Source organism: Macaca mulatta, chromosome 9 (genome assembly GCF_049350105.2).
Source record: "Macaca mulatta isolate MMU2019108-1 chromosome 9, T2T-MMU8v2.0, whole genome shotgun sequence".
NCBI lineage: Eukaryota > Metazoa > Chordata > Mammalia > Primates > Cercopithecidae > Macaca > Macaca mulatta.
Genome location: NC_133414.1, coordinates 94,708,181 through 94,780,269, shown reverse-complemented (window position 1 = coordinate 94,780,269; position 72,089 = coordinate 94,708,181).

Here is a 72,089-nt window from a genome sequence, read left to right as displayed (position 1 = left end):
AAAAAAATCCAGGACCAGAGGGGGTTCACAGCCAAATTCTACCAGAGGTACAAGGAGGAGCTGGTACCATTCCTTCTGAAACTATTCCAATCAACAGAAAAAGAGGGAATCCTCCCTAACTCATTTTATGAGGCCAGCATCATACTGATACTGAAACCTGGCAGAGACACAACAAAAAAAAGAGAATTTTAGACCAATATCCCTGATGAACATCGATGCAAAAATCCTCAATAAAATACTGGCAAACCGGATTCAGCAACACATCAATTCTTAGGTTAATCAGTTCTACTATTTTTTTTTCTAATTAATTAATTTATATTTAAAGGTTTTTACTGTTCTCTTGGGATTGATTTATTTTCAGATTTGTAAATGAATGCAAAGGTAACAGTTTATTTTTTTATTTAAGTATGTGAGGTACGTTTCTAATTAGATATTCGACTGCTAATTTGATTTGCAGTGTTCTCTGTATCACATTTTGTAACTATTGTTCCTTTCTTTCAAAACTATTTTTTAAGTTTTCACAAATTACATGAGGATTTTATTTTAATTTATTAATTTATAAATTTATAGTCTTATTTGTGAGCAAATAAATTTCTAATGTTTGATAGCAGACTAGAGTGACTATACTTAACAATATTTTTTATATTACATCATAACTAAAACTGAGAACTCAAAATTATAATAACACATAAAAATGATAAATATTCAAGCTGTTGTATGCCCCAAATGCTCCAGCTTGATCATTACACATTCTATGCATGTAATAAACACTCACATCTACTCCATAAATATGTACACTATTATTGTTATACCTTTGCATCAACATAATACTTGTATAGTTCCAGATATTGTGTTTGAGTTTTTAATCTATTATGAGTTGATTTTTATATACAGTGGGAGACATGGGTCTAGTTTTATTCTTCTGCATATAGTTCTCCAGCTTTCCCAGATATATTCATTGAAGAGACCATCCTTTCCCTCGTGAATTTTCTTGGCAATTTTATCAAAGAATCATTTTCCTATAAGCATGCGGATTTCATTTTGGATTATCTATTCTAATTTATTGGTCAATGCATATATTTTTATATAAACACCATGCTCTTTTGTTTACCAAAGCAATATGCTTTGAAATAAGGTAATATGATTCCCTCAGCTTTGTTTTATTTTGATCAGGATTTCTTTGGCTCTTCTGGATATTTTTTTGTTTCAAATGAATTTTAGGACTTTTTTTCTATTTCTGTGAAAAATGACAGTGGCATTTTCACAAGGATTACATTAAATCTACATATCTCTTGGGGCAGTATGGTCATTTTAATATTAATTCTACCATTCCATGACCTTGGATGTCTCTCCATTTGTTTGTATAGTCTTCAGTTTCTTTCATCATTGTGTGTGTGTGTGTGTGTGTGTGTGTGTGTGCGCGCGCACACGCGCGCATATGTGTGTGTTCCCTACAGAGCTCTTTCACCTTTTTGGTTAAATTAATGAATAAGTTCTCTCTTTTTTTTGTAGCTATTATAAATGGAATTTCCTTCTCTGCTTCTTTTTTGGTTATTATTATTTTTGAGACAGAGTGTCACAACAACATCCAGGCTGGAGTGCAGTGGTGCAATCTTGGCTCACTGCATCCTCCACCTCCTGGGTTCAAGAGATTCTCATGCCTCACCCTCCGAAGTAGCTGGGATTACAGGTGTTTTCCACCGTGTCCGGCCTTTTTTTTTTTTTTTTTTAGTAGAGATGGGGGTTGCCATATTGGCGAAGCTGGTCTCGAATTCCTGTCTTCATGTGATCCACCCACCTTGGCCTCTCAAAGTGATGGGATTACAGGCATGAGCTACTGCACTCAGCCTGTATTATCTTTTTGATGTGCTGTTAGATTTGGTTTGCTAGTATTTTGTTAAGAATTTTTACATCTATCTTCATCAGGGACATTGGCCTGTAGTTTTCTTTCTTGTTGTGTCTTTGTCTGGTTTTGATATCAGGGAGATTTCAGCCTCATAAAATGAGTTAGAGAGAATTCCCTCCTTTTAAATTTTTATAATACTTTGAGAAGAACTGGTATTAGTTATTCTTTATACATCTGTGAGAATTCAGCAGTGAATCCATCTAACCCTAGGCTTTTTTTGTAGGGACAATTTTTATTACTGATTTATTCTCACTGCTTCTTTTAAGTACTACTTTTCCTAATGCTTTTCCTCCCTCTACTACTCCCCCTACCAGGCCTCAGTGTGTGTTGTTCCCCTCCCTGTGTCCATGTGTTCTCATTGTTTAGCTCCCACTTATACATGAGAACATGTGATGTTTGATATTCTGTTCCTGTGTTAGTCTGCTGAGGATAATGGCACCCAGGTCCACCTATGTCCCTGCAAAGTGCATGATCGCTTTCTTTTCTATGGCTGCATAGTATTCCATGGTATATATGTACCACATTTTCTCTATTCAGTCTATTATTGATGGGCACTTGGATTGATTCCATGTCTTTGCTATTGTGAATAATGTTGCAGTGAACATACACGTGCATGTATCTTTGTAACAGAATGATTTATATTCCTTTGGGTATATACCTAGTAATGGGATTGCTGGGTAAAATGGTATTTCTGGTTCTAGGTCTTTGAGGAATTGCCACACTATCTTCCACAATGTTGAATTAATTTACATTTCCATTAACAGTGTAAAAGTGTTCCTATTTCTCCACAGCCTTACCAACATCAGTTGTTTCTTCAGCTTTTAATAATCAACATTCTGAATGGCGTGAGATGGTATCTCATTGTGGGTTTGATTTGCATTTCTCTAATGAGCAGGGATGTTGAGTTTTCTTTCATATATTTGTTGGTTGCAAAAATGTCTTCTTTTGAGAAGTGTCTGCTCATGCCCTTTAACCACTTTTAATGGGGTTATGTTTTTTTAAAAATTTATTTACGTTTATTGTAGATTCTGGATATTAGATCTTTGTCAGATGGATAGATTGCAAAAAATTTCTCCCACTCTGTAGGTTGTCTGTTTGCTCTAATGATAGTTTCTTTTGCTGTGCAGAAGCTCTTTAGTTTAACTAGATCCCATTTGTCTATTTTAGCTTTTGTTGCAATTGCTTTTGGCGATTTCCTCATGAAATCTTTGCCCATGTCTATGTTCTGAATGGTATTGCCTACATTTTCTTCTGGGGTTTTTATGGTTTTGGGTTTTACATTTAAGTCTTTAATCCATCTTGAGGTAAGTTTTGTATAAGGTATAAGGAAGGGGTCCAGTTTCAATTGTCTATGGATGACTAGCCATTTCTCCCAGCACCATTTATTAAATGGGGAATGCTTTCCATATTGCTTGTTTTACTCAGGTTTGTCAAAGATCAGATAGTGTAGATGTGCAGTCTTATGTCTGAGTTCTCTATTCTGTTCCATTGGTCTATGTATCTGTTTTTGTACCAGTACCATGCTGTTTTGGTTACTGTTATGCTCACCACTTCTTATTGATCTATTCAGGTTTTCTATTTTTTCGTTATCCAAACTTGGTAGGGGGTGTGTTTTCAGGAATTTTTCCATTTCCTCTAGGTTTATGAGAATATAGTGTTCATAATAGTCTCTAATGATCCCTTGTATTTCTGTGGTATCATTTGTGAGGCTCGATTTTGTTTCTTGTTTTGTTTACTGGAGTTTTGTCTCTTTATCTTTGTTAGCTCTATAGCAGTTATAGCAGTTTATCAATTTTGCTTTAACTTTTTTTTTGGCGGGGGGGGGATGGAGTCTTGCTCAGTCCCCAGGTTGGAGTGCAGTGGTGCAATCTCAGCTCACCACAACCTCTGCCTCCCTGGTTCAAGCAATTCCCCAGCCTCAGCCTCCCAAATAGCTAGGATTACAGGCACGTGCCACCATGCCTGGCTAATTCTTTGTATTTTAGTAGAGACGGGGTTTCACCATGTTGGCCAAGATGGTCTCTGTTTCTGACCTCGTGATCCAGCTAACTTGGCCTCCCAAAGTGCTGGGATTACAGGTGTGAGCCACTGCGCCTGGCCTGTTAAAACTTTTCAGTGCATGTTATGCACATGTGCCCTAGAACTTAAAGTATAATAATAATAATAATAATAACAATAATAATAATAAACTTTTCAGTAATCAGCTTTTTGTTTTACTCCCCCTTTGTATTTTTTTTTTCAGTCTTTATTTCATTTACTCTGCTCTGGTCTTTATTATATCTTTTCTTCTGCCAACTTTGGATTTGTTTTGTTCTTAGTTTCCTAGTTTCTTGAGTTTCATCATTAGATTTTTATTTGTAGTCTCGTTTTTATATTTTTGATGTAAGTATTCAGTGTTATAAACTATTCCTTGTAGTACTGCTTTTGCTGTATTTCACAGGTTTTGGTAGATGGCATTATCATTTTCATTTGTTTCAAAATAATATTTGATTTTCATGTTAATGTCTATATTGAGCCAGTGGTCATTCAGGAGCATGTTGTTTTGTTTCTATGTATTTATACAGTTTCCAAGGTTTTTTTGGAATTGATTTCTAGTTTTATTTCATTGTTGTCTGAGAAGATACTTGATGTGATTTTATTTTTAAAAAATAAGACTTGTTTTGATCTAACATATGGCCTATTCTAGAGAATGTTCAATGTGCTGGTAAGAAGAAGGTGTATTTTGCAGTTGTCAGATAATATGATCTGTAAATGTCTATTAGGTTCATTTGCTCTAAAGTCCAGTTTAAATCCAATGTTTCTCTATTGGTTTCTTTCCTAGACAATCTGCTATTATTGTATTGCAGTCCATCTTTCTCTTTAGTTCTAGTAATATTTGCTTTATAAATCTAGGTTCTCCAATGCTGAGCACATATATATTTAGAATTACATCCTCTTGCTGTACCTTTTTGTTTTAATCTTCTTGGTGTCTTCCTCTGTCACTGAGGCTGGAGTGCAGTGGTGTGCTCAGCTCACTGCAGCCTCTGCCTTCAAATGGTTCTTGTGCCTCAGCCTCCCAAGTAGTTGGGACTATAGGCACACACCATCATGCTCAGCTTATTATTATTATCATCATCATTATTGGTATTTTAGTAGAGACAGGGTTTCACCATGTTGCCGAGGCTAGTATCAAACTTATGAGCTCAGGCAGTCCACTCACCTCAGCCTCCCACAGTGCTAGGATTACAGGCATGAGCCACTGTGTGTGGCCTGTGGCTTTTGTTTTAGACGGAGTCTTGCTCTGTTGCCCAGGCTGGAGTGCAATGGTGCTATCTGGCTCACTGCAACCTCTGTCTCCTGGGTTCAAGCTATTCTCCTGCTTCAGCCTCCTGAGTAGCTGGGATTTAGCGGCATCTGCCACCATGACTGGCTAATTTTGGTATTTTTAGTAGAAATGAGGTTTCGCCATGTTGACCAGGCTGGTCTCAAACTCCCAACCTCGTGATCCGCCCGCCTCAGCCTCCCAAAGTGTTGGGATCACAGGTGTGAGCCACTGCACCGGCGAAGTCTTTTTTTCTAATATAGGCACTCCTCCTCTTTTTCGGTTTTTATTTGAGTGTAATACCTTTTCCTGTCACTACTTTCAGTCTGTATGTATCTTTGTAATTATACTGTTTCTTGTAGGCAGTCTATAATTGTATCATTTTTTAATCCATTCAGCTCATCTATAACTTTGAAGTGAATAATTTATTCTATTTACATTGGAGGTTATTGATATGTGAGGTTTTCTTCCTTTCACATTGTTTTTGTCTGGTTGTTTTGCATATGTATTCAATGTTTTTTCTTCTTATCTTTTTTTTTGTCCTTATGGGTTGGTGATTTTCTTTTTCTTTCTTTCTTTTTTTTTTTTTTTTTTTTTTTTTTTTTTTTTTTTTTACGGAGTCTCGCTCTGTCGCCTAGGCTGGAGTGCAGTGGCACAATATTGGCTCACTGCAAACTCCACCTCCTGGGTTCAAGCGATTATCTTGCCTCAGCTTCCCAAGTAGCTGGTATTACAGGCATGTGGCACCACGCCTGGCTAATTTTTGTATTTTTAGTGGAGACAGGGTTTCATCATGTTGGCCAGACTGGTCTCAAACTCCTGACCTCAATTGATCTACCTGGCTTGGCCTCTCAAAGTGCTAGGATTACAGGCATGAGCCACTGTGCCCAGCCAGTGATTTTCTGTAATAATATCATTTCAGTTTTTTCTCTTATTTGTGTGATTACTTTATGAGTGAACTTTATACTTTTGTGTATTTTCATGATGGCAACTCTTGTCATTTCACTTCCGGATTTAGAACTTCCTTGAGCATTTCTTTTAGGACTGGTCTGGTGGTGATGAATTCCTCAGCATTTGCTTTCAGGGAAAGGCTTTATTTTTCATTTATGAGGGATCATTTTTCTGGAGTTAGTATCCATGGGTACCATTTTTTAATTTCAGCACTTTGAATATATTACCCCATTCTCTCCTGGCCTATAATGTTTATGTTGAGAAGCATACTATTAGTCTTATATGAGTGTTTTTGTAGATGACTAGATGATTTTCTCTTGCTAGTTTTGGAATTATTTCTTTGTTTCTGAATATTGACAGATTGACTATAATGTGCTGTGGAGAAGACATTTTGGCATTGTATCTGTCTGGGGATTGCTGTATCTGGATGTCTAAATATATAGCTAGGCTTGGGAAGTTTTCATCTATCATTCATTAAATAGGTTTTCCAACTTTTTCTTTCTTCATCCTCTGAAATACTGATAATTTGTATATGTAGTCACTTTATGGTGACCCATATATTATGAAGTCTTTATTCATTCTTTTTTATTCTTTTTTCTTTATTTTTGACTGACTGGGTTATTTCACAATACCTGTCTTCAAGTTCTGTGATTTTTTTTTTCTTTTGCTTGAGATAGTCTATTGCTGAAGCCCTTGAATACAATTTGTATTCTTTTATTACAATAGTTTTAGGGGTACAGGTGGTTTTTAGTTCTGTGGATATATTTTTTAGTGGTGATTTCTGAGATTTTAGTGTACCTGTCACCTGAGCAGTATACATTGTATCAAATATGTAGTCTTTTATCCCTCACCCCCTTCCCAAACCCCCCGTGAGTCCCCAAAATCCATTATGTCATTCTTATGCTCTTGTGTTCTCATGGCTTAGCTCCCATTTATGAATGAAAATATGTGGTATTTGGTTTTCCATTCCTGAGTTACTTCACTTAGAATAATGGCCTCCAGCTCCATAATTTGCATTCTATTCAACGAGTTCTTCGCTTCCAGGATTTCTTTCCTTTTATAATATCTCTTTGGAAAATTTCTCATTAATAGTTTCTTCGTATCGTTTTTCAGAATTCTCTTGTATCTCACTGAGCTTCTTTAAAGTCAATATTCAGAATATTTTTTTTTCTGGGATTTGGGGACTTTCTTTTTTATTGTGAGCTGTTGCTAGAGAATTATTGTGTTCTTTTGGATATATTCTACTTCTTTACTTTTTCTTGTTTTCTGTGTCTTTTTGTTGATATCTATGCACCTGTTGTAATGCTCACTTCTTCCAATATCCTGAATTTGCTTTCTTTGGGGGATGTTTTTGTGAAGATGAACCCATGGTGTTTGTTTTGTAGGGTCCTTTAGCTTTGATTCTGACTGAATTCAGTAGTGTAGTCTCTGTACGGTTTCTTTGGTCTTAAACATCACCTGTAACTGTGATGTTCTTGGTGACTTAGAGAGTGGTTATTAATGGAGGCTCTGGTAAAGTTTAAAGTGTTGCTGGGAACAGACATTGCAGGTAGTTCAGTCTTTAGCCCCAGTCATGACAATTGTGGGCTGACCATGCCTGTCCTTAAACCCCAGTGTAGTTTATTGATACTACCATTAGGTGGTCCAGGCAGGCCAATTCTCAGACCTTCAGATGGCTTCCTCAGATGCCAGTAGTGACAACAGTGGGCCAGGTGGGCAGGCAGGTTCTTAGGCCCTTGGACAGCTAGCGTGGCATGGGCAATGGCAGTTATGGGATGACTCTCTGGGTTCCAAACAGTGCACGTTTGTGTTGGCAGTGGCTTTAAAGGACTGGAGAGGTTGGTCCTTAGGCTTCAGTGTGGTGCATGTGAGTGATCCTGTCTTCAGGTTCATGAGGAAAGTACACTGATGTCAGAGGTGGTGCAATAGCTGGAGTGATTCTCAGGTTTTCAGAAGGTGTGCTCGGGCTCTGGTGGGGAGGGGCTGGTAAAGATAAACTGATGGTGTCTGATCTCAGGCCCCAGGTGGTGTACAGGGGCTTAGGCTCTAGTAGGCAGAATGGGGCATTCTGTGGTGGTGGATATGAAGAATCTGGCCTCAGGGCTCAGGCTACAATGTAACAATCCTGCTATTTGTGTTGGCGGGGTTGTCTTCAGCAGGCCCATGCAGGCATCTCTCAGGTTTTGGGGAGTGCACACTTTGTCTCGTCTCCAGCAGGAGCCATGGCCACAGTGGTGTGCACAGGGAGCCTGTACTCAGAATGTGCACTAGAGCAGTGGTTCCCAGCCCCTGGGCTGTGAACCAGTATGGGTCCAAATAACAGGAGGTGAGCAGCAGACTAGTGAGCATTACCAACTGAGCTCTGCCTCCTGCCAGATCAGCGGTGGCATTAGATTGTCATAGGAGTGCAAACCCTATTGTGAACTGCACATGTGAGGGATGAAGGTTCCACACCCCTTGTGAAAATCTAACTAATGCCTGATGATCTGAGGTAGAATAGTTTCATCCTTGTCTGGAAAATTTTTCTCCCAAGAAACCAGTCCCTGGTTCCAAAAATGTTGGGGACCAGTGCACCAGAGCACAGAGGCCACGCTGTGTGAGCAGGGTTGGAACTCCTAGTTCCAAATAAGGTGCCATCTGGGAGTCCTGGCTAGTACATTTTTTGGCACCTGGCTGCTGCAGTAACACTGCAGGATTGTTTGGCGTCAAGGAGAGATCTCATCCTTTGCACACAGGTATAAGCATGGAGACTGTGCTACCAGAGTGCGTAGGATCATCACCTACAGTCCCAGACAGGCAGCACTCCAGCTCACCCACCTCAGTCCCTGGCAGCAGCAACAGCAGTAAGGCTACAGTGGTATGCAGAAGCAAGGAAGAGGCCCTGCTCACTTTCTACATGTGACTCAGAGTACAAATGCTGCTCTGCTATGGAGAGTGGGCTTGCTGCTCCCAGCCCCAGACAGTCAGTTTTCAGACTTGCCCACCTCCACTCGCAGTGGCAGTAACTGCTGTAGCAGTATGTGGAAAGGGCAAAGGATCCCACTGTTAGATAAGCCCAAGCAGAATCTGTGCTGCTGGGGGTGGGGTCACTTCTCATAGCCCCAGACAAGGAACTTGTGTGGTCTCCAGATCAATGCCCAAGCTAGTTTTAATATTCATGTGGCCAGAGGAGGCTTCTTGTGGTCAGGATTGCAGCATTCAATAGTGGGATGCAATGGGGATCCGCTTCAGGCTCCCAGCTGATCTCAGCCAAGCTGGCCACTTTCTTCCATCTCCTTCTCTGCCTCAGATATTTCCTATGTTGAGCTGCAGTGTTCTCTTTTAGATGTTCTAGTTGATGTATGATTATCTCTTCACAGTTTTATTTTTTCTTTTTTTTCTGGAGAGAATGAGATCTGATGTATCTAGTCAGCCATCTTGAAACAATCTCCTCTTGTCTCTTCTTATAAAGACGCTCATCTCATTTATGAAGGCTCCACTCTCATGACCTAATTACATTGCAAGTGTCCTCCTTCCTGTTACCATTACCTTGGGAGGTAGGATTTCAAGATATAAATTTTGGACTACTTTCATCTTAATGTTTGCTTCCTCCCAAAGTGTATACATTGAAATCTTAACCATACCATACCAATGTTAGGAGGCAAGGCATTTGGAAATGATTAGGTCATGATGCCAGAGCCCTCATGAATGGTATTAGTGCCTTTATAAAGGATGCCTGAGAGAGCTCCCTTGCCCTTTTGCTATGTGAGTTTACAGTGAGAAGATGTTCATCTATAAAGAAGAGGATCCTCCCCACAAACCTAATATGCTTAAGCCTTGATCTCAGACTTCCTGGTTTCCAGAACTGTGAGAAATGAACTTCTGTCATTTATAAGCTACTTAATGTATGGTATTTTGTTATAGCAGGCTGAATGGACTAAGACAAAGAAGGTCACTATATAATAATAAAAGGATAAATTCAGTAACAGTATGTAACAATTATAAATATATATGAACCAAGTACTGGAGCACCCAGACATATAAAGCAAAAATTATTAGAGCTAAAGAGAGAGGCAGACCCCTATATGATAATAGTTGGAGACTTCAACACCCCCACTTTCAGCATTAGACATGTTATCCAGACAGAATAGCAAACAAAGAAACATTGGAATTAATCTGCACTATAGACCAAATGGACGTAACAGATATTTACAGAACATTTCATCTAACTGCTGCAGAATACACAATCTCTTCTTAGCAAATGGATCATCTTCAAGGATAGACAATGTGTTAAACTATAAAACACTTCTTTAAAAATTCAAAAAAATATATATCAAGTATCTTCTCTGACAACAATGGAATAAAACTAGAAATCAAAAACAAGAGAAAATTTGGAAACTATAAAACATGGAAATTAAACAATATCTTCCCAAAGGATCAGTGAGTCCATGAAAAAAATTAGAAGAAAATTAAAAAGTTTCTACAAACAAATAAAATGAAAACACAACATATCAAAACCTACAGGATACAACAAACACAATACTAAGAGGAAATTTTATAGCAATAAGCACTCACATCAAAAAAGCAGAAAAATGTTAAATGAATAACCTAACAATGCATCTTAAAGAATTAGAAAAGCAAAAGCAAACCAAACTCAAAATCAGTAGAGAAAAGAAAAAAAGATTAGAGCAGAAATAGGTGAAATTGAAATGAAAAAAAAAAAAAAAAAAAAAACCATGCAAAATATCAATAAAAGGAAAATTTGCTTTTTAAAAAGATAAAATTGACAAATCTTGAATCAAACTAAAGAAGAAAAAAGAGAGAAGACTCAAATAAATAAAATTAGAGATGAAAAAGGAGACATTATAACTGATATGGCAGAAGTTAAAAAGATAATTAGAGACTACTACGAGCAACTATATGTCAATAAATTGGGAAACCTAGAAGAAATTTATAAATGTCTGGACATACACGACTCAGCAAGATTGAACTATGAAGAAATCCAAAACCTTAATAGACCAATAGCAAGTAATGAGATCAAAGACATAATAAACACTCAACCAGTAAAGAAAAGCCCAGGAACTGATGGTTGCACTGCTGAATTTTATTAAACATTTAAAGAAAACCTAATACCAATCCTACTCACACTATTACTAAAAATAAAATAGTTGAGAATACTTCCAAGCTCATTATACAAGGTCAGTAAGTATTGTACTGATAACCACAATCAAAGATACATCAAATAGAAAACTACAGGGTAATCTCCCTGATGAATATAGATGCAAACATTTGCACAACAAACAAACAAAAAATACTAGCAAACCAAATTCTACAATACATTAAAAAGATATTTTATCACGACCAAGTGGAATTTATCCCAGAGATGCAAGGATGGTTCAACATATGCAAATTAATCAACATGATACCTCATATCAACAGAATAAAGGACAAAAACCGTATGATCATTTCAATTTATGCTGAAATACTGAAAAAATATTTGATACAATTCAACATTATTTTATGATTTTAAAAAAGCTGCAAAAAAGAGAGTATAGAAAGAATGTACCTCAATACAATAAAAACCACATATAAGAGACTCACAGTTAGCATCATACTGAACAGTAAAAAAATGAAAGCCTTTCCTCTTAAGATCTTTAACAAGACAAGGATGCCTATGTTCACCATTGTTATTTCCATAGTATTGGAAGTGCTGATTAGTGCAATCAGACAAGAGAAGGGAATAAGGGGCATACAAATTGAAAACAAAAGAGTGAAATTATCCCTGTTTGCAAATGAAACAATCTTATATGTGGGAAAAACCTAAAGACTTCACACAATAAAACCTATGAGAACTGATAAACAAATTCAGTAAAGTTGTAGGGTACAAAATTAATACAATGAAATCTGTAGCATTTCTATATGAAAACAGCAAACAATCTGAAAAACAACTCAAGAAAGTAATCCCATTTACAATAGCTACAAATAAAACAAGACACCCAGGAATAAACTTAACAAAAAAAAAAATGAAAACTGTAAAAAAACTACAGTAAAAACTATAAAATATTGACACAAGAAATCAAAGGAGACATACCCCAAAAATGAAGAGATATTTCATGTTCATGGATTGAAAGAATCAGTATTGTTAAAATGACCATGCTACCCAAAGCAATCTATAGATAATGCAATTTCTATCAAAATATAAATGACATTCTTCACAAAAATAGAAAAAAAATCTAAAATTTATATGAAACTACAGAACACCCAGAATACCCAAAGGCATCCTGGAAAAAAGGAAGGAAACTGGAGGAATCACATTACCTTACTTCAAATTACACCACAAAGCTATTGTAAACAAAATAGCAGTTATTGTAAACAAAGTGGTAGACAAAAAAGACATAAACCAATGGAACCAAATAGAAGACCCAGAAATAAATCCATAAATCTCATTTTTGAATAAGGTGCCAAGAGCCTACATTGGGGAGAGAACAGTCTATTCAAAAAAAGGTGCTTGGAAACTGGCTATTTATATACAGAAGAATGAAACTAAACCCCTGTCTCTTGCTATATATGAGAATCCAATCAAAATTGATTAAATACTTAAATCTAAGACCTCAAACTTTAAAAAAAAAAAAAAAAAAAAAAACCTAAAAGAAAACTTTTGGAAAACTCTCCAGGACTTTGATCAAGGCAAATATATTTTGAGTAATATCCCATAACCATAGGCAACAAAGCAAAAATAGACAAATGGGATCACATTAAGTTAAAAGGCTTCTCTACAGCAAAATAAACATGAACAAAATGAAGAGACAACACACAGAATGGGAGAAAATATTTGCTAACTGTCCATCTGACAAGGGTTTAATAACCAGAATATATAAGGACTTCAAACAACTATATAGGAAAAATCTAACAATCTGATTAAAAATTGGCAAAAGATCTGGATAGGTATTTCTCAAAAGCAGACATACAAATGGCAAACAGTCTTATGAAAAAGTGCTCAACATCACTGATCATCAAAGCACCGCAAATAAAAACTACAAATGTATATCATCTCAACCCAGTTAAAATGGCTTTTATCCAATAGACAAGCAATAACAAATGCAGGTGAGGATGTGAAGGAAAGGGACCTCACATACATTGCTGGTGGGAATGTAAATTAGTACAGCCACTACCGAGAACAGTATGGAAGTTCCTCAGAAAAGTGAAAATAGATTTACCCTATATCTATGATCCAGATATCCTACTGCTAGGCACATACCCCAAAGAAAGAAAATCAGTAAATCAAAGAGATATCTGTACTCGCATGATTATTGCAGCACAATTCACAATAGCCAAAATTTTGAAGCAACCTAAGTGTTTTCCAGCAAACAAATGAATAAAGAAAAGGTGGTATGGGTATTGAAGGTCATTGTGTTAAGGAAATAAGCCAGGCACAGAGACAAACTTTGCATGCTCTCACTCATTTGTGGGAGCTAAAAATTAAAACAATTGAACATAGAGACAGAGACTAGAATGATGGAAGAAGAGTTCGTGGTGGAGAAGTGGGGATGGTTAATGCGTACAAAAATACAGTTAGAATAAATAAAATCTAGTATTTGATAGCACAACAGAGTGGTCAACAATTTATTGTACACTTAAAAATAACTGAAAGAGTATAATTAGAATGTTTGTAACACAAAGAAAGGAGAAATGCTTGAGGTGATAGATACCTCATTTTCCCTGATGGGATTATTTTGCATTGTATGCCTGTATCAGAATCTCTCCTGTAACTCATAAATATATATATCTACCAAGTATCCATATTAATTAAACAAAACAATTATTAAAGTTAAACTGTTTTTATGCCTCAAAATTATTATAATCCTGTAAGATTTTCATATAGTCAAATTAAGTGAATAACCAATTGGTCTGAGCAAGTTTAGAAGTAGTTACAGATGAAAAGTCCTTTTCCTATTGAAATACAGCATTGAATTTAATCAGCTGATAATCTGTTTACAATTACATCGAGAATATTAATTAAAATTAGGTAATTTCAATATTAATTCATGTGTAACTATATTAATAAAGACATAATAATATATGTTAATACTATTTAGTTATATGTATTTGAATAAATATTCTTATATCATCTGTCAAGGAGTGTGAATGTTGTTCTAGCCTTGTCTCTTAATATTCAACTATTTTTAAATTATATACATATGCAATCTTTAAAAAATTGTAATTTGGGGATATATTTAATATGTACTATTTTTATATTTTCTAAAAAGCTGGAAGATATTTAACTCAAGCTAAAAATTACTGAAGATCATAAATGTTCTGATTTAATTTACTTGGCTAGAGAAATATTAATGCTAAAACTTTCTAGGGAATAATTATTTCACTGGAGTACCTCATTGTAATCATTCTCATAGTTTGAAGTGCCATTTAATTATTTTTGGATGAAAACTATATTAAAGTGTATTCTCTATTTATATAACATATATGAAAAATATATATATGTATATATAAGATTATCTGATTTTTTGGTTTCTTACATAGTTCTATGTTCAGCAAAAAATGATAAACAAATAAAAAATATAAAGTAAATTATCCATAGTCAAAAATTATCACTATAAAATAACATAGGTTCCCTCTTCTGTTTTACTTCTATGTTTGCAAGTCCTGGTATAAGCGTTAGACTGTGTCCCAGTCTATGGATATATCTGCCACTGAGTACACATCTATCAGTGCTAAACCCATTGTATAATGCGAGCAGTCAGACTTTAAAGGTTGAAGCCAAGGGCAAGAGCAATGAGACCAGTCATAGAACCAGCAGACTTTTTAAAGACCAATTGAAAGGCCCTAGACTCAATGGAACTCTGTGAAGATGAAGATTTTCCCCAAAATGACACACAGTCAATTTCCTGTCATTTCTAATAGACAAAAAACTATTAGATCACACATACTTTAATATAGATAAAGAAATATTATAAATAGGTAAAAGTTTGATATTTAGATGGCTGTATTATAATTCATCAATATTAATTTTCTGATTTTGGTGGTTGTTTGTGGTTGTTTAAGAATGTACTTGTTTATAGAAAATACTCTCTGAATTATCCTAGGATAAAGAGACATTTATGCTAGAAACTTCTCAAATGGTTCAAGAGTAAAAATGTTCTTTGTAGTATTTTTGCTAGTTTTATATAAATTATAAAATTAAAGTTTTCCACACCAAAAGAAAGTTGCTCTCTCAAGTATTAAGATATTGCTTGGTGCCCCATATAATATACATGAGTAAATTACTTGAGTGCTAATCTCATTAAAATATACTTGTTAAAATAATGTAAATTTTTTATGGTGTAGAGAGACTTTAGATGAGTGCTTTCATTTATTTTCTCTGAAAATGGAAGAATACTTAGTCAATAATTTGCTCATATATGAAATTATGTACTGCTTTGACATTCTGAATCCAAATGTGAAGACAGCTAATCAGGACTTCTAAAAGGAATTCCTGATTATGCTTTCAAAGATCTATGCCTTCAAGGATAACTTGGTAGAAAAAATATGAATATACACTAATAAGGAAACATAACTATGAAATGTGAAATGTTTGGCTGATAAACCAGTTAAGTTCCACTTAGACATACCAAGTTGATAGGTGCTATTTTTGGTATAATGAAATGGAAGAAAGAGATGGAGAGACATTGTTTGTACAGTTTGGAGAACATCAGTAAGAAATTGTTTTAGTAAGAGAATGGATTTTTTATCCCGCTGGGTGCAGGCTTCCCTGGATTATTGTTGGCATAGCTAAGACCAGAGAGCAGTTACAGACTGTTATGGTAAACAGGTATTGGGGAGATGAAAACAGGTAGTAATGGCTCTCAAAGGGAAAAGATAGCATGAATTTTCAATTCTGCAATGACAGAACCAGAAGATATTGGATCACAACAGGATATCTGAAGCCCCAGAAGTCAGAACGCAGAGTCTACCAGTCCAGAAACACTTTATAGTTGCAGGAAAAAAATAACAAATTCATAGTGTAATTTTAATGGTAGTCTAAAGTTAAAATCTAATAAAATACGTGAGTGAATTAGATTAAATTTAGAGAATAAAAATGTATAGATATTACTAATATTCACTATTAAATTACCTTATATGTGCATTATAATTTATAATCAAGTTAATTGTCTACATATGTTACAAAAGCTGGAACTAATAACACAATGTGCATGATTAAATGCTTTATGTTTATAATGTAAACCAAATATTAATTGTCTGGCTTTCTTAATTCTAATACGCATAAACTACTTTTGTGTTATCTTGAATTATCTATGTGCTATCAATTGAAATTGACCAAAACGTAATGGTCCTTATATAAAGGCTATTCCTGGTCACCTTAATATTACATTTTATTATTATACAAGTATAAAGTGATTGGTCATCAATTAATAACACTACTATGGAAGCACATCCACTTTTTTTTTTTTTTTTTCTGGAGACAGAGTCTCACTCTGTTGCCCAGGCTGGAGTGCAGTGGCATGATCTTGGCTCACTCCCACATTCAAGTGATTCTCCTGCCTCAGCCACCCCAGGAGCCTGAGTTGTGCGCCACCATGCCAGGTCAATATTTTTGTATTTTTTTAGTAGAGATGTGGTCTTACCCTGTTGGCCAGGCTGGTCTTGAACTCCTGACCCCAAGTGATCTGCCTGCCTTGGCCTCCTATAGTGCTGGGATTACAGGCGTGAGCCACCGCTCCCAGACTAGGAAGCATAACTTTAAAATAATTTTGTATAGATGGTGAGATACTCATGAAGTAGATTGCCACAAAAGAGCAATGTACTAGTGGAATTTATATGTGTGTATATGTGCACATATATTTGCATAATCATTATTTTATAATGTTAATTAGCCTATTTTAAATATATTACATATATAATATAAACAAACAATTTAAAGAATACCTTCATAAATACATGATATACTAACCAAAAGAACTGAAATGATTTCTATTTCTAGTTTTCCAAAGAGAATCACTTTCTATTTAGAAGTTAACTCATTGATATTCATATCAATTTGAATTTTAAATATGTAGCACCCTAAAACATGTATTCTTGAATTTGTATGCAGAGCTAAAAGCATTTATTTAACTGTTGTTTGGAAGAAATATATATACTAGATAAACTGATAATTCTTGTTTTAAAAAAAGATGTTATGTTTCTCTAATTAGTTATTTAGCCTGGTGAAATATGAACGAAGAGGTTAAGAGCTTTGAATAAGGTTATATGACTAAAATTTCAGTTTTCTTCAAGTATTTTTAAATTGTCCAGTAGTTTAATGTTTCAAAAAACCAAATAATCATATAATTAATAAGATTTGATCATTAAAGAATTAAAGCATGCTATTTCACAATACAATCATTGAATCACAACTTGGACCTAGTTTATAAAATGGTTTGTGAAAGGGAAAAAGAAACAGTCACAAGAGACTTCAACGCAACCCTTGTTATCATCTTGCAATAGTTAATAATAAGTTAAATAATACTAAATACTCTTATAGATAAAACCAACCAAAAATAAAAATATCACTTTCTCTACTTGATATCTGTCTGATGTAATGTCACCACATTTTTTTCAAGTGTCTAGCAAAACTTCAAATTAAAAACAGCAAAACAGCCCCAGAATCTGATATCTGAAACTAATTGTATGGCTCTAGAATCTTATTTTGTATTTCCCCAGGATTGAGATTTTTCATCAAAATAAATTCTGCTTCTTATATAATAATCTGAAGAATTTGTATCATTCCAAATTGAAAGCAACTGGGATTCTGTTTTCCACATTGAGTCTCTGTAAGATTCAAATACAAGAATATCTGAGGAAAATATTTAGAAAACACACAAATTATTTCAGAACTTGTAAAATGGGGCTACAGGTTAAGCCCTGGTAAATGCTTCTATGGAAATCCCATTAAAACATCAAAGAAAAGAGCCCCATGCCCCTCCTAGATGCCAGTTTCCTGGAAGGATATTTATTCAGAAAGTTGATGTTCTTCTTACTTCTGGTTTTCTAAAAGCAATACGCATTTTTTTCACAAAACATCTGTTACAATAATTGTTCTAACTTTTAGTTATCAGTGTGTGGGAAGAGGTATAAAACCTATATTTACTAATGGAGGTTATTAACTTGTTAGAAGGTAAAATAATAAAGTTACATTTAATTAGTAGTTAAAAGATTAAAAATATTGAATATTTTTGAGAAAAATAATTTCTGCAAGAAAATTATTAAAGTAATGGTGAATTCTGCAATATACTAAATAATAATTTATTTGAAAAATATTTCAACAGGAAAAATTAATGTTATAGAAAAGATGAACTATCAAATAAACGCATTAAACTTTTAATTTTGTTTTTCAGTTACTGGCGTCTTCAGTATCTGATTTAAAAAATACCAAAACAAGAATTATACAATATTCACTTCAGCACAGAGTAGAGCCTCAGGGAGAAATCTTGCAATAATAGTTATATATTTTGGTTGTCATTTAACAAAAAAGAATAAAGTCTTATACTCAGGCTTGCTCTTGATCTAACTGAGAAGAGGGCTAGGATCACACCCTTTTAGATCTCACCCTGGAGCTAAATCTGTATTTAACACCAGGGTAAAATTGTTGTGGCTGTAGGTAGCAGCTTACAGGTGCAGATTAAAGTCATATAGACCTCCTTCCATAAGCGGTAGGAGACTAGAACTACTCAGCTTCAAGAAGAGATCCTCCTGTTCTATGCACTTGAGGGAAAAATAATCTGCCTTATTCTATCACCACATTCAGCTCTTTGACATGACACACTTCAGCACATATATCAACAAACATGCAATGTGAGAATCAGAGAATAAAGCATACAGAGATTTTGAAGAAGTATGAAGGTCAGGATTTTCCACGTTATTTCTATATACTGCAGGCAAAAAAGTTCTGCACTGATTTGGAAGACACTGCATTTTATATCCTTTCCTCAGAAATTCAGACATTAGAATATTAAAAGTTGCTAAGGCATTCTAGAGTAAATATGTCATTTTAACTACTTGAAATGTACTATTTCTTTTTTGTTTTTTAGACTAAATCACTTCTTTATAGTAGAATATCTATTAGCATCCTGCAAAACTGCACTCCATGAAACAATGTCTGAGATCATCATAGATACTGTTTACTTTATGACATGTTATTTATTTTTCTCTACTATTGTTTCATAATTTTCAAGTGCAAAAGATAGTTTTAAAAATAAAAGAATCCTATAATATTTATTGAAATAAATCCTGGCAGATCAAATTTTTAGTAAAATTATTGAAACATAATGACCCTCAATTATACTTCAAGTGGATGAAACAGCTAATGATCCTATGTTGTATGTAGATAATTTAAATACAAATATATTTAAGTACTTAAATAGACTGCAATATATTTAATTGTATTGAATATTGAAAATTCTCCTTTCTCAAGTAAATTCTAAAGAAACTGGGACTTCATTAAAGTGAACTATGGCAAGTTTTGCATTCTACAGAGTTTGCTAATAACATTTTGCACTAGTTTCTATAGTTTTCCCATATCAGTAGTCTTATAATGCACTTTTAAAATATGCTAATGCTACAGTAGAGGTCTAAAGTGAATTAATTCTTGTGGGTAACAATTTAAGTAGATTAAGCACTCAGTGATGTATAACTTTCAAGAGTTAAATTACTAAGGGTACAATTACTAAAACAAATACAACTTCATTTCTGATGACACATTTAAGTGTTGGAATATTTATTTCCCTATTTCTAAGGAAGGTACCTATAATTTAAATATGAGGAATAGTTATGCTATTTATTATATTTGTTATGCAGGCATATCTACTCATTCAGGATTTGTGTCAATTATTTTTACTATATATTTCCTAGGGATACCAGCCAACACAAAATTTAATTCTTAAAATTCTTATTTTACTCTCATTTAACTACCTAACTTGGTAAGGACTGCTGTAATTATAATACAAATCCTTACCAAAAAACAAACAAATAAACAAACAAAACATGTATTAGTTGAGAAATGTATAATGAACTATTTATCTTACCATTAGGTGTTGGTGTCAGTACATGCCAGAGACTGTGAGTAAGAACCAAGATTTTAGTTTGCTCTGTTATAATTCGATATTAAAATATGAAAATAACTTTATGGCATTCTCCCTCATTCCATTTTTCATAGAAATCTATTCTAATAGGACTCATAAGAGTATAAAGAAAATGTTCCATTGTAAATTATCTCTGGAAAAGCTCAGGCACTAAAATTTTTATATATTGCCAGTGTAGAATAATTGTCTTAATTTTCTTTGCACTAATATTAACTTCAAAAGAAATAATGGAGACAGAAAATATCAAAATCAAAATAACCTTCCTCTATATAAACTCACCCTTTACAAGTAATAACAGCACTTGAAACAGCCAAAAGCAACACAGCTTCCAACCAGAGATGGTAAAGCTATGTCTCCTCAGGTTCTATAGGAACTCTGTAGATTACCTTTTTTTGTTTGTTTGTTTAAGAGCAGCTTGTGAGACTTCACTTATCTCTCATGAAAATTTGAAGAAAACATGCTATTCTTTAAAGAATTGCCACAATGTCAAAGGTATTTAGAAAAAAAATATGAATTCTAAACCAAGGACGCATGAAAAATATGTCATATTTGGAAAGGCATTTTAGTTAATATTGCTAATATTAATATTTAGAAGATAGTTAAAAAGAGTTCTATCACATTTGAATAAACTGTCTTTTTTCACCATAAAACAAAATGTCTCAATATGGTCTTAACTGACTTGAGAAGAAAACAAATAAATGATAAAACAAATTGGAATGCACCAATAAAAACCTACAACAAGAATTGTTTTAGAAAACATGGTTACCAGTCTATTTGTTTCTATTCTCTTTGTTTCATATTCTATCTAAATTTTGAAAGTAAATTTATGTAATATAAATAAATCAATCAATTAACAAAAATACACAATCTAGACTCACATACTAAAACAACAAAAGTCACACACACATCACAAGTAAAAAACTGAAAAAGCATTCTTATATCTCATGCAGATGTTACTCGCTGTTAATACATATATCTGGACATGGGTTAATATAAAACTAAAACTAAAATTAAAACAAAGCTTTCTTTGGATGCGAGATGCTGTTAATAAATTCAGTCTTACAGATAGATAGCACAATTAGTATGAACTGTGGTACCAGAGAAAATAGTATTGAATCAAAATTCATTTTATATATTATGGAAAATGCAAAAAAATATAAAATATTCTACAGACTGAAAAATACATACAAGGTATTACATGATATCCATTATAGTTTGGGCTGCCAATTTAAATAAAAATATTCATTAATATTTATTTATCTGAAATTTAACTTGAACTGGGGTATCATGTAATTTTATGTGATGAACTTAGCTACTACATAATTTGTCATAAATTGTAATTATCAATAGTTTGTTTTTTCAGTTTTGCCTATATCAAATAATGGTGTTTTTTTTTTTTTTTTCAAGATGCCAGAAAAAGTTGCCGGGCGTGGTGGCTCACGCCTGTAATCCCAGCACTTTGGGAGGCCGAGGTGGGCAGATCACAAGGTCAGGAGATCGAGACCATGGTGAAATCCCGTCTCTACTAAAAATAGAAAAAATTAGCCGGGCGCAGGGGCGGGCGCCTGTAGTCCCAGCTACTCGGGAGGCTGAGGCAGGAGAATGGCGTGAACCCGGGAGGCGGAGCTTGCAGTGAGCCGAGATTGCGCCACTGCACTCCAGCCTGGGCGACAGAGCGAGACTCCGTCTCAAAAAAAAAAAAAAAAAAAAAAAAAAAAAAAAAAAAAAAGATGCCAGAAAAAGTGTTTAAAAATTAGGTAGCATTGGCAACATGGAAATATGTAAATTTTTTATTACAGTTTACAATAATGTTTTAAGATGAAGGCTTACATATATTGCCAAATTGTATCATACTTCAATGTTTTTAGCATCCATGGTTTTATTTCATATTTCAAACCTAATAAAGGAATAGAGGTTAATTTTCCCTTCTCCTTCACAGTCTCTATTAGCAGCACTGTGATCAGTGCTTACATATGATCTCATTCAGTTCTCAATGCAACCCAGTAATTGAGAACTGTTTCTTATATTTTACAGATGAGAAAACCAAAAATCTGATATGTTAATATACCCAAAATGACATGATGAAAACACACCAAAAAACAAGTTCTATATCCTTTTTTTTTTTTTTTTTTTAATCTCACTTGTCACCTAGGCAAGAGTGCCGTGGAACAGTCACTGCTCACTGCAGCCTCAACCTCCCTGGCTCAAGGGATCCTTCAACCTCAGTCTTCCAAGTAGCTAGGACTACAGGCGTGTGCCACCACGCCAGACTTATTTTTTTTTGTTATTATTATTTTTTATTTTTGTAGAGATGTGGTCTCCTTATATTGCTCAGGCTGGTCTCAAACTCCTGAACTTAAGTGATTCTCCCACCTCAGCCTTCCAAAGTGTTGGGATTACAGGTGTGAGTCACCACATCTGGCCACTGTAGCCAAATTCTTTAAATCTTCCACTATATTATGATTACTTCTTAATAATTTATTCAAATATATTTCTTTATTTTAAATTTATTTTAAAATAAAATGAAAATGTTAAAAATATTAATTTTGAGGAAAATATTCAATATCCAAATCATTTTTTCTCAATGTAGTGATATTTTATATTTAATTTAGAAATAAATTATACAAATTTGTATTTGGTTTATTATTTGGATTTTCTTTCATATTCTCAAACACAACTAAAATCTTCCACCCTCTTTTCTGTTTTTTCTTTCTACCTCAAAATAAACCCACTTATTTAAAGTTTAAATATGGTAGAGGTTTTGAAAGAATTGTTAACTATTTTACAGTTGCCTAGTTTTTAAGATTATTTAATTATTATGTATTTGCAAGTGATTAAAATTACTTTCTAGCCCAAATACTGAAAACATGGCCTGAAGCTTCCCAGTAACATTTTTGACATTTGGTTTTACTTTACCAGTGATAACAGGTAAAAAATTGTTCTTTATTTACCATATGTCATTGAGATTACTATCCCAGAAAGTCATATCATATTATCAAATCTTCAAATTTTAAAAACCTGGAAGGCTTCGTGGTAACTATATTTGTATACTCGCAAAAGTAGTTACAGATTTTTAAATGATTAATTGAAAATCAGGAGCTATGGGTCCTATTCTGATTCTTTCTTTAGCTAGATAATAGAATCATGTACAAATCCTTTGAAATAACTGAATCATAACGACCCTATCTGAAAATCAATGTGTGTTGGGCCTTGACATATTTAGAAATCTCCCCAGGTCTAAAGCCATGTGATTCTTAGATTGGAGACAAAAACAAAACCAAACACAATCCTTGGGTCTGATTTTCCAAGTCAGCTAGGTTCAATGTACATCGAAACATGAAAAACAAAATTCTATAGTTTCCATTTTGCCTGAACAGTTCTGATAATAGGAAACCACCGTCCCATGGGGAAAATCAGCTGTTTTCCACCATCTGTGATAGTTAAAATGTATTTTCTTAGACATTAATTCAATTGATCTTTCCAAATTTCATTCATAGTTTTAGGTCTGCCACCTGGCCTTATACTTGTTACACTCAATCAGTATAATTTTCAGACATGATTTTTTTCAGACTGTACAACATGATGTTTTGATACACATATATATAGTGAAATGATTACCATGATCAAGCTAATTAACATATTTGTCACCTAATATAGTTAGTTTTTGTGTGCATGTTGTAACAATACTTAAGATCTACTTTTAGCAAATTTTGAGTGTACAATACATTGTTATTAACTGTAGTCATCCTGCTGCATATTAGGTCCCCAGAAATTATTTCTCTTATAACTGCAAGCATGTGTCCTTTGATCAACATCTCCCAATTTCCCCCACCACCCCTCCCGGGTAACTCCCATTCAATTTTGTTTCAATGAGTTTGACTTTTTTAGATTTCACATGTAAATGAGATAATGCAGTATTTGTCTTTCTGTGCCTGGCTTATTTCATGTTGCATAATGTCTTCCAATTAGTAAACTTTGTATATAAGTAAAAATTTATTCATTTCAATCTCTTTGATTTTTCTAATACTTAAAACAATATAGATTGTAGAATTAGCAGACTTCCAGTGTCAGTTAAATTTACACATGAAAATAAAACAAATATTTCAACTGACAGCTCACATATCCCAACTGAATATTGGAAGGCATAATTGCATAATTGTTAATAGCTGTCACAAGAAAATGCACACATCTCATTACAATTTCACTAATAACCAAGCTATTGGGTGATCTGACACAAGGAATAAGAAAACTATACTGTTATGCCTCTTTACCAAAAAAAAAAAAAAAAAAAAAAAAAAGTCATATAGTGTTTTGTAAGGATTATGTGCCCAGTACTCTACTAAGCAAAGCACTTACTAATCAAATATAAATCAAATGTATTTTAATTGTAAACTAATAGCTTTAATTCTTCTTGTTTTGTTTTTGCTATATCCTGTCCATGCTCAAAACATTGTATGCAACTTAATTCAAATAATAACATTATAAGGTGGGTGTTTTCTAGTCATACCTGATGAAAAATTAAAGCTTAAGAAGTAAAGTACCCCGCATGAAGGTACATAGCTGGGATTTGGGGGAGCTAGGAAGTGAAAGTGGGTCTTTAGACTTCTGACATGTTCAATGACATTGAACCATTAAACTGTAAACTCAAGCTCATGCTAAGAACAAGAGACGTCACAACTTCTGAGTGATTAGTCCTCTCCAGTGGCGGTTTTGTATTGACAAAAGACACAATTCTATAAATTAAAGGATAGATAACAGAAGACACATTCCTACAGTGCACTTCCAGAAAGTTACATTTTGGTATTATAAAACCTAGAGCACACTTAAGATTCACAACTAAGCACAATTAAGGTTTTCCAGAAGAGGTAAGAAGTCATCAGATAGATAGATAGATAGATAGATAGATAGATAGATAGATAGATAAATAGATAGAACAGAATTCTGAAGAGTCAGACCTGTAATTTTTCCTCAGAAAATTATCCTAAGTAGACAACAGCTGTTTTTGAACTCTTTGTAGTTGAGAGGGGAACACTCTGTACTTTAAAGACTGACTTTCATTACTTTTTATTTAGAGAAAATTTGAGTTCTTGGTAACAAGTGTATTTACAGCATCCTAAATATGATTTCAGCACTCAACATTAGCCTTAGAAGCAGACAAGATAATGAAAGAAGAAAATGAAGTTTCCAAAAAAGAACAGAGGCATTGCCTGGTCATGAATGAAAAATAATTTTACAGAAAGGAAGAACTGGATGTGAAAAAACATTGCATGATTTTTATATATTGATTATACTGATATCATTTCTGCATATTACTTAACAAAGTCATATATAGAATTTACAGTATACTACATAACTAATTTAAATCTCACAAAAACCTTCTAAGGAATATGGTATTATCAATCTCATTTCCAGATGAGGAAATTAAGACACAGATAGTTGAAGTAACTGAATTGTGAAGTAATGGAAGGCCATATGTTATTAAATGGAAGAACCAGAATCAACCTCAAGAAGTCTGCTTTTGGTATAGGAGTTAAAAATAAATTATTTAGGTAGACAGTGAACGTAAGGAAGACCTTGGTAAGGTTTTCCTTTTAATGAAAAGCAGCCCCAAATCATTTTCTCTTCTAAAAAAGTGTAGCCTGTGAAATCCAGCAGCACACATGGACAAGCAAGCTGGAAGCTTGCATGGGTGAATGCCAGCAGTTGTGCCAATAGGAAAAAGCTACCTCAGACTAGACAGGTTCAAAATGGTGGCTCCATCTTCCCTCTGTTTGCCAAACCACGTTTTCAGGAAGGAGAAGACAATATGGAGTCAGCCAGAAAATGACTCTATTTCCCTGCATGCTGTGTAAACGTCATACCCATTTGTGGGCTCTATGTAAATCAGACCCTGCCTCCTCAAGTCTGGCTACAAAATCTGATGTAGTTTGCCGTGGCGCTCTCTCTCTCTGTCTCTCTCTCTCTTCCTCCCTCTCCCCCGTTTTTTCCCTTTCGGCGACAGAGAGAAAGAATTGAAACAGAGAATATAGACAACGCTTTTGAGTTCCATGTGTTTTTTCATTAAAATTTCAATGAGAGAGAGAGAGAGCGAACTGTTATCCTTTCTCTTTCTTTTGCCTATTAAACCTCCTCTCCTAAACTCACTCCTTGCATGTGTTGCGTGTCCTTAATCTTTTTGGGGCAACATGACAAACCCCAGGTATTTACCCAAGACAGGGATACTGTTTCAGTTTTAGTGTCTATTTTCTTTTAAAAATTTTTTATTTTATTTTATTTTTTTAAAGAGATGTTGTTCATGCTGCTCTTAAAGTTCTGGCCTCTAGGCATTGTCCTTTATGTTGGTTTTTCCTATGTAGAAAATTTGCTATACATAGCCACTCATTTATTGTGAAATCAATCTACTTATAGCTTTTTCAAATTTCATATTCATTGTTCTCCAAACACACATAAGTAGAAAAAAATATATGTAATGGAAAGATATAGAATTTGGGAAGATACAAAGTCAATGTTGAGTGGAGAAATTGGGCTCGACTATCATAAGATGCTACTACTAAAATACAAGTACTAAAAGAAAAAAATCTGAACTAAATGATAAATGTCACAGGAAAACAATAAAGAATTATAATTATATAATATGTCTCATCCTTTGGGAATTATTGCAATTTAGTCATCATCTGATAAAATATGTTCCAATCACAATCAGCATCAACTTTTGAAGGACATATTGGAATTATCTTCATTCCACATTACAGCAGGTAAAAATTAGAATACATTCATATTCCTCGGTAAGATTAATTCTGGATAACAGAACCATGTCAGTAATATCCAAAAGAGTTTTTTTGATTATTGTGAAATTTTTTATTCATGAAAAAAGTTGCTTTTCAGCCAATAAAGTGAAGTAGCAAGCAAGAGAAGAAGAAGAAAAGCAAACTTGACTGCTAAAAAAAAAAAAAAAAGATGACTATTATTGATAACTTTCTTATTATCAGCTTTCTTCATTACTCATAGCAGTGGATATATACAAATCAATTTAGGGCTAAATTCTAAGTGACATATAAAACAAAGAGAAAAGATATATCTAATGTAATGACAAGTTAATAGGTGTAGCACGCCAACATGGCACATGCATGCATATGTAAGAAATCTGCACGTTGTGCACATGTACCCTAGAATTTAAGTTTAATTAGAAAAACAGAAGAGATAACAAATCATTTTCTTCAAATATTCTGTATTTCCAAAAAAATTTATAATCCTCAATTTATAAAACCTTAAGCAGCGTTACCTATCATAATGTCTTACAAGAGGTAAAGAATACATTCAATACAATTTCCTAAAAATTAACTTCTTATATGCCTAGTGACTACTTACCAAGAGCATTTATATAGAAAATACAATGATAATCACTTTATCTCATGAACTGCTGCTATTTTAGCAATAATTATGTAATTTTATTCTTATATTTTCAGATTAGAAAGTTTTATGCAAAAGTATTCAGACCATTTCTTAATCATGTGTTTTAGAGTCCCTAAACTACATTTCTTTAGCTTTCAAAAAATTCAATATAATTAAATTGAAAGTTTTCTTTAGATGTTCAATACATATTTTAGGAACATTTAAACATTAAGCAATAAGTTTATTCAAATAAATTGTTCCTACCGATATTTTTTCTTTAATTAGCACCATACTCTTGAATCCACAGCCTTACTCTGCGGTGTGCTGCTATAAAGAAATACCTGATCCTGGGTAATTTATAAAGTAAAAAAGTGTATTTGTTTATGGTTGTGCAGACTATACAAAACACATGGCACCAGCATCTGCATATACTGAGCTTCAGGCTGCTTCCACTCATGTTGGAAGGGGAAGTGGAGCTAGTGTGTGCAGAGATTACATGACAAGAGACGAAGCAAGAGAGGAAGAGGTGTTAGGCTCTTTTTAACAGCCAGCTCTCATGCGAACTAATAAAGTGAGAAATCATGCATCCCCACTACTGCCTTTCAGGGAAGGCATAAGTCTATTCATGAAGCGTCCACCCCCATGACCCAAACACCTGTTATTAACCCCACCTCCAACATCGAGGATCAAATTTTGACATGAGTTTTGGAGGGGAAAATATCTAAACCATAGCATTAAAGTTCTCCCTTCTGTAAATGTAGGAGGAAACCAAGATCTGGAATAAGGGAAGTAGGACAAGGAAAGAGTAATTCACTGCAATTCATAAAATAGAAATTATCTTCCTTACCTTTGGTGTATTGTGTATGCTTTTCCTAAGAATTAAACTTTCTTCAGTCCAGGTGTTTTCTTTTTTTGCTAATCATCACTTATATGTTATCAGTTCCTTAATTTTTATGACTCAAATAATGGGATTAAAATATTTTTATGGGCTGGACATTGTGGCTCATGCCTATAATCCCAGCACTTTGGGAGGCTGAGGTGGGCAGATCATCTGAGGTCAGGAGTTCGAGACCACCCTGGCCAACATCTCAAAACCCTGTCTCTACTTAAAATACAATGATTAGCAGGACAGGCTGACACACACCTGTAATCCCAGCTACTACACCAGAGGCTGAAGTGGCAGAATCGCTTGAACTCAGCAGGAGGAGTTTACAGTGATTCGGTGAGCTGAGATTGTGCCACTGCACTCCAGCCTGGGTGACAGAGCAAGACTCCATCTCTAAATAAATAAATAAATAAATAAATAAAATATTTTTATGGTCACTCCTCTTATCTAATAAATATTGTTCTTCCACAGTCATGCAAAATAGAGAACAGCCTGCAGCAAATTCTCAGTCTGAGCTACAAAATCGAATGTACATTCTGGATGTGTGAATAAGTGTATTTTCAACTACTTAAATTTGTTGTAGTAGGAAATTTTCGTCACCTAGACAGACTTAACATTTACTGGCATACTAATTTTTTAAATACTGGAAATTAAACTTTAGATCTAGTTTGTAAAGTATGATTATCAGAGTTTAGATCATTTAAAAATACAATGTGATACAATAGTATAGATAAATAAATTATGCACAGAAACATACATAATAAATATATTTTGCGCATATATATATATATTTCCCTTTAATTTTCACACTTTCTTCCATTGACTACTAGAAAGAACAATTTTAAATACTCACTAAGTGCATTTTCATCATCTTTGAAGTAGATCTATATTTTTCTTACAATTATTTATGTAATTATATTGTTAGATATCAATACGATAAAATAATTACATTTTTAGGATGTCATGTTTTATAAAATGTTATATATCTATTTTCATAAATTAATTCACTGAGATGAAGAGCCTGTTAATTGTTTTTCTATTCTTTTAATTTTATTTTCAACTTCTTTATATTTTTTAATACGTTTTAGGACATAAATTTCTAAGATGTTCATCTTTATTGTACAGTGTTTTTTTTTTTCAACGATACATCGTTTAAAAGCATACTTAAACTCATATATTTTTCTGTTTCTTTTATGTTAATAGCTTGCAGAATTAACTTTTGTTTTCAGTATTTTTTTCCCTTTACTCTAAAGTTGAGGTTTTTTTCTTTTTAAGTTCTTGGATATGCACTTTACATTTTCTGTTTCTATTCTGAATATCTTAGCTGTTGACTTTGCATTTTAGTTTTATTGACTTCTTTCAGAGAGCCCATTAGAGAGGTCTCCTATTATCCACAAGGGATACATTCTAAGACTCTCAGTAGATGCTTGAAATTATGGGTAGTACTGAGCCTATATATACCCTGTTTTTTAATACATAAAACTTATGATAAAATTTAATTTATAAATTAGGCAGAGTGATGGAATAACAGCAATAATACTAAAATATAACAATTATAAAAATAGACTACAATTAATGTAATATAAACGACCCCTCTCTCTTTCTCAAAATATCTTGTGTACTGTACTATACTCTCCTGTTTGGCAACTGTAATTGACTGCAGATAATTGAAACCACAGAAAGTGAAAGCAAGGATAAAGGAGAAACTACAGTTGACACTTGAGCAATGCAGGGGTTAAGGCACTGATTCCTGCACAGTTGAAAATCTGTGTATAACTTTTGACTCCCCCAAAATATAACTATTAATAGCTTATTACTGACCAGAAGCCTTATGTGTAACAAAAACAGTTGAATAACACAAATTTTTATGTTATATATGTTATATAATGTATTCTTATTTTAAAAACTAGAGAAAAATATTAAGAAAATAAGAAAGAATAAATGTATTTACTATTAATTAAGTGAAACTAGATCATTATAAAGGTCTTCATCTATCTTATCTTCATGTTGAGTCTGCTGAGGAGGAGGAAGAGAAGGTGTTGTTCTTGCTGTCTCAGGTGTGGCAAAGGCAGAGGAGGTGGAGGATGTGGAAGAGGGACAGGCGAGGCAGCCACACTCAGTGTAACTTTATAGAAATACATAGTAATTTCTCTTTGATTTTTTTTTTTTTTTTTTTTTTTTTTTTTGAGACAGAGTCTCGCTCTGTTGCCCAGGCTGGAGTGCAGTGGCCGGATCTCAGCTCACTGCAAGCTCCGCCTCCCGGGTTCACGCCATTCTCCTGCCTCAGCCTCCCGAGTAGCTGGGACTACAGGCGCCCACCACCTCGCCCGGCTAGTTTTTGTATTTTTTAGTAGAGAGAGGGTTTCACTGTGTTAGCCAGGATGGTCTTGATCTCCTGACGTCGTGATTCACCCGTCTCGGCCTCCCAAAGTGCTGGGATTACAGGCTTGAGCCACCACGCCCAGCCTCTCTCTGATTTTTTGTTTTGCTTTTCTGTTTCTCTAAAAATGTTTCTATATCATATCAATCCTCCTTCTATCATTTGTTTCAGTGCCAGTGATATCATAGCAACATCCATGTCATAAAAGGACTCAAAAGCAGTGTTGAATAATTGGAACACTTCTGCCGTATTGTCTAATGTCAATTTATTTTCTGGCACTGTTTATTCTATGTTTTCTTCCTCCTCATCTGGTACTAGTTCAGAAGCCCTCATCTGCATCAAGTTATCTTCTGTTAGTTCTTCTGGTAGGGGTGTTTGTTAGCTCTTGAATTTCTCCAAGATCCATATTTTGATACCGTTTACCTCAATCCCTCACCCATGATTTTTTTTTTTTTTTTTGTTATATTCACAATATCTTTCATGATTTTCTTGATTGGTTTTGTTGTAAATCCTGTGAAGTCACATATAACATCTGCGCAGTTTTCTCCAGCAGAAATTTGTATTGGGCCTCATGGCTTTTGCAGCTATTTCTATAGCAACGATGGCATCTTCAATGGTGTAATCCTTCCTGATTTTCACGATATTCTCTTTATTGGGATAATCTTCCATAGTGTTGTCAATTCTTTCCATAGAGTATCATGTGTAATGAAACTTACAGGTCTTTATGATTCCCTAATCTAGAGGCTGAATTAGAGACATTGTGTTTAGAGGCAAGTAGATCACTTTAATGTCTTTTGGGTTTAACTCGTGGGGTTCTGGGTGACCAGGGGTATTGTCTAATATCAAAAGAACTTTAAAAGACAGTTGCTTACTGACAAGGTACTTCCTGACTTCAAGGACAGAGAATCAATGGGACCAGTTAGGTTCCTGTTATTCAGATCTTCTTGTTTTACAAGCAAAAGACTAGCAGCTAGTATTTATCTTTAGCCTTAAAAGCTTGAGGTTAGCAGGTTTATAGATAAGGGCAGTCTTGATTTAAATACACACACACACATACACACACAAACACACACACACAAAATATACAAAACCATTTCATTTGCATAAAACAGGACAGTTAGCCTATAACTTTTTGCCCAAAATTCTGATGTTCACTTCTCTTCTCTAGTAATAAATATCCTTTGTAGCATTTATTTTTTCAGAGTAGGGCACTTTCTTATGCATTAAAAACCTGTTGATACAAATATCTTTTTTTCCTGAGTGATTTTCTTAATGATGTCTGGGAACTTGTCTGCTGCCTCTTGATTGGTAGAAGCTGCTTCTCCTGTTATCTCGACATTTTTTAAAAACAAGCATCTTTCTAAACTTATGAAAGCACACTTTGCCAGTCTTACTTTCTCAAGCTTTAGATTTTTCACCTTCCTTTTGCTTTAAGTTGTCATATAATGACTTTCCTTTTTTTAAAATCAAATTTGAGTCCACAGGTATGCTTTTCTTACAGCAATCCTGCATCCACATAAAGATGCATTTTCATTACAAGACAAAAGAAGGTATTTCACAAAAAATGCGAGGTTCTGTGTCTTTTGGTGTAGCTGCAGTGATGACTTCTTTACTTTTTAAAAGTGGTCCTAATGCTGGATTCATTTATCTTGAAATTGTGGGCAATTGAAGTAGGTACTACTGTACCTCAATTTACAGTACTATCAAGCTATTCAACTTTTTCTTATAATTTCATGACTTCTTTTTTGCTTTTAAAGAAAAAAAATCTGGCATCACTAGTAGCACTTTGTGTGGGTCCCATGGTGTTATTCAAGGTTTATGATACTGCACTAAACATGATGAACAATATGCAAGAACTTCAGGAGATCACATTTTACTGTGATATCCAGTTTACTGGAGAGATGAGCTGCTCATGCAGAGATGATTAGCCTCATGTGGTGTTTTAAGCAGATACTCGCAGCACTTGAGCTCATCCTAAAAGCAACAGGAGGTGGCCACAAAATTATTACAGTAGTACAGTATGTACTGCAGTTAATTTTGTGCAGTTATGACTTAATGCTGCATTTTTATGTTTGTTTACATTTCTCTCCACTGAGAATGGTGTCAGGTATGGCCTGTAAGTGTTTGGATAAGTTTTGATAAATTGTAACTTTTTATAATAGATTTGTGCTTTATTTGTAGTAGGAAATGATAAAATAGACTAGTATCTACCTATATTTTATGCGTTCATGACATGCCAATTTTTTCTTAATTTTTTAAATATTTCTCATCTATGTAATTCATCTTTTTACAAATTGTTGTAAATCGCCAAACAGTTTTCTAAACACATTTATTGAAAATACATTCACATATTATTGGGCCTGCACATTTCAAATCCATGTTATTCAAAGATCAACTATACTGTATTTCTAGGGTTTTAAAAATCAAAAACCATGCATTTATTTACTATAGCAAATACTATTAAAACTTAAGATGTTTTGTATCATGAGTAAATGCCCACATTTGCTTTTGCTATAGGAATTTTTTAAGCCTGATTTGTTATGTTTATTTAATATTACAGGAGGAGCATCCTATTCATCGTTTGGTTTTCCACAAAAAAATTCCATGAATTATTCTCTATCCATCTGGCTGTTCTGGAAAACTTAAGTCATAAGCAGCAGGTATGTTTATTGTTTAAAGCTCATAACAAAATGTCCATTGCTTTATTTACTAAGGCTCTCCTAAACAAAAGAGTGATCTTCTATTGTGTGTTTACCTGCATGTGTTAACAATACATTTAATATTGGATAATGTATGGTAGTTAGACATTTTCTTCTTGAAAAACAATCCACAAAAAAGTTAAATGGATATTCTCAGATGGACATAAAAAGAAGAAATCCTATGAGCCTTCAATGACTACATGGAATGAGTAATCCAAATCATTTTATCCTGACTAGCTCTCTTTTAGGTGCAGGATTCCATTTTCAATGACAATACTCCTGGAACCTAGAATATTATTCATCTGTATTATGAGGTTTTTTTTGACTGTTACAACTTTTCTGTTTTAATCAGTGTGTTGACTATTTCAATACAAACAGAGCACAGTAAAGTTACATAAAAATAACAGTGCATTTTCTTCGTAAATCCAGTGACATGCTACATCTGGTTTACAAGATAGGACTGCAATATTTTCAGGAATTTATCAGGCTAGTTAAACTTTGTAACTTGAAATTAGCCATGGTTGGAGTATAAACATGGATGTTGGAAAATACTATAAATCAGAACTATTTCTGGTTAATATAACTACATACAAAAACCAAAGCATAGTAAATGTTTCTGTTGTTAGACAAAAATCAAATGAAGAGGAAATGTATTTGACATAAACTATAGAATAAGAAGATATGAGACAAACATAAATATACATTGCATATTATTGTTATTATTGAGACGAAATCTTGCTCTTGTCACCCAGCCTGGAGTGCAGTGGCATGATCTCGGCTCTTGCAACCTCAATCTATGGGATTCAAGCTATTCTCCTGCCTCAGCCTCCAGAGTAGCTGGGATTACAGAAACCCACCACCACATTCAGCTAATTTGTATAATTTGTATACTTCTAGTAGAGATGGTGTTTCACCATGTTGGCCAGGCTGGTCTCGAATTCCTGACCTCAGGTGATCCACCCCCTTTGGCCTCCCAAAGTGCTGGGATTACAGGCACGAGCAAACTTTCTCAACTATAATAAAATGGTCCAAAATGGAAATACTAATTCTCCCAACAAAAAAAGAGAACATCCTATTTGTTTTTATAAAATCTATTTCCAATCTAGGATTTATCTGTGAATTCCCTAAGTCAACTATGGATATAGCTCACCATGGTTAACTCCTCAACTTAACTTCTCCCAAGAAATCCAATAATACAACGATGGAGAGGAAACAGAAAATGCTAGTACCTTTGGTGAAGGGCAGAAGAATAAAGCAAATGGAGTAATCTTTAGTCCATAATTTATGAAAGACTAATTTCTTTTCAACATGGAAAGCAAGAACTTTGCCTTTGCAATGGATTTTAAGTCAGTTTGATTGATTCAGGTTTGCTCTCTTGTTAGATATATTTAAAGACCACCTCTTGAAATATATGAGTGCATCCAGAAGAGTTCTCTTCTAGAGGCTGCAGCCCATTAGCAGTACACTTTCTATTGGTATACATTTAAAGGTCTGGCGATTACCTTAGTTGTTAATTAAACGCAGGCCTAATTACCAATGTTGTTTCCTCCAATGATATACATTTCAAGCTGCAGTCTGCTGCTGGTTGATTACACGGCATCGATGGCCATAAATTGGATGAGATATTAAAATGTTAACAGACTTATCAAGACACTTTTACTAGATCATATATGAAAATTTTTGCAACATTTAAACAATACAATAATAGAATTACTGTTTATTTTTCTTTCTTTCTTTCTTTCTCTTTTTTTTTATTTATTTATTTTTTTTTGAGATGGAGCCTTGCCCTGTTGCCCAGGCTGGAGTGCAATGGCACGATGTTGGCTCGCTGCAGCCTCTGCCCCCTGGGTTCAAGCGATTCACCTACCTCAGCCTCCCAAGTAGCTTGTATTGCAGGTACACACCACCACGCCTGGCTAATTTTTTTTTAATCTTTAGTAGAGACTGGTATTCATCATGTTGGCCAGGCTGGTCTCAAACTCCTGACCTCATGATCCACCCGCCTTGGCCTCCCATAATGCTGGGATTACAGGCGTGAATCACTGCATCTGGCCTTACAGTTACTGTTTTCATAATGACAGAAATGAATCAATTTGCTTTCTGTTTACACTCTTGCTATTCAACTTATTTAGTAAACTAAATATACTTCTGTTATAGACTGACTATACTTCCCTGCCAGATTCACATATTGAGGCCTTAATGTGATGGTGTGTTTGGAGATGAGACATTTGGAAGACAATTGGGTTTGAAAAATGTCATGAGGATGAAACTCCCATGATAGAATTGGTGCCCATATAAAGGGATGAAAAGTCCAGTGCTCAATCCAAACACCATGTGAAGACAAAGTGAGGAAACAGTCATCTATGAACAAGGAAGCAGGCCTTCATCAGACACCAAAATTGCTGATACTTTGATCTTATGCTTCTCAACATCCAGAACCGTGAGAAATCAATGTTTGCTGCCCAGTCTATGGTAGTTTGTTAGAGCTACCTGAAAGGACTAAGAGAACTTCTGAATAAATTATCCAAGATACAGAAAGGCCATAAGCATGCATGTGCTCATTATAGCTGTATTTATATTCAAATAATAGTATTTAAATAGAGTTACAGGTTATGGATTTATTACATTTTCTAAGTACTTTCATAATTTTGGTGTAGGAAATAGAAAATATATTGTAAAATATGCAACAAAAAGCAGAACACAAAAGACTAAATATGCAAAGTTTCACCTATATAAAATATGTGTATTGATAGGGACACAGACTAGAAGGACATTTGCTATATTGTGAATAGTATTATGGTGTGTGATTAGGTGTGATTTTTATTTGTTGTAAAGTATACTTTTCTGTTATGATATATTTTATGATATCAAAATATAAACTGTAGCTAAAGTTTAACTTCCAATATATTTCAAATTAATATATCAGTAAACGTAAAGCACTCCTAATTAGTTAGGTTTCCAACTAAAAAAAAAAATAAATTTTAGGTAGGGAGAAATCATGGCCAGTCTATAGTTTCAGGCCTGAAATAGTACTTCCTTCACAATTCCTTGACAAGAACTTAGTCATGCAGTCACACATACAATCAAGTACTGCCTGGAATTGTGACTTGCCCAAGTATAATTACGTTATAATGCAAGAAAAGAGAACAGATTTTAGAGGATAGACAGTAGTCACTACCAAAATGATGATCTCCATGTTTAAGTACTTCAAAGATTCTGGAAACAACAAAATCTTTGGCCTTAAGAGACTAACATGCCAAGGACAACAGTGTATACTTATCAGTAACCAATAAGCAAAGACTAATGATTAGTGACTGGACACCTGTTTCTTTGGTGCTACCTAATACTCCAGAACACTCACCCAACTTTGTGCCCAATGAGTGAGACTGAATTTTCCATGAGTAGAGAATCATAAGCTTCATTCAGATTTATGTTAATTAAAATACTCATTGAATATTTGTATTTAGGAACTAAGATTCATAATCACTTCATAGAGTTTATCAAAGAATGTGTAGTTTGCCAAAGTAGTTTAAATTTCACAAATTTCTTAAATTTTTAAACATTAAATGCTTCTTAATCCCTTGCATTTTTAATATCTTAATAGGGTATGACTTTATCCAATAAAACTTATTACCCTAAATTAATTCTAAAATCTAATTATAAATTAACATAAGCATCATAAGTAAGTATGATTGGAAAGATTCCACATTAGTTTACAACTCCATCGCTTAAATGTCTAGAGAAGTTTTGAGCCATGAGGTTACAGACAAAAGGGAAATCAGTATTAAATGTTTTGCTGAAACAAATGAAAAATTGTTCATTTTACCTCCATTCTACTATGAAAATAATTCCATTCTATCCAAAACAGTGAGGGGTTATAAGGTCAGTGAAAATCTCAAAATTCTTTTCATTGTCTAATAAATTCAAGCCTGCCTTTTCCATCTGCTTCCTATGTTAATTTTATTGTACAAGTATGTCGAAGTTATTCCTATTTTTGATTCATTCAGTAATAAAGAAATTTAGGGGAAATAGTTGTTTCCAAATACACACATATGGAATAAAGAAGACAGAAAACAACAGATTGAGCTTTATTCTTGATATTTATTATGACTTTTTCCAAATTAACAAAATTACATAATGTAAAGAATGTGGAAATTTCCCCAAAATCAAATAAGCAGAAGAAAAATAAGCACTGGCAAGTCAACTTAATAAGAGATAAACAGTGTAAACATTTAGCATAATTCTTTCACATACTGAATCTATGCATAAAGGTATATATATTTTATTTGTTGTATTAATTGTGCAGTAGTTACTATCGATTTTTAATATTATAGCATAAAGTTTATTAATATTCTAAATAACATTTTCAATGCCTGTATAATATTATAAGACATTTCCAAAAATTACTTAATTTCTTAAAGAGCCAGTAAGATGTAGAGAATAAGGGCTGTATGTATTTTGTGTTCTTGCTCTGTCCGCTTCCACCTTATATCAGGTAAGTTCATTATACTTTGTAAGGATACAGAAATCACAACAGGGGTTTGTGAAGTTTGAATGAGATATTCAATATATATTGGAACAATGTCTGGAACATCAGGAGTATTTAATAAATAATAGATGTTTTCATTAAGAACCTGTAGTTACAGGATAGCTGATTAGCCTTAGCGAAAATGTACTCATTTAAAAAGCTGCGTTGTATTAGTGCATGTTTACCAGAATTAAGTCTCACTTAACCTGATTCTAAGGTCATCAAACTTTGCTTGCAACCAGTTCTAATTCCATGACAATCAGATTTACATGGACTCAAACTTTCAGTTGTTAGGTTAATTAGTCTTCTGAGAGTTCTAGAGTATTTGTATCTACTAATAAACCCTCATTTAAATATGATTAAAACCACCAAAATAACAATAAAATCAAAAAAAAAACAAACAAGAGGGTTCCTGTTCCTTAAAAGCAAAGACAGCCTAACTAAAATATAATTCTGACCTAAACAGAGTTTAACAAGGATCTGATGGCATACATTTGGAGAATATATACTCCCTTATTACCCCATGAACCAAGAACAAAAGAATTAGAAAAGGGATACACTGTATGAAGAAAACAAACAAAATATTGTTAGAAATTCAATTTCTCTAATTATGACAATGTTTTTGCAGGCATTGACTTATTTTATATTTATTTATTTCTTATTTTTTAACTAGTATAAGTTACATCAGTTTATATCCTCTATCTCACAAAATAGAGTTTCCTTTTCTTATAGCCATTAGATTGTAAATATAAGTGAGTTTCAAACTTTGTTTTGCCTAAATTTAGTAACAAAGTCAATGTCAAACACAGTCTGTTTATTTCTGAAATGACTTTATGAAATAAAAATCTCTTCTTCATAAGGAGCAACATTTGAAATTCACATGAATAGAATAAGAAAACAGCTCTGTAGGTTGGTAATATTTTTCTTGATTAATATGTATCTGAAGACTTACCACAGAAAAGTGGTATAGATTAATTAATCATTTATTAAGGCAATCTATAAATCCTCTGAAAACAAAAATAATTAGATAATTTACATCTAGTCCAATTGAGAAACTGTACATTGGCCATACAACTTTTTAAAATGAAGATAGACTTTTTATTAACACAAATGATCAAAATAAATTTGTCTTCTGAATTGATAGCCCAATTGAAAAGTTCATTTAATTTAATCCTTTACTATTTTATGCTTAAATCAATTGGGAGCCCAGGGATATTATTAATTTTTTTTTTTTTTAAGTTCTTTTTGCTCGGTGCAGTCGCTCACACCTGTAATTCCAGCACTTTGGGAGGCCAAGGCAGGTGTATCACCTGAGGTTGGGAGTTCGAGACAAGTCTGACCAGCATGGAGAAACCCCGTCTCTACTAAAAATGCAAAATTAGCCAGGTGTGGTGGTGCATGCTTGTAATCCCAGCTACTCGGGAGGCTGAGGCAGGAGAATTGCTTGAACCCGGGGGGCAGAGGTTGCAGTGAGCCGAGATTGTGCCATTGTACTCTGGCCTGGGCCACAAGAGTGAAACTCGATCACAAAAAACAAAAAAGAAAAAAGTTCTTTTCCCAATTGCTATTTCACTGTTATCTGTGTTTCACACTATTATTACATGCTACATTCAATAAGGTATGCAAATAATAATAATACATAATAGTGTATTGATAATGATAGTAAATACACAGTAACTCACATTTATTTTTTAGTAATAAACTTTTTAATAACTTTTTTAGCTTTACAGAATAATGCAATGAGAGTACTGAGATTTACTGGGTTACTACACATCCTGGTTCTCCTGCTATTGATATCTTTCATTAGTATATGCAATGAACAGAATGTTTGTGTCCCTGCAAAATTCACATGTTGAAATCCTAAGGCAAATGTGGTGTTAGGAGGTGGGGCTTTTGAGAGGTAAATTGATCATAAGGGTGGAGCCCTCAAAAATTGGATTAGTACCTTTATTAAAAAGAAAAACAAAACCCAGAGAGTTTTCTCGCCCTCTGTCCACCATGTGAAGATACTATGAGAAGATGAAGGCAGTCTGCTTACTACCCACAAGAGGGCCCTCACTGAGACAGGAGAATAGGGAAAATGAAGCAGGAAAATAAGAAAAATTAGGCAGTAAGAAAGCAAAGGGAATTAAAATTTGAATAAAGGGCAGAATGAGTAAAAGTAGGGAGCAGAAGCAAGGTAAAGGCGTATGTGAGCAAGAAGCAAGATAAGAGGTAGAAGTTAAGCAGTCAAAACACAAAGACAGAGAAGTGAATAAGGACCCCATGGCTGGTGGGATACAGACCAAACCAGTAAGGAGCAGTTCTTCAGGAACAGGCATGCACATTAAAGAGAAAAAGTAGCCTTAAAATGATCCCATATGACAATCAGCTTATTAAAGCTCATGCATATGGACTGTATATCAGGCACCTACTTAAAATTATGGGATGGAGGCAACATCTCATGTGTCATCTCACAGAGGTCAGTCCACTATTCCGCTTCAAGAGTGTAATACTGCGCTTAATAAACCTTTGCTGCCTTGCTTTGTTATCTGTGTGTGTCTTGTCCAGTTCTTTGTTTGTGACACCAAAGTAACTAAGCAACATACTTATCAATCAAGAGGCAGATACTGCCTAGAAATTAGGCAGCGTTGAGAAGAGAAGGGACACAACACATAAAAAGACCCAAAATATACCAAACTCATGCTGATCTCATGTGTCATCTCACAGAGGTCAGTCCGCTCTTCCGCTTCAAGAGTGTAATAAACCTTTGCGCTTAATAAACCTTTGCTGCCTTGCTTTGTTATCTGTGTGTCTTGTCCAGTTCTTTGTTTGCGACACCAAGAACCTGGAACTGTGTGGCATCATCCTGTAGCATCACCAGAACCCAGAACCTGGAACTGTGTGGCATCATCCTGTAGCATCACCAGAACCCAACCATGCTGGCACCCTTATCTCAAATTTCCAGTCTCCAAAACTGTGAGAAATAAGTATCTGTCATTTCCAAGCCACCCAGTTTTTGGTATTTTGTTACAACAGCCTGAATTGACTAAGATGGTATAGAACACTTGTTACAATTAAGGAATTATTATTGATAACTATTGTTAAAGTCCATAATTTATTCATATTTTCTTGGTGTTTTCCCTAATATCCTTTCCCTGTTCCTGGATCTCACGCAAGATACTATACTTAGTTATCTATTTCCTTGGACTCCTCTTGCTTGCAATGTATGTTAATTTTTAAGAGCTTAGGTTTTTACGTGCAAGTTCCATGCTAAAAAAAAAAAAAAAAAGAAGAATTATATTCTCCTTTCTCATGCAAACTAATTAAAATACATGGAAGAAGGTAGTCACCAAATTCCCAAACGGATATTGTAACTGAGTAGCTTAGCTTTAAAATGCACTTTACAACTTTTTTCTTTTCTCTAGTCTTAATCTTGAAATATACTTTGAAACTCGTTTTCCTCCCCTCCCACTGGAGACTCCTTATACTGTGCTAGCTTATCTAATTATGTGCATGCTAAGAAATTCCAGGGGCTAATTTTGAAATTCATCAGGTATGAAGATCTAGCTACGGAATCCTCCCCCATCTAGAGATTATCACAAGGCAGCTAATCTAAAACTGGGTCATTTTTGAGATAGCACAAGCCTGCACTCCTGGTGGACAATAACCCAAGATAGCCATCAGAGAGAGGTATATAGATCTTGTATTATCCTGCGCCTCTCCCACATATTGTCATGCCAAGTTTTCCCTTTTTAACTCCCTCATTCAGCCCAAACTTTGAAAAATTATTTTATTTTATTTTTTATATTTATTTGAGATGGAGTCTCACTCCTGTCTGTCACCCAGGCTGGAGTACAGTGGCACGATCTTGGCTCACTTCAAGCTCCGCCTCCCAGGTTCATGCCATTCTCCTGCCTCAGCCTCCCAAGTAGCTGGGACTACAGGTGCCCACCACCACGCCTGGCTAATTTCTTTTTGTATTTTTGGTAGAGATGGGGTGTCACCATGTTAGCCAGGATGGTCTCGATCTCCTGACCTCATTATCCTCCTGCCTCTGCCTCCCAAAGTGCTGGGATTACAGGCGTGAGCCACTGCACCTGGCTGAAAAGGTATTTTAAAGGCATGAGCTTGGCCATTTCCCGATTGCTAGCCTTTGACTAATAAAACTACATTCTTTTCACAGTATCTTGTTCTTCCTGTTTTGACTCCCAGTGATGAGCAGCCAGATTTACATTCAGTTACAATACACCTATACTTCCAAAAAATAAGGAAGAATGATTAACATGGTAAAAGCCACTAGCTTTCTTTCATTTGCCATCTCTGCTTCCATATAATAGATCATTCTGAGTTTTAGCTAAGCACATAGCTATCCAACTATGGTCTGGATTTTCCAGCTCCCTTGTAGCTATGTAAGACAACTACGACTAAGTTAGGCCAATGTGGTATGAATGAAAGTAATGTGGAAGTAACTTTCAGTTTAGCTCCTTCAAATCCACACTTGGATGTTTTTTTTATCCATGCATTAATGAACTCCCTGCATTCAATATGGATAAAGATACAAACCTAGGAAATGAAAGAGCTACAGGATGGAAAGGGTCTGGATTTCACAACTTCATAGAACAGATTTTCCCACCATGCTCTGTACTATCGATCTCTAAGCCATTTTAAAAGGAAGAAGTAAACTTCTATATTATTTAAACCCTTGCAATTCTGGGTCTCTATCATTGTAATTTATTATGCACCATAACTGATAGATCCCATAAAATAGATGGCTACTCGAATTTTAAATACACAAATAAAAAGACTATATTTAAAAATATTAATAAGCATATTGCCAACAATGAAATAGTTAATGTTAAGTTATAGCAACAGCAGTCTTTTGGTAATGCTCGGTTGAAGAGCTTGAAAAATAAACCAATTTTTATGTAGAACCTCATATCTAAATTTCTGTAAGTGATAAATTCTATACCTGAACCATTTGTTTTCCTCCTGTTAATTAAAATGAATAAAACACAAATTTATTTTGAAATGAATTTCAAAACTGCCTTGCTTTTTTCAGTGAATTTGAAAGTGACTGCCTCTAAAACATTATTTGCCTTGAAGTAAAAGACATTAAAAAAAATCTTAATGTAAGAGACATTAGAAGAAAAGGCCTTCGACACTGATGGCATCTATGTAGCTTTCTGTAACAGCAGTCTTCTGTTACTTCATTAACTGTTTAATTTTCACAATATGTTAGTGAAAGCATTCAGCCTTGGAACAACAAGAATAAAAATAGAAGGATATTTTTGTGCATAATATTTGGTGGACTGTATTGTGACTGTGTATTACAGCTGAAACCACTTGAACATGCCTTGTCGTTTTGATCTTGGCACTGTCCCTGAGGCTACTTAATTGGTTGTATAACCAAGGTGTCAGCTAGGAGGTTCCTGCTCCTTGGAAAACTAGTTAAAATGAGCTGGAAAGCCCAATTTCATAGTCTGTATAAAGCCTTCCTGACAACCTGCTTGTTTCTGGGGACTTTATAATATTGAGCTTAATCTGCTGCTACAGTTTCATCTTCCATCTGCCATGTCACTATATCGGGAATTTTAGCTCCTTTTCTAGATTTCAGAATAAATCCAATTGCATTTTGTTAGTTTTAGCACATTTTTAGAAGCATTGTGAGAATTAAAACAAATCTTGTAGTGGACTGAATAGCCTAAACACAGTAGCTCCATCTTTCCTTTCACTTTGAGAATATATAGTAATTTAGCTATCACTATCTCCAATGTCCAATTTACATTCCCAAATGCATCAAGATTCTCAGAAAGGACAATAGTCCTACAGATATCTATACACTTTAGAAAGTAGCTAGAGTCAGATATAATACCCCAACCTTTACCCTATTTAAATGCATTTGAGGACACTGCAATCTTAAGGGATTTGTTGGTCAGGACCAGTAACTTTAATGCAAGAATGGACATCATGATATGATAGGTAAGTGGAGTAGCTAAAAGATTGTTTATGAGCCAGTCCTAGAACCAGGTGAATAAGATGTGCAGGTAAATAAATAATGGCTTATATGTTATTATTTGATTTAACAAAAAGTATTTCAACCATTCTGAATTAAGTAACTAAAATCTATTAAGATTATTTGCAATAACCAGGCATGCTATTTCATTTATTTGACTCAGCTATACATACATGTCATTTTAAATGTCAAAATGTTTACATATTAGTAATTTCATATAGTTCAATATAATAGGTAAGCAAAATGTTTCTCTTCTCTCAATTTATTCTTATGCTTTTACTAACCTGTAGGTATGCCACAAAGATTCATTGTCCAAGATTCAGGGAAAATATGGAGATGTATGCATCAAGTGAGGGTAAAATTCAAGATGATACGGCACAAAAACTGGATTAGGATAAAGAAATGTGGTGCAGGCAATATACATGCTTGCAGTGATTCTGCTACTTAGGAAATCTTATAGAGTAAGTGTTCTCTGGCTAACTTCCACAATAGAATCATGGAAAAGTGTAATGAAGTTCAGGACATGCTACCCCAAAATATGATATGTGGGCATTTGAAGAAACAGCAGAAGTAAGAAGGTCATTCTCTGACCTTCTCCACCCCTTGTCTTCTGAAGTAGACTATGAAAGAATTATCTGACTTTCCTCTAAGATCCTCATTCCAGAAGTACTTTCCACATAATGAGAGAAAAGAGTGCTCTAATCTCTGAAGACACAGGGAACACAAATAATAGTCTAAACTAACAGACCTTGCTAAGTGTCACCTTCCCACCAGCTTATTACCATTAGATGACACATTTATTGTCTTCTAATAATTCTTCTTCACAACTATCCAATTCTTCATCAAACTTAGCATAAAAATACACAGATTTCCCTGTTTTTGGGGTCTTCAGTTCTCAGGGTTCTTAGGTCTTGTAAAACTTATATTAAATACATTTGTTATGCTTTTCTCTTGTTAATCAATCTTTTTTCACAAGTGTCTTAGCCACGAACCTAGTGATGGGCGAAGAAAAGAAATCTTCACTCCCGTACAAGGGAAATAAAGGCTGCTATTTTTAAATATGAAATCATCAGGGGGCGGAGCAAGATGGCCGAATAGGAACAGCTCCAGTCTCCAACTCCCAGCACGAGCGACACAGAAGACCGGTGATTTCTGCATTTTCAACTGAGGTACTGGGTTCATCTCACTAGGGAGTGCCGGACAATCAGTGCTGGTCAGCTGCTGCAGCCCGACCAGCGAGAGCTGAAGCAGGGCGAGGCATTGCCTCACCTGGGAAGCGCAAGGGGGAAGGAAATCCCTTTTCCTAGCCAGGGGAACTGAGACACACAACACCTGGAAAATCGGGTAACTCCCACCCCAATACTGCGCTTTAAGCAAACAGGCACACCTGGAGATAATATCCCACACCTGGCCAGGAGGGTCCCACGCCCATGGAGCCTCCCTCATTGCTAGCACAGCAGTCTGTGATCTACCAGCAAGGCAGCAGGGAGGCTGGGGGAGGGGCGCCCGCCATTGCTGAGGCTTAAGTAGGTAAACAAAGCTGCTGGGAAGCTCCAACTGGGTGGAGCTCACAGCAGCTCAAGGAAACCTGCCTGTCTCTGTAGACTCCACCTCTGGGGACAGGGCACAGATAACAACAAAAGCAGCAGAAACCTCTGCAGACGCAAAGGACTCTGTCTGACAGCTTTGAAGAGAGCAGTGGATCTCCCAACACGGAGGTTGAGATCTGAGAAGGGACAGACTGCCTGCTCAAGTGGGTCCCTGACCCCTGAGTAGCCTAACTGGGAGACATCTCCCACTAGGGGCAGTCTGACACCCCACACCTCACAGGGTAGAGTACACCCCTGAGAGGAAGCCTCCAAAGCAAGAATCAGACAGGTACACTCGCTGTTCAGCAATATTCTATCTTCTGCAGCCTCTGCTGCTGACACCCAGGCAAACAGGGTCTGGAGTGGACCTCAAGCAATCTCCAACAGACCTACAGCTGAGGGTCCTGACTGTTAGAAGGAAAACTATCAAACAGGAAGGACACCTACACCAAAACCCCATCAGTAAGTCACCATCATCAAAGACCAGAGGCAGATAAAACCACAAAGATGGGGAAAAAGCAGGGCAGAAAAGCTGGAAATTCAAAAAATAAGAGCACATCTCCCCCAGCAAAGGAGCACAGCTCATCGCCAGCAACGGATCAAAGCTTGACGGAAAATGACTTTGACGAGATGAGAGAAGAAGGCTTCAGTCCATCAAATTTCTCAGAGCTAAAGGAGGAATTACATACCCAGCGCAAAGAAACTAAAACTCTTGAAAAAAAAGTGGAAGAATTGATGGCTAGAGTAATTAATGCAGAGAAGGTCATAAACGAAATGAAAGAGATGAAAACCATGACACGAGAAATACGTGACAAATGCACAAGCTTCAGTAACCGACTCAATCAACTGGAAGAAAGAGTATCAGCAATTGAGGATCAAATGAATGAAATGAAGCGAGAAGAGAAACCAAAAGAAAAAAGAAGAAAAAGAAATGAACAAAGCCTGCAAGAAGTATGGGATTATGTAAAAAGACCAAATCTACGTCTGATTGGGGTGCCTGAAAGTGAGGGGGAAAATGGAACCAAGTTGGAAAACACTCTTCAGGATATCATCCAGGAGAACTTCCCCAACCTAGTAGGGCAGGCCAACATTCAAATCCAGGAAAATACAGAGAACGCCACAAAGATACTCCTTGAGAAGAGCAACTCCAAGACACATAATTGCCAGATTCACCAAAGTTAAAATGAAGGAAAAAATCTTAAGGGCAGCCAGAGAGAAAGGTCGGGTTACCCACAAAGGGAAGCCCATCAGACTAACAGCAGATCTCTCGGCAGAAACTCTACAAGCCAGAAGAGAGTGGGGGCCAATATTCAACATTCTTAAAAAAAAGAATTTTAAACCCAGAATTTCATACCCAGCCAAACTAAGTTTCATAAGTGAAGGAGAAATAAAATCCTTTACAGATAAGCAAATGCTTAGAAATTTTGTCACCACTAGGCCTGCCTTACAAGAGACCCTGAAGGAAGCACTCAACATGGAAAGGAACAACCGGTACCAGCCATTGCAAAAACATGCCAAAATGTAAAGACCATTTAGGCTAGGAAGAAACTGCATCAACTAACGAGCAAAATAACCAGTTAATATCATAATGGCAGGATCAAGTTCACACATAACAATCTTAACCTTAAATGTAAATGGACTAAATGCTCCAATTAAAAGACATAGACTGGCAAACTGGGTAAAGTGTCAAGACCCATCAGTCTGCTGTATTCAGGAGACCCATCTCAGAACTGTGAGAAATAAATGGCTGTTGTCTATAAATTGCCCAGTCTAAGGTATTTTGTTATAGCAGCAGGAACAGACTAAGACAGAGAGATTCTCATGACTTTCATTTTCTCAGTGAAGTGTAAGGCAAGGTCATCATTGGAGGAATATGAAAAAGAAGAAGTTATGAAAAATTAAGGGAAAGGATAATCTTTCCCTCCTTAATTTGTCATTTTAGAGAATGTTAAAGCATATTACAGGATATATTAAGTATTAGATTCTGTTTAGTGTCCATTTTTATTTATGTCATTAATTTTAATTAAGACTGGCCAATATGGTCATGGGATTGTCTTTCCAAATGTGTTCTGCTAAAACACTCACGTATTTGGTTTAACTAGGTAAAAGACTTTCCAGAAGTACGTTGTGAAATATAACTGTAAGGAAGTTTAGACATTTTCAAAGCAGAAGTTAGTTATAACTATGGGCTAGAAACTTTAAGTTGTGTAAGGAGAGGAGAGAAGTGTGGGTGAGATGGGGAGTTTTGACAGTAATAATATAATTGAGTAAATTAGTTTGAGTTATCTGTGTGGTCAAAGACTTGCTAAGTTTAAATATTTATAAAAGCATAGAATTGAGAGTTTGAAGGACACAATATAAGATTAGGCATGTAAGATAGAAATGAGAAAAAAATTGCTATTTGAGTGATAAGATTAGTTTATGGATTTATTATCAACTGGAATGTTGAAATCACACAAGTCAATGATAGAAAACAAAGTTGGAAATAAAGGAGAGATTTTATGTGCTAAAACTATCCATGAACAAGTGAAACATCAGAAGCTTGGGCAGTGGTAACAATAAAAGTATTTGTGGCAGAACAAATCTTATAAAATGCAAATTAAACTAAGCTTTTGTGAGAAAAATAGATGACAAATACAAATATGTATGCCATTAAAGATGCAGATACATTAACAGAGCAACTCAAATTCCAGAAAATTACCCTAAAGCAATATCCAGAAAGGAACATAAAGATTTATGTACATTAATGCTCAATGCAACACTACTTAAGGTAAAAATTTAGAAACTTAAATGTTCATCAAGAGTGAAATAAAATAATTTATTCCATTGAAAATCACATTTCCTAGATTATTCAATACAGAGAAAAAATGCTCATGGTGTGGAACATGGAAAAAGGTAGGATATCTATCTCTATAAACAAGTAAGTTTCAGTTTTATAAGGTATATTTAATTTTAAATATAAATATGAAACCATCTGACATTTGGTTGGTAAAATTAAAGATAATTTTCCTGTCATATTCTGTGTATTCTGTGTTATCTAAATCATCTAGAAACATGTATATTATAGTAATTTTTAAAATAAAGTTTTAAAATTATGGAGTATAAGCTAATAATACTTTACATATATTCATTTCAACATTTCATGTTTTAAAGATACTATCCACTTTTCTGGATTTAAATATAAGAGTCAGTCTTCTCTAATGTAAAAGCAAAATAATTTCTTAACAATACAATGATAAAGATCATTTTAATTAAGATTCAAAGCTGGTTTTATGAACAGTATTTCATCACCATCTGAGCATAGTGTTGTAAATATGTTTGACCGCATTTTCTATTATGTAATGATAAGAAGCGACACTATTCATGAATGACTTTTAACCCTCCTGCCTTAGAAACTGAGGCAAAACTGAATAGCAAACATTTTATTTTGGAGAGTGGGATTCTGAGAGAATGACTGTGAGATGGGAAGATAAGCAGACATGGAGGAGAGCCAGTCAAAGGTGTATTATTTAACTGGTCAACAATAAGAATGACTTATACAACTCAGATTCCATAGAAAATATGAAATTATATGAAGTATGTCTCAAAACTCCCTCTCTGGGAAAATTGAGGGAGCAATAATTACCCATCGACTTCTGCTCTCCATTTGTCAGTTTCATCCACGATATTATTAACATTTCTGAACCTCCAGGTTTGTACCTAGATAAGACATCCTCAAACATGGATTTCCCTTTGGCATCAACGGAGAAGCCCTGAGGCAAGAAGGAAGAGACATGGGGCCTGAAGAAGTTTGGAGTCAGCAGAATTGGTAACCATAGCAGTGTCTGGCATGAGACTGATGTTACATGTATAAACATATACTTCCTAGGTAAATTGGGAGGTAATGGGCTTTTCTTTAACCCTGAAGACACTGATGCAAATCAAACCTGGGGACTAGTAATAGGTATCATTTCCAAAAATAATTCCAAATATGCCAATCATAGACAATCACTTAGAAACACACATTTTAAAAGTTGGCCAAACAGGAGCAGCTCCAGCCTCCAGCTCCTAGCATGAGCGACACAGAAGACAGGTGATTTCTGCATTTTCAACTGAGGTACCGGGTTCATCTCACTGGGGCGTGTCAGACAGTTGATGCTGGTCAGTGGGTAAAGCCCAACCAGTGAGAGTTGAAGCAGAGTGAAGCATCACCTCACCTGGGAAGTGCAAGGGGGAAGGGAATTCCTTTTCCTATTCAAGGGAAACTGAGACACACAAGACCTGGAAAATCAGGTAACTCCCACCCTAATACTCGCTTTATCAAGGGTCTTAGCAAATGGCACACCAGGAGATTATATCTCACACATGGCCCGGAGGGTCCCACGCCCACAGAGCCTGCCTTATTGCTAGCACAGCAGTCTGAGATCTAACTGCAAGGTGGCCACAAGGCTGGGGGAGGAGCGCCTGCCATTGCTGAGGCTTAAGTAGGTTAAAAAAAGCCACCAAGAAGCTCGAATTGGGTGGAGCACAACACAGCTCAAGGAGGCCTGCCTGGTTCTGTAGATTCCACCTCTGGGGACAGGGCATAGCTACACAAAAAGCAGCAGAAACCTCTGCAGAGGTAAATGTCCTGTCTGACAGCTTTGAAGAGAGCAGTGGTTCTCCCAGCACAGAGGCTGAGATATGAGAATGGTAAAGGGATAAAAGACATAGACTGGCAAACTGGATACAGAGTCAAGACCCATCAGTTTGCTGTACTCAGGAGACCCATCTCACATGCAGAGACACACATAGGCTCAAAATAAAGGGATGGAGGAAGATCTACCAAGCAAATGGAGAACAAAAAAAAGCAGGGGTTGCAATACTAGTCTCTGATAAAATAGACTTTAAACCATCAAAGGTCAAAAGAGACAGAGAAGGCCATTACATAATGGTAAAGGGATCAATTCATCAGGAAGAGCTAACTATCCTAAATATATGTGCACCCAATGCAGGAGCACCCAGATTCATAAAGCAAGTCCTTAGAGACTTACAAAGAGACTTAGACTCCCATACAATAATAATGGGAGACTTCAACACTCCACTGTCAACATTAGACAGATCAACGAGACAGAAAGTTAACAAGGATATCCAAGAATTGAACTCAACTCTGCACCAAGAGGACCTAATAGACATCTACAGAACTCTCCACCCCAAATCAACAGAATATACATTCTTCTCAGCACCATATCACACTTATTCCAAAATTGACCACACAGTTCGAAATAAAGCACTCCTCAGCAAATGTACAAGAACAGATATTATAACAAACTGTCTCTCAAACCACAGTGAAATCAAACTAGAACTTAGGACTAAGAAACTCAATCAAAACCGCTCAACTACATGGAAACTGAACAACCTGCTCCTGAATGACTACTGGGTACATGATGAAATGAAGGCAGAAATAAAGATGTTCTTTCAAACCAATGAGAACAAAGATAAAACATACCAGAATCTCTGGGACACATTTAAAACAGTGTGTAGAGGGAAATTAATAACACTAAATGCCCAAAAGAGAAAGCAGGAAAGATCTAAAATTGACAACCTAGCATCACAATTAAAAGAACTAGAGAAGCAAGAGCAAATACATTCAAAAGCTAGCAGAAGGCAAGAAATAACTAAGATCAGAGCAGAACTGAAGGAGATAGAGACACAAAAAACCCTTCAAAAAATCAATGAATCCAGGAGTTGGTTTTTTGAAAAGATCAACAAAATTGATAGACCACTAGCAAGATTAATAAAGAAGAAAAGAGAGAAGAATCAAATAGACACAATAAAAAGTGATAAAGGGGATATCACCACCGATCCCACAGAAATACAAACTAACATCAGAGAATACTATAAACACCTCTACGCAAATAAACTAGAAAACCTAGAAGAAATGGATAATTTCCTGGAAACCTACACTCTCCCAAGACTAAACCAGGAAGAAGTTGAATCCCTGAATAGACCAATAGCAGGCTCTGAAATTGAGGCAATGATTAATAGCCTACCAACCAAAAAAAGTCCAGGACTAGACAGATTCAAAGCTGAATTCTACCAGAGGTACAAGGAGGGGCTTGTACCTTTCATTCTGAAACTATTCCAATGAGGAATCCTCCCTCACTCATTTTATGAGGCCAGCATCATCCTGATACCAAAGATTGGCAGAGACACAAGAAAAAAAAAAAAAAGAGAATTTTAGACCAATATCCCTGATGAACATCAATGCAAAAATCCTCAATAAACAATGGCAAACCACATCCAGCAGCACATCAAAAAGCTTATCCACCATGATCAAGTGGGCTTCATCCCTGAGATGCAAGGCTGGTTCAACATGCACAAATCAATAAATGTAATCCAGCACATAAACAGAACCAAAGACAGACCACATGATTATCTCAATAGATGCAGAAAAGGTCTTTGCAAAATACAACAGCCCTACATGCTAAAAACGCTCAATAAATTCGGTATTGATGGAACGTACCTCAAAATAATAAGAGCTATTTATGACAAATACACAGCCAATATCATACTGAATGGGCAAAAACTGGAAGCATTCCCTTTGAAAACTGGCACAAGACAGAAATGACCTCTCTCACCACTCTTATTCAACATAGTGTTGGAAGTTCTGGCTAGGGCAATCAGGCAAGAGAAAGAAATCAAGGGTATTCAGTTAGAAAACAAGAAACCAAATTGTCCCTGTTTGCAGATGACATGATTGTATATTTAGAAAACCCCATCATCTCAGTCCAAAATCTCCTTAAGCTGATAAGCAACTTCAGCAAAGTCTCAGGATACAAATCAACGTGCAAAAATCTCAAGCATTCTTATGCACCAATAACAAACAGAGAGCCAAATCATCAATGAACTCCCATTCACAATTGCTTCAAAGAGAATAAAATACCTAGGAATCCAACTTACAAGGGATGTAAAGGACCTCTTCAAGGAGAACTACAAACCACTGTTCAGTGAAATAAAAGAGGACACAAACAAATGGAAGAACATACCATGCTCATGGATAGGAAGAATCAATATCGTGAAAATGGCCATACTGCCCAAGGTAATATATAGATTCAATGCCATCCCCATTAACCTACCAATGACTTTCTTCACAGAATTGGAAAAAACTGCTTTAAAGTTCACATGGAGCCAAAAAAGACCCCGCATTGCCAAGACAATCCTAAGCCAAAAGAACAAAGCTGGAGGCATCACGCTACCTGACTTCAAACTATACTACAAGGCTACAGTAACCAAAACAGCATGGTACTGGTACCAAAACAGAGATATACACCAATGGAACAGAACAGAGCCCTCAGAAATAATATCACACATCTACAATCATCTGATCTTTGACAAACCTGACAAAAACAAGAAATGGGGAAAGGATTCCCTATTTAATAAATGGTGCTGGGAAAAATGGCTAGTCGTAAGTAAAAGCTGAACCCGGATCCTTTCCTTACTCCTTATATGAAAATTAATTTAAGATGGATTAGAGACTTAAATGTTAGACCTAAAATCATAAAAATCCTAGAAGAAAACCTAGGTAATACCATTCAGGATATAGGCATGGGCAAGGACTTTATGTCTAAAGCACCAAAAGCAACAGCAACAAAAGCCAAAATTGACAAATGGGATCTAATTAAACTAAAAAGCTTTCACACAGCAAAAGAATCTACCATCAGAGTGATCAGGCAACCTACAGAATGGGAGAAATTTTTTGCAATCTACTCGTCTGACAAAGGGCTAATATCCAGAACCTAAAAAGAACTCAAACAAATTTACAAGAAAAAAACAAATAACCGCATCAAAAAGTGGGCAAAGGACATGAACAGACACTTCTCAAAAGAAGACATTTATGCAGTCAACAGACACATGAAAAAATGCTCATCATCACTGGCCATCAGAGAAATGCAAATCAAAATCACAAGGATATACCATCTCACACCAGTTAGAATGGTGATCATTAAAAAGTCAGGAAACAGCAGGTGCTGAGACGATGTGGAAAAATAAGAACACTCTTACACTGTGGGTGGTACTGTAAATTAGTTCAACCATTGTGGAAGACAGTGTGGCGATTCCTCAAGGATCTAGGACTAGAAATACCATTTGACCCAGCCATCCCATTACTGGGTATATATCCAAAGGATTATAAATCATGCTGCTATAAAGACACATGTACCTATATGTTTATTGCAGCACTATTCACAATAGCAAAGACTTGGAATCAACCCAAATGTCCATCCGTGACAGACTGGATTAAGAAAATGTGGCACATATACACCACGAAATACTATGCAGCCATAGAAAAGGATGAATTAATGTCCTTTGTAGGGACATGGATGCAGCTGGAAACCATCATTCTCAGCAAACTATCTCAAGGATAGAAAACCAAATACTGCATGTTCCCACTCATAGGTGGGAACTGAACAATGAGATCACTTGGACTCGGGAAGGGGAACATCACACACTGGGGCCTATTGTGGGGAGAGGAGGGGGAAGGGATAGTATTAGGAGATATACCTAATGTAAATGATGAGTTAATGAGTGAAGCACACCAACATGGCACATGTATACATATGTAACAAACCTGCACATTGTGCACATGTACCCTAGAATTTAAAGTATAATAATAATTAAAAAAAGAAAACACTGACATACAGCAGGTGCTCAATAAATGTTCATGTGATGGATTAAACTTAAAAAAAAGAAGAAACACACATTTTATTAAAAGGCTATAAATATAAATAGTTGCTTTATATGCTGTCATCTTCTTCTAAGAGCAATTTTATTAAAGGCACAGAATTATATGGTGTATCGCCTGGTCATAGATTACTAGATATTCCAGGGCTCTCTGAGGTAGGGTTGATATGTCAGCTATTCGCTGGTTATATGTGGATAAAATTCTAATGATCCAAAAAGTAAACACACATTCAAGATGATCTTGAATGATGTAAACATGCACGCACACACACTTCTTCTGTTAAAGCTTTTTTAAAAACTTTAATAGAATAATTTAATAGAATATAATTAAACCCACAGTGCTACATTGACATCTATAAATGGAAATTTTGACACTGATCATTTTTTCTTTTAACTTTGATCCTCTCCCTATTTTGTGTGAAGTTTTAACCTATAGACACATGTTATTTTCACAAGACCATTACTTTATTTTCTGTCAGTGTCTCTCTATCACATTTAAGGTAAAAATGTGTTAAATATAACTAAATGTCTGAACCTTGAATAATACTAGAATTTCTAGGCAAAATATTGAGATAAATATTCTGTATGTTTTACCTGCCTTGAAATGCCTAACCCAATAAATTGTTGATCAAATTTTGTGTACCCCCAGAAAGAAAATATTTCAATGGCACCAACTGACAGGTGAAAACCTGAGATCTAGAGAGATTGTGTCATCAAAGATCATATGACACAAGAGAGGTAGAGGACCCAAAATAACTCAGATATCCTCATTACAAATTCTTTCCATCAGGACTCTAGGACTTCAGGTGACACAAAAGCCATTTAAAATGCTCTATATAAAAAAGACCTATTGGCTGTAACAACTTAAATGCCCTAAAAGTGAGACTGATGGGACTAAATTTAGGCATATCTAGAACTAGCCATTAAATATTATCAGTCAATTTCTCAGCAGAAAACACATGAAACAATCAAAGTTAGGATACTTTAATTTTTTTTTTAATTGTGTGTGTGTGTGTGTGTGTGTGTGTGTGTGCAACAAAAATCTGTTAGGTGAGGCATAGAGGAATCTCAGGAATTTATTCAGTGGTACCCAAGTACCATTACTGCATCTGAAGTTATTGAAAGTAGTAGTTACAGAATCATAAAACAGATAGGAATGTGTAAAGGGCTTACACATTAACTTTAGGGACACACTCCATCCCAGGGTGACATCTCCCTTCTCTCGAGAGGCATTCAGTTCAAAGTACCTAACCCAATTTACCTCCCTTCTCTAATGACCTGTAAAGTCTTCTCATTTTACAAGTGGAAGTCAGAGGGTAAGGGAACCCATTGGTATAGTCCATAAAGGCCAGCATCCTAAGGAGAGTGGAGAAGATTACAGAATGTATCTAGAGGAGCAAACAGAAGATATCTAGTGTTGACCAGTAGTCTTGTCTATTGGATGAAAAATCCATATCCTCATGAGAGGAAAAAAGCAAAATCTCATCAGCTACTAGGTCTTCATGGTACTGATGTCACCATATCCTAGTCCTGCTCCTGAAAACTAAAACAGCATCAGATTTTTGTTGTTGTTTTATTCTGTTTTCATTTTCCATATAGAGTAGCAAGAGGCAAAGGGTACAATAGAAGTCCCCATAATTAATGAAGCATAGCGCTATAATCCTTGCTTCTGCAGCAGTTTGGCATAGCTTGGTAGGCATAACTTCTCTCTTTCACCATCCATTTCATGATCTTATCCTGGGCCAGAATACTGACTAAAAGTGTTCTTTACCCTAATCAGCTGATACAAATCTCAGTGCATATGATTTGTGTGGGGTTCTGTCTTCATTGAGCTTCAACGTATTTCCATTGAACAAGATTTTTTGAGTAAGGGGATACCCCCTGGGATCTAAATATAGTCATCATTTCCCCCATATGGCAAAACTCAGCCTTTTCCTTTCCCTTTCCTGCTGCAACTCTGGAGTGACCTTCATGTTGGTTTCACGTAACTTGACTTCCTCTTAATCCTGCTCTGCTTCTTCTCTCACATCATTGCTCTTCCCTTTTGTTATCCTACCCTTTCCTAAGCACATCCTTCTTACTGGACAATATTCCCTCATAAGTCTTATAAAGTAGGTGGAGATTATTAATAACCCATAGTCGGAATAGTTATGAACCTTATCCAAAATCTGATTTTTCATAACTGTTCTTGTGGACTTTCCTTTAAGATTTATTGGCAATGAATCCAACTCTATAAACAATCCATCTCTGATTTCTGAGACTGCTTAACTAGTAAATTCCAGGTATACTTTGGTCTCAGTAGGGGTGACAATGTCACAGCTGTGCAATCTTCTTTTTTTGTGGATGGTCTTAAATGTGACTTGACAGGTTTAGTTAGAAAATAGAAGATAGGATTGCAGAGTGTTGACTCTGAATTACAAGACCTTGCTGAGAAAATAAAAGATACTTTGACTCAAAAAAAAAAAGAAAAAAAAAAAGAAAAAGAGAAATTGTAGATCAAATTAATAACTTCTTAGATTGAACAAATAGATAAACTCAAAACAAAGGATAATGTTATTTCTAGACAAAGATATCAGTTGATATTTGATATAAAAGGAATACTAGGAGAAAATTATCCTATCTCAGAAAGATATAATCTAAAACACAGAGGACAAAGTTTATACAACATGACATCCCTCTAAGTATATCTATGCAGTGTAGTTTTCCTACAATTGCCCTAAACACAAAAAGGAGATATTTTTCTGGATTTGCAAAAAATAAAATGTTTTATTTCTAGTTGACAAAAAGGCCATACTCTCTACCAGAAACCCTAACATTGTTCCATATTCCTTCTTTCCTTGGGGTGCCAAAAAAAAAAAAAAAAAAAAAAAAAAAAAAAAAAAAAAAAAAACCTAGTAGAACACACTTCAAATATCACTCTGACAATACTTTTGTCTTAGCTACTTTCTGACTGCAACTACTTGACAATCTCACTACTCACAAGCTTTTCTGCTGGATTATTCTATTCCAGTGAATCAATTGACACAAGATCTCCTTTGTAAATTGTACGCCACCATTAAATATTCCAGAACTTCCCCTTTCTGGAACTTCAGAAAAGAATCACTGGCCAATTATTTAATGATGGCTCTGATTAATTAAGCAATACTTGATGCCTTCTTTATCATTTTATACCTTAAATATTTTTTCCTATTGCCTCCAAGGCAAATATGTTTCAGATGTGGAACACTTACTGGAGAAACCAACTGGTTTCTTTATGTCCTTATTATAGTCATTCAAAAGCCAAAGGAAAGAGGCTCTTAAAGACTGTGGACTATCATATCCACATATCTATAGAACGGACTCATAATCTTCTACTGACCAAGTAATACCCCTGTTCTACGCATTAAATGGACACATTTTCACTGTTAATATTTTGTACGTAATGTAGGACCCATTGAAAATACTATTCTTTCTCATTTCTCTGTAGTCCTTCACTCTGATATAATACTATGTTCAATCCCAAAGATAGCTGCTGACTTTACAGTGGTAGATATGTATGCTCTGGATTCTCTTGCATGCAGATTATCTTTTGTAATCAATTGAGAAAATCAATTGGACAGTTATAATTATCAGATTTTGCAGCAATATTTCTTGCAATCATTTACCTATAACCTTGGAGACATTCCATTTTTTTGGACACTAATCTTACATAATATGTGGCTGTTGTTTCATTATACTTTCCACATTGAGAATCTGTAGACATGCTTCTATTTGCTTACAGTATTAATAAAAAAAAAGATGCAAAATCTTTAAAAATAAACTTTACTTTTGTCAGTCCCAAGTGGTTTTCAAGATTGTGAAATCCATAGAAAGCAAAGTCTCTTTCTTCTCAAAGACTGGAGTATATTCAAGACTTTCCCCAGCCAATAATCAAAAGACAATTTAGTAGATCTTAGTAGATTTAGAGAGGGCAGATGTTGGATTCCTATCTGCTTCAAACTGGAAGCCACTTTTTTATGATCTAATGCTGTCATATCTTGCCCTTGAAAGATGCACTAAGATTTTCCTTTGAAGTTCAAAACTCTCCCTTTCAACCCTGACTCCCACCCTATATGCTCAGACTTCTTTACTACCATCCTTTTTTTTTCTATTTGCATACTAAAGATTGGGAAAATCCGAATATGAAGAAAATGAGGATACTAACTCAACAATACAACGGCCATTACAGATTCAATGATTATGGGTCTTATTCTCTTACTTGATCTCATAATAAAAGCCTATTTGTTTTCTAGTAGGGAAAATAGCCATAGTTAACAGCAGAGTTAACTGAGACCTATATGTACTTAATTCTTAGGCTCCCTACTTAACCTCATGCTCTCTCATGTGGCTTAGACTTCAATTTAGAATAAAATCATCTTACCATTTTTATGCATCTAAAATGATCCCCTAGGAAGTACTTCTTTTTTTGCTCACACATATTTCTATCAATTTTTACAGCACATTAACCTGTTATTTTCCTTGCTTTCCTAAAGGAGGGCAAAACTCCTGACTGTCATACACTTATTCAGAAATTTTCCTTGCCTCACTCTGCCCTCCCTTAAATTCTGTGTTCTCCATAGAATCTTAAATGCTATAGGTAGCCATTCACTTGACAAACAATTTAAATTCAATTATAATACAAAGGTAAAATTGATGAGAGCTGCGAAGGCAGTCATCAATAGAGATCTGTGACTTCAACCAACACTTTCAAGAATTTTGAGGGATTTGAGGCTTAACCCTACTTGCAAGCATCAAGTTAGCCTGCCAGAGTTTCATGGATAATTGCAGTAAACACAGAACTTCTGGGTTAGGAAGAAAGGACAGAAAGGATTATCCACATCAGTACCCATGGTCTGTACATCAATATATTTATGTTAGTTCCCCTTGCCTGATGTCCCATAGGTTAAGACAGACAGAATCAGATGGATGCTTGCACAATTAACAGTTCCTTTATAGGACAGGATCTCTGAATTTAGGGAATCTTAATCTTTGTAAGTGGACACTAAGCATTCTTGCCCTATGCTGCAGAAGAAGACACTCTTTCCTCCAGTATTTGCTATACAAATATCATTGAAAGGAGTGTCTAGAATAAATGCATTAACTGTTCCACTTGTAAGATATGCAGAGAAGCAAGAGAAACTCACGAGCAAATGTCTCCTAACAAACATGAGAGGTGTATATTTAGAGATTTAGATAAACTAAAATTAGGTCACAGAAGACTCTTTACCAATGCCAAAGAAGAACTGTGAAAGGCAATAAAGGGCTGAGAATTTTCCATGGCAATTTCTTCAGGTCCTTGTCATTGAAGTTCTTCCTCTCAAACCCTCTTGTGCATGACTTTAAAACCTAAATTTCCTCTCATCTCTCTTAATAAAATGCAAATTAACAAAGCTTCTAAATCTACATAGTCAATTCTTCTCTCTTATGACAATAGTTCCTACCCAACTTTTTGCAAAATGAACTGAACTTTGAGGATCTTTTCCTGCTAAAACCCCAAACAGTTAACTTCTTTTCCAGAGTTAAGATAGTCTTTCTGAACCTGTAAGTTTTAAAGAAAGACTTATGTTAATGGTACTCCGGTTGATTTTATCGAACACCAGTTTTATTTATTTACTTGATAAATACTTATTCATTGATTTGCCAGATATTTATGTGTCCAACTTGGTTCCAGGCATCGAGAATACAAAAATGGATAAAACATCACATTTTTTTATTCCTAAAGTTTATATACCAGCTGAAGAGATAGATAATATTCAAATAAATGTGCAATGCTCTATAATGTACAATAAATATGAGGTACATTCCTGGCTATATATTGAAATTATCTGGTTAATTTAGAAAATTCCATCTGCTCACTTTGCTAAACATATTGATTCAGCATTTTGAGGGTTGGCTCTAAAACAATTTGCCATTTTGTTCAGCTGCTCAGGAGATTCTGATACAGATGAAGGTTGAGAACAATAGAAATAAGCATTATGAAGGCAAACCAAACAGTACAGAGGAGGTAAATATTGATTGGAGTGGATGTAGATGAGGGCAGGAGTGATGCCCTAGAGAAGGTAAACATTAATTGGAGTGGATGTAGATAGGAGGAGTGTTGCTTTAGGTAAGTGGTCAAGGGAAGTCTGAAATTTGAGGAGAATCTGAAAGGACGTGAAGGAGCTAGCCATGCGCATATCTGGGGAGGATGAGTCAAGGCCTAAAGGACAGCTAATACAAAAGCTGCAACACAAAGTTTGCTAGGGATATTTGAGAAAGAAAAAGGAGGTCACAAAAGAACATGTGGCTGGATCTTAATGAGATTGGTATAAAATAAGAAAGTAAGTCAGGTGAAATACTATCACTTAGTAGTTTAGAACACAGCTTCTGGAGTTGTACTATAGGAGTCAAGGCTCAGCTTTGTCATTTTTTAGCAACATAATGCTGGGCTAATTATTTAACCTTCTTGTGAGTCAATGTCTACTCACTACTCTACTCAGGTAAGGTGGAAATAATTAAAGTAACAAACCCTTTGTTACTTAATTTAAACCTATGACTTACCATGTTTACATACATTCATCTGTATAACATGTGTAACATTTGTTACTTTAAACCTATGGTTTAACATGTATAAACACACATACACATGTGTGTGTGTGCGTGTGTATACATTAAGCCATAACTAGGCAATTCTAAGGAGGAAAAATAAAATTAGCCTTTTCATAGATAACATTGTACTAATTGATAGCCCTTCTGTATAGTTCACATTAATCAAAAGTTCAAAATTTGACTTATTCTTGGTGGAAAAGAGGATGAATTATTATAAAAAAATGTTATATTACTTCTAAGTAAAGGTTTTATATGTATCAGTGTGAATGAACTCAACTCTATAAAGAAAATTTATATTGATTCTATTTCAAGGGCAGTTGTGAGAAAGTTAATTTACAACACAACATCCTCCTTTCTTGACTTAAAAAAAAGTTGCCCAAAGTTCATAGTTCACATTGCAGTTTAGTCTCAGTATTTGTACATTTTACTGGTTTAGAAAAATGTATTGTGGCATGTATCCACCATTACTGTATCATATAGAACAGTTTCACTGTCCACAAATCCTTGGTCCTCCATCCTTTCATCCCTCTTTCCCCACTATCCCTCAAAACAAATGACCTTTTCACTGTCTCCATAGTTTCCATAGTCTCCATAGTTGCAGGCATGCCATCTGCAGTGGGGCAGGCAGCTTCCACTGTGGGCACTGGGAAACACAGTGGCACCTAGAAGCTTGGAGATGCCTGGAACTGCAGAGCCCCAAAGAGGGTATCAAAGCCTCGGCTCAGGGAGCTCCTTGGTCTGGGCTCCCTGAAGGGCCACAGCTCTTCTCTCCTTGTCACACACAACGTGGTGAGTGGAGGTGGAGGCATGTTTCAGCCCTGTTTATGTTACAGCTCTTTCAGTCCTGCTGTATGGTGGGTCCTGAGTTTTTGTCCCATGGCCAGGAATAATGAGGCATACAGACAACTGGAGCATGAGCAAGGTGAAAAGGTGGTTTTTTGAGTGTCATTACCGCTCTTAAGAGAACCAAAGTGGGTAGCTCCTTTCCACTGGGAAGTTGTACTGGTGTCTATGCAGCTCTCAGTGGAGAGGAGACCAGGAGTGGGTAGCTCCTTTCTGCAGGCAGGTCATTCCATCATCTCCCTGAGCATGGTTGAGTTTGGGGTTTTTATGGGCTTCAAAGGGGAGAAAGTGCACGTTGATTGGTCCATGGGTGGGCCTGGAAAAAGCACCATAAATTCTGACTTTGATCTGCAGTACTGACAGCCTTGTTCCTAGGCTTCAGGCCATCCCTGGCTTGAATGTGGGGCTTCAATGATGGTGAGATACTAATGGGGTTTTGGTGTGGGTGTCCTTCCTGTTTGTTAATTTTCCTTCTAACAGTCAGGACCCTCAGCTGTAGGTCTGTTGGAGATTGCTTGAGGTCCACTCCAGACCCTGTTTGCCTGGGTATCAGCAGCAGAGGCTATAGAAGATAGAATATTGCTGAACAGCGAGTGTAGGTGTCTGATTCTTGCTTTGGAAGCTTTGTCTCAGGGGTGTACCCTGCTGTGTGAGGTGTGGGGTGTTGGTCTGCCCCTAGTGGGGGATGTCTCTCAGTTAGGCTACTCAGGGGTCAGGGACCCACTTGAGCAGGCAGTCTGTCTGTTTTCAGATCTCAACCTCCGTGTTGGGAGATCCACTGCTCTCTTCAAAGCTGTCAGACAGGGTTGTTTGCCTCTCCAGAGGTTTCTGCTGCTTTTTTTGTTTGTTTGTTTAGCTGTGCCCTGTCCCCAGAGGTGGAGTCTACAGAGACAGGCAGGCCTCCTTGAGCTGCTGTGGGCTCCACCCAGTTCCACCTTACCAGCGGCTTTGCTTACCTACTTAAGCCTCAGCAATGGTGGGCATCCCTCCTGCTGCCTTGCCTAGATCGCAGACTGCTGTGCTAGCAATGAGGGAGGCTCCGTGGGCGTGAGACCCTCCCAGCCAGGTGTGGGATATAATCTCCTGGTGTGCCATTTGCTAAGACCCTTGGTAAAGCGTAGTATTGGGGTGGGTGTTACCCAATTTTCCAGGTGTTGTGTGTCTCAGTTCCCCTGGCTAGGAAAAGGGATTCCCTTCCCCCTTGCGCTTCCCAGGTGAGGGGATGCCTCACCCTGCTTCAGCTCTCGCTGGTCGGGCTGCAGCAGCTGACCAGCACTGATTGTCCCACACTCCCTAGTGAGATGAACCCGGTACCTCAGTTGAAAATGCAGAAATCACCCATCTTCTATGTCCCTCGTGCTGGGAGCTGGAGACTGAAGCTGTTCCTATTCGGCCATCTTGCTCAGCCCAGTTTTTTGTATTTTTAGTGGGAATTGGGTCTCACCATGTTGGCCAGGCTGGTATTGAACTCCTGACCTCAGATGATCCGCCCACCTCGGCCTCCCAAAGTGCTGGGATTACAGGCGTGAGCCACCGTACCCGGCATAAAGCTTTTTCATACCTTCTTGTTGAATGTGTATATGGCATCTTGAATCTGAATCAAATTATATATGGAATGGGGGCAGGAACAGATTCATCCTTTTTTCATAGTGTGACCACTCAACAAAAGCAAAATACATAATAATGAAGTACAACAAGTGGTCTAAATGAATTTCATATACAGGTTTATAAATTTGTAACAACTATAGAGCAAATAAAACGAACATTATGAAAATAATAATCCTAGTATGCTAGAGCACAAAGGCATTTATGTAAATATAATACATGAAAATTATTCTAGTATGGTAACGATTCACCATGCTGTAATTTTGAAAAAACCCTAAGCTTACTGCTGAGTACCTCTATGACTCTGGATTAGATACTACATTTGTTGGCAAATGTTTTGTTTTCTATTAAAGGATTGAATTAACAACAAGTTTCTTTCCAGTTTTGTGATTAAAGATATTTTGTTTGTTTGTTTTCAAGGAGAATACATTAAAACAAAGCAGAACAAAACCTCCTCCCGTATTGACAATGATAATATTCCTGGCTATGGATATTTAAAAAACAACATACTTCTAAGAATGAGGGTGTCATTTCCTTTCTAAAGGAAAAAAAGAATATTATAGAAGATGCTGTATCTGGCATATAAAATAGTCTGTTTAATATGTGAATGAACCTTATTGAGTTGAATATAGATAAATCAAAAAGGAGTAAAGGAAATAAGTGAAAGAAGTAAGTTCTCAGGAAGCATTCAGACTTAAAGTTTCAAGAGAAATTTAATGTATAACTGTTTCAGCTACTCCTATGAGCCCAATTTTATGAAAAACTAAAGCAAAGTAATATTTCAATCAGAAGACAAAACATTGAAAAAATATAATACAACGCTTCAAATACTATAACCAATTTAACAATTTAACCAGTCACATTTCTTCTCTTTACAGAAAGTCTTAGATAAGCTAAAATAAACAATTAGATGTTTAATAAGAAAATTGAAGAAAATATTCAGATACTGACTTTTCCTTCTGCAGTTCTGCAAAGTGCCTCCAATACGCAGAAAAATACCAGCATGATTGTGAAAATAAAGGTAGTCATCTTGAAGTATTAACTATATTTGTGAGAAATTATACATGGTTTTGGCTTATTTAAATTTAACAATGATTACATACAATTCTCTAATGTCTTTCAGAAAATGTGAAAATTAACAAATAAAACTGCCTCATTATATAGTACTCTCAAATACCTAAAAACATTTTTATAGATATCTGTATAATTATAGTCATGACATAGTGATATTTAATAGCTTATTTTAGCTTATCTATGGCTTTCTGTAAAGAGAAGAGATGTGACTGGTTAAATTGGTTATAGTATTTGAAGCATTGTATTATATTTCTTTCAATGTTTTGTCTTCTGATTGAAATATTATTTTGCTTTAGTTTTTCATAGAATTGGGCTCATAGGAGTAACTGAAACAGTTATAACAGACTGCATATACAATGGTTGTCTCACAAGACTATAATGCCATATTTGCCATATTTTTACTGCATATTTTCTTTGTGTACAAATACACAAATACTTACCATTGTGTTACAATTGCCTCCAGTATTCAGTATAGTAAAATGTTGTATAGGTTTGTAGCGTAAGAGTAATAGCTACACCATGTAGCCTAGGTTTACAGCAGTCTATATGATCTAGGTTTATGCAAGTACACTCCACAATGTTTGCCCAATGAGAAAATTCCCCAATTACGCATTTCTCAGAGCAATCTTAAGTGATGCATGACTGTAACAGATTCAGTTTTTTTTTTTAAGGATAAATCACAGAAATAATTTCTATGTAATATAAATAGAAATGACAAATTTGTGCAATTAATAAGATTTATTAACTAGCTGAAACAGGTCAAATATTGTTTCAGGTGCTGAATATTAAAAAATATTATATGTTACTTACTAAGGAAATAGCAAGTATATACACCTCGGTCAGGAACAAGCTTTAAAAGTTCATAGACAATACAATTATGAGCTTACGGAAGAGTGAACAGGGTGAGGGTTATAGACAATTAGATAACACGGGAGTTGGGAGCATAAAAGAGCAGCCTTTAGTCCTGGTGAAAATTTTGGATTTCACTCTAGGTGTTCCGAAGCTATTGGGCGCAGAGGGTAATAACAATTGGTTAAATGACCATCCATTCCAACCTACATGTATTATGCTTTACTATAATTCAAGGCCTGAAAACCTGTCACTTGCATTTATTTTATTATTTTTCTTCCTTGCCGGTATTTTTCTAGGTGCAAGTAAGTTTTGCTAGTTAGATGCACTTACTTGAGATTTGAAATTTGTAAATAAGGAGGGGGTTCTTGCTGCTGTAGCTGTTGTAAGTCTGATCTTGGAGTAGGCTTGCCAAATTTAGCAAGCAAACATATAAGAAAGTCAGTTATACTTTAAACAATACATTTTTAATATAAGTATGTCCAATGCAATATTTAGTAAATACTTATAATAAAATATGTATTCATTGTTTATGTTACATTCCAATGTAAGGAGGGGTTCTGTCTTTTATGAGTTTACCCTCTACTTGTAGACATTGAGATTTTCTATGTCAAATCATAAGCTATATGTGTGATGAGAAATAGTTGTCAAGTATAACAGGGGCCTTCTCTTCCCTGATTTGCAGCTCTAATAGAGTATTCTCGAACTAAGTCCTGTGGCAATCTTGTGACTGTGGCCAGTACAGCCACATTTTTTAGGGAACTCTGCATTTCCCCCAATGTTGTATCCTGTAGGAACTCCCTTGCCCTGCCAGTTCAGCAGATTTGATTCAGGAGTCAGTCTCAGAGGCCAAACTAAAATTGTATCTTCTAAGTCTTCTTATGAGAATTCAAATTCAGTTTTATTGAGGCAAAAATTATATAAAATACACTGCAACAATTTAATGTATCAAATTTGATGAGTCTTGATAGATGTATACATTTGTAAAATCAGTACCAACATCAAGATATAAAATATTTTTATCACCCCCAAAATTTTACTGTGTCCTCTCTCCTCCCTATACCATCAACCTGTGGTCAACCATTTTTCCACTTTCTGTTATTATAGTTTTCATTTTCTAGAATTTCATAAAAATTGAATTACACTGTACGTCCCTTTGTATATTTTTTAAACCCCGTATAATGTTGAGATTTATCTATAGTATCATATGTATTAGTAATTTGTTACTATTTACTGTAGAATAATATTCCATTGTATAGGCATATAATACTATGCATATTCATTTAGCCATACTGATAAGTATGAAATGATATTTCCTTATGATTTCAGTTTGCACTTCCTCCGTGGCTAATAATGTTGAACATGTTTTCCTGTTCTTATATTTCAAATTTATACCCTTCTCAGTGGAATGTCTCCTTATATATTTTGCTCACTTTTTTATTAGTTTAAATCTTGAGTTTTAGAGTTCTTTATATATTTTAGATATAAATCATGTGTGAGACAAGAACAGAAAACCAAACACCGCATGTTCTCACTCATAGGTGGGAACTGAACAATGAGATCACTTGGACTCGGGAAGGGGAACATCACACACTGGGGCCTATCATGTGGAGGGGGGAAGGGGGAGGGATTGCATTGGGAGTTATACCTGATGTAAATGAGGAGTTGATGGGTGCTGACGAGTTGATGGCTGCAGCACACCAACATGGCACAAGTATACATATGTAACAAACCTGCACGTTATGCACATGTACCCTAGAACTCAAAGTGTAATAAAAAAAATTTAAAAATTAAATAAATAAATAAATAAATCATGTGTGAGATAGGTGTTTGTCTTTTAATCCTCTTATCAAGGTATTTCAGAGAAAAAAATTATTTTAATTTTAAAATAATTTTTCATTTATAGATTGTGCCTTTCGTAACCAATCAAAGAACTCTTTGCCTAGCCCTAGATCTTGCAAAATTTTCTCCATGTTTATTTTCTTAAAGTCTTATAGTTTTGTATTTTAGATATAAGTCCATGCTCCATTTTGAGTTAATGATGTGAATGAGGTATGAGACCTAGCTTGAGGTTCATTATTTGCCTTTAGATGTTCAGAAGTTCCAAATGTTTCAGCACCATTTGTTGAAAGGTTATCTTTTCTCATTAAATTGCTTTTGCAATTGTGTCAAAAGTTAGTTGGATATATTTACATTGTTCTGTTTTTATGTTTTTTTTTCTGTTCCATCAATTTGCACATCTATTTTTATGCCAATCCCACATAGTCCTGATTACTATATATTAAGTCTCTAAATGGGTTGACAACTTCCTCCCTCTTTATTTCTATCAATATTATTTAGTAACCATTATATTTTCTTTAATTCTATAAACTTGGGAATTATTTTATCTGTATAAAATCTTTGCATTTTAATATGAATTTGTCAACATATATATCAACCGAAAGAGAAGTCACATCTTTGCTATGTTGATTTTTCAAATCTATGAATATTGTATGTATCTATAATTATTTAGATCATTGATTTCTCCCATCAAAGTTTCATTATTTTTAGCATAGTAATCCTGTCTATGTTTTGTTAGAATTACAATTAAGAAAATACTTTTCGTAGAATGATTTCAAAGTTTTTTATTTTCAATTTTGATATTCATGCATTCATTTCTAGTATAGAGAAATGTAGTTGATTTTTTAAATGTTTATTTTGTCTCCTGTGACCATACAGAATGAATTCACTTATTAGTTCTAGGAGATTTTTTTTTTCAATTTTGTAGATTTTTTAAAGAATTTCCATATAAATACATATCATCTGCAAATAAGGATGGCTTATTGCACTGGCTAAAACTTTTGGTACTATGTTGCATGTAAGTATTAAAAGAAAATATTCTTACTTCATGTTCAATACTAAGAGGAATGCTTTCAATTTTTTATCATTAAGTCTAATGCTGGCTGTAGAATTTTTGTAGATGTCTGTGGCCAAAGGTCCCGATTAAGTCTTTTTTCTTTTTCTCATGATTGGTTGTAAAATTTTGTTAAATGCTTTTTCATCAATTGATATAATTACATATTTTTTCTTCAGCCTATTTATATATTAGATTACATGGATTAATGTGCATGTATTTAACTAGCCTTATATTCATGACATACTGTTAAGAAATTTTACTATATTTTTGTTTTTTATACTGTCTTGATATGGTTTTGATATCACAGAAATACTAGCTCATTCACGAATGAATTTGTGCTCTCCTGTTCTATTTTCTGGAAGATATTATGGACAATTGATATCAATTATTTCTTAGTCATTGGGTAGAATTCTCCAGTGGACCTGGATATTTCTTGTGGGGGATATTTTTACCAATCAATTCAATTTCTTTTAGAGTTATTGGGCTATGAAAGTATTGATTTTATGTAAGTTGTGGTGGTTTATTTCTTGAGCAATGGTTTCATTTTATCTACGTTGTCCTATTCACATGTGTATAATTGTTTGCAATATTTCCTTGTTATTCTTTTGATGTCTACAGAATCTGTACTGATATACTCTTTTTCATTCCTGATACTGGTAATTTGTGTCCTGTCTTTTCTTCATCCATGTCACTGGAGAATTGTCAATCTTATTTTTTTCTTTTTTTAAATTGATTTCTTTGGGTTTATCTTGTTCTGGGTTCACTCACCTCCTTGAGTCTGTAAGTTTGTCTTCCGCAAAATTTAGAAAGCTTTCAGTTATTATTTATTTGAGGTTTTTTTTTTTTTTTTGTCTGCTCTTCTTCTGGGACAACCACATTACAAATGAATTACAAATGTAGTGGCTCAGCTAATGTTGTCAAAACATAGGTGTTTATTTAGTGTTCTCATCTTTATAACTTTTTCTCTAATGCTCAAGTAAGTTTAATGACTTTAGAACTGCTTGTAGAAAGATGCCAAAGGAAAAACAGGTAACAAGCAATTGAAAAGAACTGGGGTTAGAGTCAAATTGCTACAAAAAGCAGGGATATAGACATTCTCTTTCTCAAGAAGTGACACTTTAATATTTTCTTAAGGATTCTGAGAAGTAACTTAGAAAGTTTTTCTGTTCCACAGTGACTTTTGCTGAAGCCATCTTTGGCCAAAGTAGAAAACATTGTATGCTGTCTGCATTTTCTAGTACTAATAAAATAATTTCAGGTGGCAATGCTAGATATCATTATCATTCATCTGCAAAGTAAAAGTTATTCCAGTAGGAAACACTAAAATGCTTTTATATTTTAAGATAGTCTTAAAATAATTTGAAATAAGTACACCTTAACTGTTAATTCAGTATATTGTAATTTTTGTAAGCTGTTCAACATTAAAGGAAAAGATAGATGGTTATGTAAATTGCACAAAAGGAAATGCATTTGAACAAAAGTAAGCTCATTAAAAGAGCTGTTTTCACCTTAGAGGAGAAACCTGTTCTTTAAAGCAAAATGTTTATTTATTTATTTATTTTTACATTCTTTATTTCTTTTTAAGATACATCTTTTGTGGGACATCAAATTCAGTTTTAATAGCATCACACAGGGAAGCAATTATTCAAGAAGGCCACATTCTGAGACTTTATTGAATTCAGAGGTTTGATTCTTTGCACATAAACCTAAAACTTCATTATCTGCACAATATATGGCAGAATGTATTTGTTAAAGTTAGAGAATGAGATCATTGTTTGGAAACATTCATTGTGACTGCAGCTCAAAGTAATGAATGTGAAAGCAAACCACCACCAAAGCAATTATGATCTGTGTCTCTAGGTCTTTGCCTCAGAGCTTATTGACTGATGTGCCTCCTATCCCACCTACTTCCATTTTTCTATGGTTTTATCATCTTATTACAGAAAAAAAGAACAAAACTATTGAGTCTGGCTATGACCCAGGACCATCACTAGAAAATGATAACATTAATATTTTAGATTGGCTTAGAAGTAAATAAAAATATAATTATACTGTTAACTTTATCAAATATAGAGTATATCTTTCCCTACCAAAATTGTTAGTGGATGTAGATTCAGATATAGCTATAAATGGATAAATAGTTGGATAGCAACATAGATGGGTATATATGCACATATAAGTTAAATATATTTTCAGGTATTCTCATTCACAGATATTTTAAACGGTAGTGTAACTGCAATGATATAATTTTGTAGGTACATAGATTGTGTGTATATATAGTTTTTTGCATATAATAAAATTTATATTTTTATATATTTTCATAAGTCTATGTGTGCTCCTATGTAGATATATCTCTAAAAAGACAGATAATTTCATATTAACCTGATAGTGTCTCCAGGCTTTTTTTTTTTCAGTTGGCCCACTGAATAAAACTCAGGTTCGGCAGACTTAAGTCTCTTATTTTTCAGCCCTCTGAGAAGTATCTTGCCTCTTTTTGGGTAGTTGTCATGCAAAGTCTTTTGTGACTAGGGGAGCAGGATAAGAAATGTGAGAGATGGAGTGAAGAAAGAATAAATGAGAAGTAATAAATGCAAAGTGAGTGGTATGATTTGGCTCTGCATCCCCACCCAAGTCTCATCTCCGGTTGTAATCCCCACATGACAGAGAAGAGGCCTGGTGGGAGATGATTGGCTTATAGGGGCAGATTTCTCCCTTGCTTTTATCATGATAATAAGTGAGTTCTCAGGAAAGCTGATGATTTTAAAGTGTGGCACTTCCCCAGCTCACGCTTGTGCGCTCTCTCTCTCTTTCTCTCTCTCTCTCTCTCTCTCTCTCTCTGCCACCATGTAAATGGTGCCTTGCTTCCCCTTTGCCTTCTGCCATGATTGTAAGTTTCCTGTGACCCCCTAGCCATATGGAACTGTGAATCAATTAAGCCTCTTTTTTAATAAATTACCCATTCTCTAGTATTCCTTTATAGCTGTGTGAAAACAGACTAATACAGTAAGGATGAAAATACAGTATATATGTATACCTGATAGGAGAGAAATAGATTGAATTAAAAATATTATTACAGAAGTTCTACTTTCACAGTTTTTTAAGATATATATATATATATATATATATATATATATATGGAATTTAAATTATTTAGAGTTACTAAATAACATGAGATAAGTCTGGTCACTGGACATTTTTCTTGTCACACTCAGACTGTATATAACACATCTATCTATCAATACTTCAGATTAACTTTATCATGTTTCTTTTGTATTGAGAGTGCATTCTCACCATGGCTGATGATTATCATGTTGCTTTGCAAAAACAAATAAATACATTGCTGAAGAGATAGTATGGAGATCACATTAGTATTTCAATTTTTTTTTTCTTAGAGAAGAGACTACAGATGTGAGAGTTCTATATTTCAAGTAGAGACCAGTAATTACATAGCATTTTTTGAGATCCCTAACTTGAATTAGCCTATGAAACAGGATGCAAAATTATCAGCCAGAAATTTGTTTTCCACCCTGTGTCAAACCCTGTTTATTAAGAAGTTCTACCTGGTTGGTACTATAGGAGACAATGATTCAAATATGTTGCCATTAATTCAAAATACTTGTCAGATTTTACAAGTTGAAACCAATGCCCCTGGAATCTTGGTCCTTTTTACTGATCTAGTTAGATATATTTTTGCATTACTGGAACAAATTTTCATTAGGACCTAGAGAAATTTCAGAGTCCTATCTGGGATGTAAGAGAAACAAACAAACAAAAAAAC